Genomic DNA, 71,745 nt, shown 5'->3' on the forward strand with positions numbered 1-71,745 from the left:
TGCTTAGTGACAATTGTGTTGGGTCGAATTCTCTGTGCTGCGATGTCACTGTCCTGGGCTGGTTATTGTTAGTCGTGTTAGTAGTTAATTCACTGAGTCCCAGGACTAGTTGACTGAGGGTATTCTTCTTTATGGTCCTCTCTTGGCATTTCAGGGCTTCGTAATGATAGCAGCGGGGGTTGCTCATTTTTAGGTGTTTCCAAAATTTGGTGGCTCTTTTTTGGATAGTAATTATTAATGGATATTGGCCTAGTTCTGCCCTGCATGCATTGTTTACGGTTTTCCTTTGAGTCCGGAGGATACCTTTACAGAATTCTGCATGTAGGATCTCAATTGGGTGTTTGTCCCATTTTGCAAATTCTTGTTGTGTTAGCGGTCCCCACACCTCACTGCCATAGAGTGCAATTGGTTCAATTACTGATTTAAAAATTTTGAGCCAAATGCTAATTGGGATTTCTATTTGGATTGATTTTTTAGTGGCATAGAAAGCCCTTCTAGCTTTCTCTTTCAGTTCATTCACAGCCAGATGAAAATTTCCCGTAGAGCTGATTTTAAGCCCAAGTATGTGTAGTTAGTGGTTTGTTCAATTTTAGTTGTTCCTAGTGTGAAATTTATTCTGGGTCCCTGATGTCTGGATCTTTGCTGGAACACAAGGACTTTGGCTTTTTGGGGTTTATTGTCAGGGCCCAGGTCTGACAGAATGACTCCACTCCGTCTCTCTATCTCTCTCTCTCTCTCTCTCTCTCACTCTCCCAGTCTCTCTCTCTCTCTCTCTGTCTCACACTCCCAGTCTCTCTCTCTCTCTCACTCCAGTCTCTCTCTCTCTCTCACTCCCAGTCTCTCTCTCTCTCACACACTCCCAGTCTCTCCCTCTCACACACTCCCAGTCTCTCTCTCTCTCTCACATCCAGTCTCTCTCTCTCACACTTCCACTCTCTCTCTCTCTCTCTCTCTCTCACATTCTCTCTCTCTCTCTCTCACACTCCCAGTCTCTCTCTCTCTCTCTCTCACACTCCCAGTCTCTCTCTCTCTCTCTCTCTCACACACACTCCCAGTCTCTCTCTCTCTCTCTCTCTCTCTCTCACACACTCCCACTCTCTCTCACACTCCCAGACTCTCTCTCTCTCACACTCCCAGTCTCTCTCTCTTTCTCTTTCTCACTCCCAGTCTCTCTCTCTCTCTCACTCCCTGTCTCTCTCTCTCTCACACACTTCCAGTCTCTCTCTCTCACACTTCCAGTCTCTCTCTCTCTCTCACACTCCCAGTCACTCTCTCTTCCCCCCAATCTCTCTCTCTTTCTCTTCTCCCCCCAATCTCTCTCTCTCTCTTCTCCCCCAGTCTCTCTCTCTCTCTTCCCCGTCCCCCTCTCTCTCACCCCGTCTCTCTCTCCTTCCCTCTCTCTCTCTTTCCTTCCCCCTCTCTCTCTCTCCTTCCCCCTCTCTCTCTCTCCTTCCCCCTCTCTCTCTCTCCTTCCCCCCTCTCTCTCCTTCCCCCTCTCTCTCCTTCCCCCTCTCTCTCTTTCCCTCTCTCTCTCCTTCCCTCTCTCTCTCTCTCTCTCCTCTCTCTCTCTCTCTCCTTCCCTCTCTCTCTCTCCTTCCCTCTCTTTCCTTCCCTCTCTCTCTCCTTCCCTCTCTCTCTCTCTCTCCTTCCCTCTCTCTCTCTCTCTCTCCTTCCCTCTCTCTCTCTCTCTCTCTCTCCTTCCCTCTCTCTCTCTCTCTCTCTTTCTCCTTCCCTCTCTCTCTCTCTCCTTCCCTCTCTCTCTCTCTCTCCTTCCCTCACTCTCTCTCCTTCCCTCTCTCTCTCTCCTTCCCTCTCTCTCTCTCTCTCCTTCCATCTCTCTCTCTCTCTCTCCTCCCTCTCTCTCTCTCGCCCCTTCCCTCTCTCTCCCTCTCCTTCCCTCTCTCTCTCTCTCTCTCTCCTTCCCTCTCTCTCTCTCTCTCCTTCCCTCTCTCTCTCTCTCTCTCCTTCCCTCTCTCTCTCTCTCCTTTCATCTCTCTCTCTCTCTCTCTCTCTCTCTCCTTCTCTCTCTCTCTCTCTCTCTCCTTCTCTCTCTCTCTCTCCTTCCCTCTCTCTCTCTCTCTCTCTCTCCTTCCCTCTCTCTCTCTCCTTCCCTCTCTCTCTCTCCTTCCCTCTCTCTCCTTCCCTCGCTCTCTCTCTCTCCCTCCCTCTCTCTCTTCCCCCCTGTTGCTCCCTCTCTCTCTTCCAACAACAACATGCCCTCAAAAAAGCCTCGGCACCGCCGGGCACCCCCAGCTAGTTAAATATATTCAAGAAGGAGTTGGATATATTTCTAAAGGCTAAAGGGATCAAGGGATATGGGGAGAAAGCAGGGACAGGATACTGAATTTGGATGATCAGCCATGATCTCATTGAATGGCGGAGCAGGCTCGAGGGGCCGAATGGCCTACTCCTGCTCCTATCTTCTATGTTATACAAAGTTCTTTGTCCCAGCAGTCTGTTGTTCTAGCTCATAGTTCTCTTCACACTCTACTTTTTCAATAGTAACATGCGCTTATTTGACTCTTGTCCAACACTTGCACGTGACTTATAAAGAAAAACAGACTTATTATTTTTTTTTCATTCTTAGGATGTGGGCATCACTGGCAAGGCCAGCATTTATTGCCCATCCCTGGTTGTCCGTGAGATGGTGGTGGTGGGCCTTCTTCTTGAACCGCTGCAGTCCATGTGGTGGAGGCACTCCCACAGCGTTGTTGGGTAGGGAGTTCCAGGTTTTTGACCCAGCGACAAGGAACTATGAATTATCATGACTTTTTACCATAATCTGCTCCTTTGCCAAATTTCAAAACATTTCTGCCGAACTTTTGAAGTTTCATGCCATATGGCGCCTGTACAATTTAATAGATTTGTTTTAAAAAATTGAAAACACTTCACCTAACAGCAACAAACCTTAATTAACATGCAAAGAAACTCTGCTCCGATCGTAACCAAGTCTGATTCGTCTCTCCCCCACCTCATGAGCCTAGAGTATCATCGATGTATGAACAGGTACTCCTAGAATTCCTTCATAGTCATCTTATTCCTGAAATTTCTTATGTTATTTTCATTTTACTTTGTCTGTGAAGCAGTTAAATCAATGGCAGTGCAGAACTTCCCACATTTTCACATATAACTCTAAAACGGTGGGGTATCTTCATGAAACAGAATAGTGATGTACAGCCTGCAGAAAGAAGCTATTAACTTGCTCTCTAATTAGACCATTTGCATAGGCAAATTTGATCAGGAAATAGACTTTCTGCAGTAACGCGAAACTCAGAAGCCCTAACTTTATGAAACATGACATCATAATTAGGCTGTTGAGGATAATGTGTCCATGAATTATCATATTAATACATTGGCATATTGATAAAGCTAATTAGAATAATTTAACCACATGGATTAGGCTGGTGTACAAACTGTCCTTCTCTGTACCCATGGTTACTTTTAATCTTCCAATCTAACATTAAATGCAAGCGCAACACAGTGATTTCAAGCTATGCTGCAAGTGTTGCTTAAATTGAACTGTATGTTAATGGTGACTGGAGGAAGAGGAAAATGCCATCTAAAACCTTATGAAATAACCATTTCTCTCTCATAATAGTCAACAATGCGATGGATCGGTTGGGGCTAGTCAGTGCATGGTGCCCTTGTGCAATATATAAGCCCTTTATTGTGCTAAAGACAACCATGCACCGTCCGCTCGAGCCAGGCACATTTTCATATGTCTTTGCACTTGGCCATGCACCAAAATACACACAGAATAAAAACAAGGCCCAGTTTCTTTGGCGATTACTTCAAAAATGGATCATATATCTGAGGGCGCTCAACTAAGTGCTTCAACAGTAAATAATAATATATCAGCAAGTGGATCCTGTGAATGTTTACACCAGTGACAGCTGGCACCTAACCTCAACTAGGACAGTGAAGGAAGCCCAACAACAAGTGATGGGCTGGAAATTGCGGTCGGAGGCTTCCCGCGGGCGAATGCCTCCGAACTCCAAGTAAACTCCGCTCCTACCTGGTGCCTCTGTACCTTTGAAGACTCGCCCTCCTGGGCCTGCAGGCATTCGCCTGTGTAAAGACCCACAGATCCCAGGGGCACATATGGTTCACAAGCGTCCCCTGGGATCACGTGGGCCGGCCCAACCAATCAAAAAGGGGGACTCCATTTACGTACGGAATCCCTTAAAAACACACTTTCACAGCCCTGAATTAAAAATAAATCATCACATGGTCAAAATTAATAAAGATACAATTTAATTAAACATTTAAAACAAAAATTTGAGTTTTTGAAAAATAAATTTAAACTTTTTTCAAGGGACCAAAAATAACCTAAACTAATTTTAAAGGTTTTTGTATGGTTAAATCATTAAAAACATTATTTTAATATATATTTAAACCCCTACACTGGTAAAAGAAGGTCCTACGCCTGCTTTTACCAGGCGTAAGGGTTTCGTGGGCATCTGCTGGGCTGTAATTGGGCAAATAGCCCAAATCTGCGCCAGCGAATGTCCATTTCCTATGGATTCATACAATCTGTCAAGCAGAATCTTGACAGATCGCAAGTTCTGGGTTTTCACGCATGCGCATCACACGTGAAAACCCGGACCTTGCAGGGCACTTACGACCCAGTATGCTGTCCGTATGCGGTCATAGGCCCCGGAAAATCCGGGCCGATGTTATACAAAGGACCCTCCCTCCTTTGCGACCTCTACCACCCAGAAAGACAAGAGCAGCATTGTTGGGGGAACAGCATCACCTCCCATTTCCCCTCAAAGGCACACACCATCCTGACTTGGACAATTACAGTATTGCCATTCATTCTTCATGATTTGTTCAATCTCCTGGAATTCCTTACTCAACACCATTGTGGAAGCATTATCATCATAAGGACTGCAGCAGCTCAAGGAGAAGACCCATTACCCATTACCACCTTCTCAGAGCAGGTAGGGATGGGCAATTAATGCGACTTTGCCAGCATCACTCGCAGTCCAAGAATACATTTTGTTAAATCCCTCTCTGAATTCTACAGCAAAAATGGTTCGACTGATATCTATTCTTTTTCAATCTCTACATAGGAACATAGGAATTCCTAGATGAAGAAAGACCCCGGTCCATCTAGTTCGCCTTCTACCATCCTGGTAGTCGGATGGTACAATGATAATGGAGTTGTTGACTAATCATGGCAACCAACCTCTATCAATGAATCTGCAACAGACCTGAGGCAAGGAAAACTCCAGTGGTGGAGATCTTTGGGAACCATAGGTCCATAATTAACCTTTTCCTCTCAAACATGCTACACTTAACACGGCATGTCTCAAATTATTCATATAATAACGTCTCCCAAAATGTTATTTTCTGAAAGAAATCAAACTAATTTGCCTTTGAAAGAATCAGTACAAACTGCTTCCACCATCTCCCTAGGGAGCCTGTTCCATAGATTGATCACTCGCTCGCTGAAACATTGTTTCCGTAGATTCGTTTTGAATTTACCCCCTTTCAAGCGCAGGCCGTGTCTTCTGATTCTATTGTTCTGGACAAGTTGAAATAGCATGTCATGGTTTACATTACCTAGTCCCTTTAGAATCCTAAAAAGAGCAATCATATCACCTCTCAACCTTTCTCTTTTCCAGTGAGAACTTGCCCAATTTACATAAGCACAAGTGACAGTGTTTGTAGGGAGCCTGTTATTAGGAGCATGTTCTTTTAGGACCTGCTATGGCTTCGTTTTGCTCACTGCATGTACAACTCCCAGAGTCCCACTATGGCACTGCAGCATTGCACAGGCCTATTTAAAGACTGCCTCTTATCTTTAAACCAGCCAAGGTTTCCAATTCCTGCTGAATGCTGCCACACAGTAAATTAAATCTGGGTGTGACGGAGGCATCCAGATAGAGGGGAGATACACACAATGTAAACATTAACACACTGTTATGGGTCCTAACCAAGTGAACTGAGGAAGCAATTTGGAAATTTGTATCAGATTATTATTGATATACAAACTTTAAAAGAACTTAAGAGTATTTTCCACTTCTTGCACACAGAACAAATTCAGCTGGCCTCAAATAACACTCGTCTTTAAACGTCCTTAAATCCTCACTCATAATATTGTTTCTCTCGTCATGCAACTGGAACTTAACTACTTTTTCATGTGTTGTTTTATATTCACTAATGGTAACACTAACATCCTTATAACACACAGGAAACGTATGAGAGCACTTATAGGATGTGCTGTTTACATGTTGTGATTATGTGTTTGCCTTGTATTACTGATTCAAGTTTTGTTTGCAAGTAAGCTTTCTTAACGACAGGCTTCAACTGTACATTTGTTCTCAAGCCTTTTATAGGTCCACTAAAAAGTGTCCTATGGCAATGCTCACAGTAAGCCAGACAATACCATATAATCCATAATATATTGTTATTATACAATGAAAGAAGTGTTCCACCACGTAATGCACAATGCACTATTATACAGTGCCTGCAGTCTTATACCATAAAGCACATTGCATTTTATATAATGAAAGGTGTTATACCCAATGAACTGTTACATATGACAGGAGCACTGAGATTTGCGCTCAACTTATTTGCCATTCTGACCCGGCATCCTATTTGTTTATTGCTGCCTCACATTATTTGAACATGATGAGCGATGAGTCAACTAATACCCTGCGGTCTCAACTTTCTTCTTGCCAAGTCCTACCTTATCAATGGAGTGTATACACCTCCTATTTGTACATCCAACATGCAATGATTTCTATTTCTCATATTGAACTTCATTTGCCGCTGATCAGCCCAAGTTATCATAATAATTAATCTATGGCAGTACTGTATCTGCTTGTGTAGAAGTTGTTACCAATTCCCAGTTTTGTAGTTCTCCTCGTCAATAATAGTATAGTTGGTTTAGTTAATGCAAACCAGGCTCTCTGCAACTTTTCTGCCCATCCCAACCTATTGCATTAAGCAGGTTTCGACTGAACAGATAATTAACATGTTTCCAACAGTCTTATACATTAGTTAGCTAACTAAGAGTAAAAAATGGTTTTAAGATGTGAATAAATTAGGGAACAACATTAAAGTCAAAAAGAAATTAAATTCCAAATCAATTGCAAGAAATTGGAAGCAAATGTTCAAGGACATTTACTTGCAATGGGGTATTATAATGTGGAGAATTACCACTGGAACCTGTGAGGAATAGTAGTTTAATAAATAATTGCTGCTATTATGTTAACATATTGATGAATGGCAGCCCGAGATTCAAATGCTAGTTTCAAACCAAGGTTTGCCAGTCTCAGCAGGGCTGTCTGGGGAACAAGTGAAAACTGGGAGAGTGGGGGTTAAGAAACATCACTATGGACATGTCTGCACTTTGCCAGTGAAAGGAAATAACGGGGCTAACATGTATTGAGAAAACAGGGAAACCTTCCCTCCAGTCCTTGCGCATTCTCTTCAATTTTATCCCATTATCCCTTCTTTCCTAAAGGAGCTGAGACAGGATGGGTTGCAATTTGATAGCTAGTGCCAACACCTTGCTACCTCATCCAATTGGCCACATGGCATGTGAGAGTCTGAAAAATGTTAGTAGGCCGTTTGATCCTGAGGGCCTTAAGCTGAACCTGTGCTTACTCGGTGTGTCCAGTGGGAGGTATTAGGGTAAGTTCAGCGATCCTATGCTTCTAGCAGGAAACTGCTGTCTGAAAGGAGCGTGGGCAGATAACCAGCACTGTAATGTTGTAGCCCTGGCTCCAACGTTACCTTAAGAGCGTGGCTCCCAACCTAAAGCATGGGGATGCTGAATTTACCCTAATGAATCCTAATTAGGAACAGGAACACTTTCCAACGTTTCCCCAAACTTAACTTTGGCCTGTTGAGATCAATATGACCCTGCACTGCTGCCTCAGTTGTGATTAACTAACTCAAAACAGAGCAGTGATCGAGCCTAGGACCTAGAACCTAGGTCTTCATGGCTCAACACCAGACCAAATGAGCCATCAAAAGTGTTTGGGGAACACTTTTTGAGGCAAAAAACAAATAATGCTCATTACTTCTTGAGATACCAGTGCTGTTTATTTATTAGTATTTCTTATGTACATGAATAGCAACTTACCAGAAGCCAAAAGGAATCCACCCCCTACTTTATATAGTTTGGCACTCACAAATGGCACTGCACAAACTAACAGGAATCCTCCCACAAGACCAGCAGCCACACCTAGTATTATGAATGCTGTCCAGAAGCCACGATACACTGTGTAATGGAAAGAATATGAAAAAGAATTAGTCCTGCTGATTACTCACTTCAGTTTCATTGTTCTAGCTGATCTTCCATTGTATGGACAAAAGTAGAGTAAGAATGTGTGTCTCCCTTTTCCTGTAATTTATGTCTCGGTCTCTATTTCTTTTCATTTCCCCATCTCTGTCTCTCTGTTCTTTCTTTCTCCCTGTGTTTCACTCTGGTTCGCTTATTATCTTTTCTCTCTGTGACTTTTTAGTACTCTTTCTGTAGGTCTCTCCTTCCTTCTGCCTCATCTCTCTGTATGCCTCTCACACAATTTCTGCCTGCATCTAGCTCTTGCTTTCTCTTTCTCTCTCTTCTTTCTGCACGTCACTCACTTTCTGTATTTCCTTTCAATTCTCAGAGATCTGGAGAGTTATTCAAGTCTTGATAGGTGGAGACAAAATGTAATCTCTCCCTAGATATGAAGCCATAGCTGTCTGCTTCGACATCCGTTTAATCCTGAAATTTGTATGCTTGGAAAATTGAGAATGTGAACTTACAAGAGTCTGGGGAGATAATATTGAAAATTGGCAGAACATAAGGGATGAAACCAGCAATAGCTCAAACTTTGAGCAACTGGGGCCAAAGGCATTGTGCTTTTATAAAGACAGTACGAAAAAGAATGGAAAATGAATTAACCAATAAAAATTAAATGGCTGCAAGGTAAATGATGAATAGAAGAAGTGTGTACACACCTGGTGGCCTTCTGAATGCTGCAGGCAAATAATTGGAGGAATGGGTCACATGGTGCCCACTGACCAATCGGAACATTGGAAGAGTATTGGGACCTACTGTTCGCCTGATTCCCATCAGCCAATCAAATCGCTGGAAGAATTTTTTTTTATTATTCATTCATGGGATGTGGGCATCTCTGGCAATGCCAGCACTTATTGCCCATCCCTAATTGCCCTTGAGAAGGTAGCGGTGAGCCGCCTTCTTGAACTGCTGCAGTCCGTGAGGTGATGGTACTCCCACAGTGCTGTTAGGGAGGGAGTTCCAGGATTTTGACCCAGCGACAATGAAGGAACGGCAATATACTTCCAAGTCAGTATGGTGTGTGACTTGAAGGGGAGCTTGCAGGTGATGGTGTTCCCATGCGCCTGCTGCCCTTGTCCTTCTAGGTGGAAGAGGTCGCAGGTTTGGGAGGTGCTGCCGAAGAAGCCTTGGCGAGTTGCTGCAGTGCATCTTGTAGATGGTACACACTGCAGCTACGGCACACCAGTGGTGGAGTGACGGAAAGTTTAAGGTGGTGGATGGGGTGCCAATCAAGCGGGCTGCTTTTTCCTGGATGGTGTTGAGCTTCTGAGTGTTGTTAGAGCTGCACTCATCCAGGCAAGTGGAGAGTATTCCATCACACTCCTTACTTGTGCCTTATAGATGGTGGAAAGGCTTTGGGGAGTCAGGAGATGAGACACACACCGCAGAATACCTAGCCTCTGACCTGCTCTTGTTGCCACAGTATTTATGTGGCTGGTCCAGTTAAGTTTCTGGTCAATGGTGACCCTCAGGATGTTGATGCTGGGGGATTCAGTAATGGTAATGCTGTTGAATGTCAAGGGCCGGTGGTTAGACTCTCACTTGTTGGAGATAGTCATTGCCTGGCACTTATGTGGTGCGAATGTTACCTGCCACTTATCAGCCCAAGCCTGAACGTCATCCAGGTCTTGTTGCATGCGGGCATGGATTGCTTCATTATCTGAGGAGTTGTGAATGGCACTGAACACTGTGTAGTCATCAGCGAACATCCCCATTTCTGAACTTATGTTGGAGGGAATGTCATTGATGGAGCAGCTGAAGATGGTTGGCCCTGAGGAACTTCTGCAGTGATGTCCTGGGGTTGTGATGATTGACCTTCAACCACCACAACCATCTTCCTTTGTGCTAGGTATGACTCCAGACAATAACAGCAGCATGGGTCAAGTGATTATCACTGACCAATCGGAGTGATAGAAAGCGACGTGGACTTAATGGACCAATCAAATTACCAAAGAACATCCAAACTCGACACCCTTGACAATATAGAAAATGCTAGAAAAATCATATATAATTGTAAAGGAGAGCCATGCACTGTTATTTAAAGATAATTCTGTTTCAAAACATACCAGCAGTACTGTCATGTGAAGACACAGGTCCCATTGCAATTGGAAAAGGGAAGAGATAGCCATGAACACAGTACTTGGACGGGGGTTGGTTTGCTGTACAATACAAAATAAGAAGAAATTAATAAAATTCTCCAAGAGAATGTAGCAAATTTGTGACTGCGAGACAGATATTACTGAATGTGTATCCACTTTGTTCAAAGCTTCCTTTGCTAAGATTCTTTTGGCTATATCTTGGACATTAGATGAGTTAGATTATTGCACTAAGGTCTTGCCTTGCAAGGAACAAAAACGGTTTCAACGTTTTACAAGAATCACTGCACCACTTTTAATTCTGGATCTTTGGTAGTCTTAGTCATTCCACTCTTGTAGCTTAAAGATGAGTTGGGAGAGACTGAGAGCAGAGAAAACAAACTGGGCGGACTCCCAAAACTTGAAAGGAAAGAGATAAATAAAAAATCTACTACTGAAATCCTGGATGAGTTAATTTTGCAGATATTTTTTTTAAATAATGCATTCTTAATTTGGTTATTGAATGAACATAAACAGCATGAAATGTATGGGTGCCTGCAGGGGTCAAATCTACAGCTTCACAAATTATTTCTATGGGTTTGTTTCAGACATCGTCCTTGACAAATTAAGGATAATTTTGCAGTGATGAGATTCGCACATAATCAATGTGAGCTAGTGGGTCACTTCACCCCTGGAATACATATCAGGGAATTTTATTTACTAAAAATAATAAACGGGCTTGACTTGATATCAGCAGAAATTTTCAGAACCTGGGTTTCTCAGGACAGCTGTCGTATGCTGTAATAGTAAAGCAAGACTTTACACATAACCAAGTCAAGAATTCCAACATGCTTCGCAAGAATTCAGACACTGAGCAGGATTTGGGAATGTTTTAGAGTAGGTGATGGAGGGTGAGATCAAAGAGGTAGGTTTTTGAGGAGAATTTTGAAGGTGGGGAGAGATGGAGCGATGTAGAGAGAGGGTTCCAGAAATCAAGGCCAAAATGGCCGAAGGCTCTGGAACCGATCGTAGCGCCAGGAGTAGTGGGGGCACACATTAGTAGAGACTCCAAAGAGGGGAATGTGAGAGCTGGCATGAAGCGTTGGATGAGGTTGCACAGGAAGGGTGACGTGAGCACATGGAGGGACTTAAAACAAGGTCAAGGATTATAGCATCAATATGTAGAGGGAAGGAGAACAGTCCACATAGGCAAAGACTAGGGTGTTAGATTAGCAGGAGTTTGCCATTTTTATCCCATCTGGATGAGTTCTGGATGAGTTCGACTTTGTGTGCAATGGCGTTTGAGAAGGCAGCAAGGAGAATGTGGGAGAAGTGAAGCTTGGAGGTATTGAAGGCATGGATGAGAGTTTAAGGGAAGATAGGGTAAGTGAGAGATGGAGGTGGAGGATATTACATAAGTAGAAATAGGCAGTGTTGGCTGCATACTATTTCCAAGGAAACTCCCATTTCAGTCCATGTACAGCCACATTAACTGATTTCAGCCTTCTGCTCAATCTCTTAAGAGATAAAGGTGCGGGAGACGTGTAAAAGGAAAAAACAGTTCAACTATATTTCAGGTTCTGAGCTGGTCTGCTTCCCACAGGGGAAAATGTGAAGTTGAAGTTTCACATTTGTCACACACCCTAGATTAATATATTTGTGAAGCATTAAATAAGAACATATTGGCCTGCACGTCACAATTAAAAAAGTGATGCTGGCAAGAGGAAGCAGCTGATTGGGTGAGTACAGCCAGGTGAGTATTTATACTACTCTATAGTTTGACAGTTAAGGTTAATAGTTTATAAAGTTTAGAAGGTCTTAATTTTTGTGGTTTATAGTTTCTAAGGTCTCTGTTGTGTAGCGGGGAGTGCTAGTAAACAAGGGCCTGTGAGTATATCATTTAATTGTAGTGTAATTAGTGGTATTGATTTGATTTAATTTAATTTGAATTAATTAAAGGGTAAGTCATGGCAGCACAGCTCGGCCCCATGACATGCTCCTCCTGCACTATGTGGGAAATCAGGGACACTTCCTGTGTCCCTGACGACCATGCGTGCGGGAAGTGTATCTAGTTACAGCCACTGGCAGACCACATTGCGGCGCCGGAGCTGGGAATGATACACACTGGAGGATTCGGGATGCTGAGGATGTCGTGGTTAGCACGTTTAGGGAGCTGGTCACACCGCAGGTAAAGGCTGCACAGGCAGGAAGGGAATGGGTGACCGCCAGGCAGAGTAGTAGGTGCAGGCAGGTAGTGCAGGGGCCCCCTGTGGCCATCCCCCTCTCAAACAGATATACCGCTTTGGATATTGTTGGGGGAGATGGCATATCGGGGGAAGGCAATAGCAGCCAACTTCCTGGCACCATGGGTTGTCCTGCTGCACAGGACGGGAGGAAAAAGAGTGGGAGAGCTATAGTGATAGGGGATTCTATTTTAAGGGGAATAGATAGGCATTTCTGCAGCCGCAAATGAGACTCCAGGATAGTATGTTGCCTCCCTGGTGCAAGGGTCAAGGATGTCTTGGAGCAGCTGCAGGGCATTCTGGAGGGGGAGGGTGAACAGCCAGTTGTTGTGGTGCATATAAGTACCAACGATATAGGTTAAAAATGGGATGAGGTCCTAAAAGCTGAATATAGGGAGTTAGGAGGTAAATTTAAAAATAGGACCTCAAAGGTAGTAATCTCAGGATTGCTACCAGTGCCATGTGCTAGTCAGAGTACAAATAGAAGGATATTTCAGATGAATACATGGCTAGAGGAATGGTGCAAGTGGTGGGATTCAAATTCCTGGGACATTGGAACCAGTTCTGGGGGAGGTGGGACCAGTATAAACTGGACGGTTTGGACCTGGGCAGGACCGGGACCGATGTCCTAGGGGGAGTGTTTGCTAGTGCTCTTGGGGAGGGTTTAAACTAAAATGACAGGGGGTTGGGAACCTGTGCAGGGAGACAGAGGGAAGGGAAGCAAGGATAGAAGCAAAAGACAGGAAGGAGAAAAGCAAAAGTGGAAGGCAGAGAAATCAGGGATGTAAATCAAACAGGGCCACAGTAAATAATAATTCTAAAAGGATTAAGAGTGTTAAAAAAACAAGCCTGAAGGCTTTGTGTCTGAATGCGAGGAGCATTCGTAATAAGGTGGATGAATTCGCTACGCAAATAGATGTAAACGGATAGGATATAATTGGGATTACAGTGACATGGCTCCAGGGTGACCAAGGCTGGGAATTCAACTTCCAGTGGTATTCAATATTCAGGAACGACAGGCAAAAAGGAAAAGGAGGTGGGGTAGCATTGCTGGTTAAAGAGGAATTTAACACAATAGTAAGGAATGATATTAGCTCTGATGATGTGGAATCTGTATGGGTAGAGCTGAGAAATACAAAGGGGCAGAAAACATTAGTGGGAGTTGTATACAGATCCCCAAACATTAATGCTGAGTTTGGGGATGGCATTAAATGGTAAATTAGAGACACGTGCAGTAAGGGCACAGCAGTTATCATGGGTGACTTTAATCTACATATAGATTGGGCTAACCAAATTAGTAACAATACCATGGAGGAGGAATTCCTAGAGTGTATACGGGATGGTTTCCTGGACCAATATGTCGAGGAACCAACTAGAGATCAAGTCATCTTAGACTGGGTATTATGTAATGAGAAAGGATTAATTAGCAATCTTGTTGTGTGAGGCCCCTTGGGGAGGAGCGATCATAATATGCTAGAATTCTTCATTAAGATGGAGAGTGAAGTAGTTGACTCAGAGACTAGGGTCCTGAATTTAAATAAAGGAAACTATGATGGTATGAGGCATGAGTTGGCTAGGATGGATTGGGGAACTTTACTTAAAGGAAATGGCAAACATTTAAAGATCGCATGGGTGAACTACAAAATTTGTTCATCCCTGTTTGGCATAAAAATAAAACATAAAAGGTGACTCAACCATGGCTAACAAGGGAAATTAGGGATAATATAAGATCCAAGGAGAGGACATATAAATTGGCCAGAAAAAGCAGCAAACCTGAGGATTGGGAGCAGTTCAGGATTCAGCAAAGGAGGAAAAAAGAGATTAATTAATTGAGAGAAAGCTTGCGAGGAACTGACTGTAAAAGCTTTTATAGATATGTGAAGAGAAAAAGTTTGGTGAAGTCAAGCGTAGGTCACTTGCAGTCAGGATCAGGTGAATTTATAATGGGGAACAAAGAAATGGCAGACCAATTAATTACATACATTGGTTCTGTCTTCACAAAAGAGGACACAAATAACCTCTCAGAGATGTCGGGGAACATATGGGCTAATGAAATCAGTATTTGTAGGGCAATGGTGTTAGGGAAATTGACGGGATTGAAGGCCGATAAATCCCAAGGAATTGATAATCTACAAAGAAACATAGAAGAGAGGAGCAGGAGTAGGCCATTCGGCCCCTCGAGCCTGCTCCGCTATTCAATGAGATCATGGCTGATCATTCAAATTCAGTACCCTGTCCCTGCCTTCTCCCCATATCCCTTGATCCCTTTAGCCTTAAGAACTATATCTAACTCCTCCTTGAATATATTTAATGAAGTCGCCTCCACTGCCTTCTGTGGTAGAGAATTCCACAGGTTCACCACTCTCTGGGTGAAGAAATTCCTCCTCATCTCTGTCCTAAATGGCTTACCCCTTATCCTTAGACTGTGACCCCTGGTTCTGGACTCCCCGGCCATTGGGAACATCCTTCCTGCATCTAGCCTGTCTAGTCCTGTTAGAATTTTATAAGTTTCAATGAGATCACCTCTCATTCTTCTAAACTCCAGCGAGTATAAGCCCAATCGACCCAATCTCTCCTCATATATCATTCCTGCCATCCCAGATATCAGTCTGGTGAATCTTCGCTGCACTCCCTCCATGACAAGAACATCCTTCCTCAGATAAGGCGACCAGAACTGCACACAATACTCAAGATGTGGTCTCACCAAGGCCCTGTACAACTGCAGCAAGACATCCTTGTTCCTGTACTCGAACCCTGTCACTACGAAGGCCAACATATCATTTGCCTTCTTAACCGCCTGCTGCACCTGCATGCTTGCCTTCAGCAACTGGTGCACAAGGACACCCAGGTCTCGTTGCACTTCCCCTTCTCCCAATCTATTGCCGTTCAGATAATAATCTGCCTTCCTGTTTTTGCCACCTCGCATTTATCCACATTATACTGCATCTGCCATGCTTCTGCCCAATCACCCAACCTGTCCAAATCATACTGGAGTTTCTCGGCATCCTCCTCACAGCACACACGCCCACCCAACTTTGTGTCATCTGCAAACTTGGAAATATTACATCTAGTTCCTTCGTCTAGATCATTTATATATATTGTGAATAGCTGGGGTCCTAGGACCGATCCCTGCTGTACCCCACTGGTCACTGCCTGCCACTCGGAAAAAGACCCGTTTATTCCAACTCTTTGCTTCCTGTCTGCCAACCAGTTCTCTATCCAAGTCAGTACCTTGCCCCCAATCCCATATGCCTTAACTTTAGATGCTAATCTCTTATGCGGGACCTTAGCGAAAGCCTTCTTAAAGTCCAAATACACCACATCCACTGGTTCTCCCTTATCTATTTTACCAGTTACATCCTCAAAAAATTCCAGTAGATTAGTCAAGCATGATTTACCTTTTGTAAATCCATGTTGATTTTGTCCGACCCTGTCACTGTTTTCCAAGTGCTCTGCTATTACATCTTTTATAATGGACTCTAGCATTTTCCCCACTACCGATGTCAGGCTTACTGGTCTATAATTCCCCATTTTCTCTCTACCACCTTTTTTGAATAGTGGGGTAACATTAGCTACCCTCCAATCCATGGGAACTGTTCCAGAGTCTATTGAATTTCGGAAGATGACCAGCAATGCATCTACTATTTCTAGGGCCACTTCCTTAAGTACCCTAGGATGTAGATTATCAGGCCCTGGGGATTTATCGGCCTTCAATCCCGTCAATTTCCCGAACACCATTTCCCTACAAATACTGATTTCTTTCAGTTCCTCCCTCCCATTGGACCCTATGATCCCCTACATCCTATTTACAAAAGGTAAATCATGCTTGATTAATCTACTGGAATATTTTGAGGATGTGACTGGTAGAATAGATAAGGGAGAACCAGTGGATGTGGTGTATTTGGACTTTCAGAAGGCTTTCGATAAGGTCCCGCATAAGAGATTAGCGTGCAAAGTTAAAGCACATGAGAATGGGGGTAAGGTACTGACTTGGATAAAAAAGTGGTTGGCAGACAGGAAGCAAAGAGTTGGAATAAACAGGGGTCACAGGCTAAGGATAAGGGGTAAGCCATTTAGGACTGTGATGAGGAGGAATTTCTTCATACAGAGAGTGGTGAACCTGTGGAATTCTCTACCACAGAAGGCAGTTGAGGCCAATTCATTAAATATATTCAAGAAGGAGTTAGATATATTTCTTAAGGCTAAAGGGATCAAGGGATATGGGGAGAAAGCAGGGACAGGGTACTGAATTTGGATGATCAGCCATGATCTCATTAATTGGCGGAGCAGACTCGAGGAGCTGAATGGCCTACTCCTGCTCCTTTCTTCTATGTTTCTATTAGAGTAAATTAGTGGTGTTAGACAAGGCCTTGGACAACGTGGACCACTTTCCATACCTTGGGAGCTTACTGTCAACAAGGGCAGACGTCGACGACGAAGTCCAACACCGCGTTCAGTGTGCCAGTGCAGCCTTCGGTCGCCTGAGGAAGAGAGTATTTGAAGACCAGGACCTCAAACCTGGCACTAAGCTCATGGTCTACAGAGCAGCAGTGATACCCGCCCTGCTGTATGACTCAGAGACATGGACCATGTACAGCAGGCACCTCAAAGCACTGGAGAGGTACCACCAGCGCTGCCTCCGCAAGATCCTGCAAATCCATTGGCAGGATAGGCACACCAATGTCAGTGTTCTTGCCCAGGCCAACATCCCCAGCATTGAAGCTTTGACCATGCTCAATCAGCTCCGATGGACGGGTCACATTGTCCGCATGCCCGATACGAGACTCCCAAAACAAGCACGGCAAGAGAGCCCCAAGTGGGCAGAGGAAACGCTTAAAGGACACCCTCAAAGCCTCCTTAAAAAAGTGTAACATCCCCATCGACACCTGGGAACACCTGGCCCAAGACCGCACAAAGTGGAGGAGAAGCATTCGGGAAGGCGCCGAACACCTCGAGTCTCTTCATCAGGAGCAAGTGGAAGCCAAGCGCAAACAGTGGATGGAGCGCACGTCAACCCAAGCACCCCACCCACCCGCCCCTTCAACCACCGTCTGCCCCACCTGTGACAGAGATTGTAGGTCCCGCATTGGATTCATCAGTCACCTGCAAACTAATTTTTAATGTGGAAGCAAGTCATCCTCGGTCCCGAGGGACTGCCTAAGAAGAAGAGACGTGGCTCAGTTGGTAGCACACTTGCCTCTGTGTTGGAAGGAAAATTTCTAGGCTGACACTCCAGTGCAGTGCTGAGAGAGTGCTGCACTTTCAGAGGTGCCGTCTTTCGGATAAGATATTAAACCGAGCCCCCATCTACTGTCTCAGCTGGACGTAAAAGACCCCATGATAGTATTTTGAAGAGGAGCAGGGGAGTTGTTCCTGGTGTTCTGGCCAATATTTATCACTCAACCAAAATCACTAAAACAGATTATCTTGTCATTATCACATTGCTGTTTGTGGGAGCTTGCTGTGCGCAGATTGGCTGTCACATTTCCTTCATTACAACAGTGACTCCACTTCAAAAGTACTTTGTTGGCTGTAAAGCACTTTGACTCTCACCCAAGACCATAGACTCCTCCCAGATTCAGGGCTTGGGTTTTTTGCATAACCAACAACAACAATTTGCATTTACGTAGTGCCTTTATTGTAGAAAAACATCCTACAAAGAAGTGTAATCAGACAGAAATTGACACTGAGCAAAGCAGGAGACATTCGCAGTGTTGACAAACACCTTGATTGAAGAGATAGATTTTTAAAAAGGGCTTAAAGGGGGACGGAACAGTTTAGGGAGGAACTTCAGCTTAGATGGTTGAAGGTAGGGCCGCCAATAGTAGGGCGAAGGGAGTGGGAGTTGCACAAGAGGCCAGAGTTGCAGGAATGCAGGGTTCTCGGGGGTTTGCAGGGCAGGGGCACGTTACAGAGATAGGGAGCAGCTAGCCTATGAGGGGATTTGAACACGAGGATGAGACTTTTAAATTGGAGGCGTTGGTGGAACAGGAACCAATGTAGGGAGCAGAGGGGTGATGGGTGAACGGGACTCGGTGCGGGTTAGGATACGATCGGCAGCGTTTTGGATGAGCTGAAGTTTATGCAGGGTGAAAGATGGGAGGCCGGCCGGGAGAGCATTGGAATCGTCGAGTCTGGAGGTGCCAAAGGTATGGTAAGGCAGATGGGCTGAGACAGGGCAGCTACTGGCAATATTACGGAGATGGAAGTAGGTGGTCTTTGTGATGGAGAGGACATGGGGTCAGAAGGTCAGCTCATGCTCAAATAGAACGCATCAATAGTGGCTGCCCCCGTCCATGCTGATCTGTCCTTTAAAGGTGGAACGGATGGCCAAATATACTAAAGGGAAAACAATTTTTTTAAACTCTTCAGTTCCCACTGGTGCTATTCCAACTAGAGAAAGTAATTAATACCTTCTGGGATCAGTTACCTTACTCTAGTGATGATTGGCAGCTTTAGAGGGCCTGAAAAAGTCTGACGCTAGTCTCAACTGGCATGAGTTCCACTGGGTGTAAAGATGAAATTCCCCGTGGAGCTCCAGGATCTCCCCCCAGCATCCGACCTTGATGTGGAGCAGCAGATGAAAAAGCTGCCTTCGGCCTCCCCAACTGAAATTTATGTGGTTTGTTTTACTCGGAGACGGGGAGGGAGCAGGGGGGCAGGGTTGAGGTCGGGAAGCCCGAAAGAATGGGTTTCCCTCAGGCCATAAGAACATAAGAACATAAGAAATAGGAGCAGGAGTAGGCCAATCGGCCCCTCGAGCCTGCTCCACCATTCAATAAGATCATGGCTGATCTGATCCTAACCTCAAATCTTCTATCACTCTGCATCCACCCGATCCCATGTGATCTCCCGGGAGAGGCGAAAAACCAGATAAAGACCCAATGGCCAATTTGGGAGAAAAAAATCTGGGAAATTCCTCTCCGACCCATCTAGGCGATCGAAATTCTTCCAGGAGATCACTCTGTCCCTATATTTTCTACAGTACTTACCTTCTGTAAAGGCGATCTCCACCCCAGCCAGGAACAGGAATAAAACCATCTCCTGAAATCTAACAGAATTAGAACACAGTAGGAGCAGAACAAGGCTACACGGCCCCTGGGCCCGCTCCACTACCCACAGGGCCATGACCATTCCGAACCCAGACTCATGTCCAATTTCCTGCCCGCTCCCCGTAACCCTTAATTCCCTTTACTTCTAGGAAACTATCTATTTCTGTTTTAAATTTATTTAATGATGTAGCTTCCACAGCTTTCTGGGGCAGCAAATTCCACAAACCTACCACCCTCTGAGTGAAGAAGTTTCTCCTCATCTCAGTTTTGAATGAGCAGCCCCTTATTTTAAGATTATGCCCCCTAGTTCTAGTTTCACCCATCATTGGGAACATCCTTACCGCATCCACCCGATCAAGCCCCTTCACAATCTTATATGTTTCAATAAGATCGCCTCTCATTCTTCTGAACTCCAATGAGTAGAGTCCCAATCTACTCAACCTCTCCTCATATGACCACCCCCTCATCCCCGGGATTAACCGAGTGAACCTTCTTTGTACTGACTCGAGAGCAAGTATGTCTTTTCTTAAGTATGGACACCAAAACTGTATGCAGTATTCCAGGTGCGGCCTCACCAATACCTTGTACAACTGCAGCAATACCTCCCTGCTTTTATATTCCAACCCCCTAGCAATAAAAGCCAACATTCCATTGGCCTTCTTAATCACTTGCTGCACCTGCATACTAACTTTTTGAGTTTCGTGCACCAGGACCCCCAGATCCCTTTGTACTACAGTACAGTACAGTCGAATTTAATGACAGGGCCTGATTAACATTTTTTTTCTCTGCATCCCAGCTGCAGCCTGCCAGACTGAGAGGATAGCTGGCTGTTGGGCAGGTAGCCCTTCGGCACCAGGCAGCAGTCTGGGAGCAGGAAGGAGAGAGAGGGAATCAGAGGCCGGGTGGTGAGGGGGTGGGGGTGCTGGTAGTCGGAGGCCAGGGACAGTGGTCAGAGATCGGAGGCCTGAGGGTTCGGAGACTGGGGAGGGGGGTTGGAGGTCGTGCGGGGGGAGGGGGGATGTGCGGTCAGAGATCAGAAATTTGAGGGATTGGAGGCTGGGGAGAGGTGGGGTGGTGGGTCGTAGATCGGAGGCCTGAGGGATCGGAGGCCAGGAGAGAGGGTGAAAAGAAAAAAGAAAGAAAGACTTGCATTTATATAGCGCCTTTCACGACCATCGGATGCCCCAAAGTGCTTTACAGCCAATTAATGAGTTTTGAAGTGGAGTCACTGTTGTAATGTGGGAAACGTGGCAGCCAATTTGCACACAGCAAGCTCCCACAAACAGCAATGTGAAATTGACCAGATAATCTGTTTTTGTTATGTTGGTTGAGGGATAAATATTGGCCAGGACACCAGGGAGAACTCCCCTGCCATCCTTCGGAATAGTGCATTGGATCTTTTACATCCACCTGAGAGAGCAGACAGGGCCTCAGTTTAACATCTTATCCGAAAGACAGCACCTCTGACAGTGCTGCACTCCCTCAGCTGGTTGGAGACCGGAGGCCTGAGGTATCGTTGGCCAGGTAGGCAGGGGTTGTTTTAAATCAGAGGCCGTGGGGGGGGGGGAGTCAGAGGCCGTGGGTGGGTGAGATCGGAGGCCTCGAGTGTGAGGTCGGAGGCCTCGGGAGGGAGGTTGGGGAGAGATCAGAAGGGTCGGAATGGCGGGATAGTTCCCAATCATGGAAGGTTGGAGAGGCAGGTACGCTGGATCCAACAGGTCAGTGGGAAGGCACTTACCTCCTGGATGCAGCAGCCCTCACCTCCCTTTAGCCGATTGGTTTTCCAAGGTGCGGGAAACCCGGCCAGCCAGAGTTGAATTTGAAATGGTGGATCAATATAAGGCACGCAGCCTCGATATAATCTTTAAATTACCAACCCGCCTCCTGCTAACGGGTTGGTTGAAACCCCCCCACCCTCATCCCGCCTACGTTAAAACTGCAAGTGGGCGGGTTGGAGGTGGGTTGGGGTCCGAAATCAGATTTTTAACACTTTAACCTCCCACACGACCCAAACTCGCCAGTTCTTTTTGGTTAAAATTCCCCCCTTATAGGTTTGTTCCAAATGGGGCGGAATCCTGGTGGAACCTGGATTCCCTGGATGTAAATGTAACTTATGGCCTCTCCAGCCCCAGGAATTTTGGGGCCAAAGTGTTTCTTCTGCATATCGCACTTTAACTGGTGTCCAATTACTTTCCCTTTGATCGTGACTCCCTTCTGGTAGCACCAGGCCACTCAATTCACCCTTCAGGTATCAGCCTTGGTCTCAGAGGTAGCACGCTCACCTCTGAGTCACGTGATTGTTCAAGCCCAACACCAGAGACGTGAGCACATAATCCAAGCTGACACTTCAGCGCAGTACTGAGGGAGTGCTGCACTGTCGGAGGTGGCATCTTTCAGAGGAGGAGTTAAATTGAGGCCTCTCCTGCCCTCTTATGCCACTACTTGAAGAAAAGCAGCCCAGGTTCCTGGCCAAAATTTATCACTCAACCAACATCACTAAACGCAAATTATCTGGTCACTTATGTCACTGCTGTTTGTGGGGCCTTGCTGTGTACAAATTGGCTTCCACATTTCTGTACATTACGACAGTGACTACACTTCAAAAGTACTTAACTGGCTGTGAAGCACTTTGGGACGACCTGAGGTCATGAAACGCACTATATAAATCCAAGTTTTTGTTTTCAATACCATGATTAACTATTATGAGAAAATCACTGAACATTGACATTGATGCAGCGGTCCCTATATTTCAATTGAAAGACCTTTTTGGGTACAATGCAGGAAACAGATATATGGGGTGCACATCAATGACTGAAGTTGACAACAGTATATTGCCACTACTTACTGAACCAGAAGTTCCAGATACTATCATGGGAAATGTCTTCAGTGAACCAGCATCGCCAAATGAACCCCTCATGATGAAAGGTGATGGCCAATTCATCGTGTCCTTCTACTGCTTGTCCGCTCTGCACATCAACATAACATATTACAAGTAGGAAGAGGATAGGCAGGAGATTCTGTTCATAACTAAGATGCACATCAAGGTTTTTTCTTAACAGATTAGATTCAAACTAGTTGAGTTTTCTTGGTGCTAAATTTAACGAAACTAGCTGAGTCAGTATTACCTACTAACGAGAAGGTGAATAGTAATTGTTCCCAGTCGCCCTGCTGTATTGGACTGCATAGTTTACAATCTGGAATGCTTTAAAATAGCTTGAAACTTCAATGTCTCATCAACAAGCATTCCAGATCATAAAAAAATGTTCAATATAATTGAAGATGTTTAGTTGTATTTTCTTTTGAAGTCAAACTCTTACATCAACTGCAGTGAAAAGGTCAGGTAGACAACTTGCTGCTAGGGCTGAACTAGTGTGCACACAATGGCAGTTTGGGATGACTCACTGAGGGGGAGCACTTGGCCTCTGCTTGGTATCTCCCATGCTTTGGAGACTGTATCCAGATTTGGCCACCTTATCTTCAAAAAGACAAGGATGACTTGGAGAGGACTGAGAACAATGACAGTGATAATTCCTGGTTTTTGAACCCTAAATTATAAAGAAAAATTTAATTTGTTTGTACTGGAGAAAAGAAGATTGAGAGGTGATGTGACTGAAGTCTTCAAAATGATGAAAGAAATGGATGATTTAGCTGTAAGGAACACGTCTTCCTTACTTAATTCATGCAGTGCCATGGGAGTCCCCCAAGAAAATTCCAATTCTTCTCCTCAATTTGTATGGAGATGTTTAAATGGCAGCAGCAACCAAGAATATTGAAGGAACGTATTGGAAAATCAAACTCAGAAATGCTAAAATGGCAGACTACCCAACTACTGCACAGATTAAAAAGAATAAAATTTTCTTGCAAATACCAAAAAAAAAACACTTTAATCAGGGACTCAAAGCGTGACCTCCCTTTAAGAGCCGTCTTGATCAAACCGGGTTCCAGGACTCAGGTGAGGTGCAAGCTGTGGGTGGAAGCTTTCCCAAAGTCTTGAGGTTCAGCATGGGACCTGATTTTAATAACAATACTGTAATCGAGAGTCGCACATGCTCATGGTGCCACAGTGCCCCCAAAACCGAGTCTCACGAAATGCAGAGTGCAGCACTCTTACATGCATGACTGTGGGCAGTGAGGCTCCATAACATCACCAGAGCATGGCAAAATTTGCCCTATCATTTTGGTGAAATCTGCATGTTCCATTAAATGCACTAACTTAACTGGAGACAACTGGAACATCACTTAAAGTTTAGAATTATTAAAAGTATCAGTCTTCGCCTGTTTGCTCCCAAACATCTTTAAAATACACAAGAATAAAAGCCTATGCTGATTGGCTAAACCGTCTGTGCCTTAAGTAGTGCACATGCTCAAAAGCTATGACATCAACTCCCAAAATATTGATAATTCATCCTGTGAGCACCAAGAGGGCTGGGAACTGGAATCCTCTCTCCAGGGCCACCTAATGGTATGTTTATCGTAATTAGTGTCTGTTTACTTTATGCTGTGCCTTCCTGCCTTTGTGCCATTCTTTGTTAGCTGTGCTGGTCTTGGATGTGGTCTCCACGCATGCTGTCAATGAAATTCCATATCAGCTGACATCAGATGTGTTTGGCAAGGTGGGATTGTAGTTGCTGCGTTGAGATAGCAATTTCATTCATGAGTAGGTTCTTCATTCTGTCAGACCAGGACAATTAGTAGCTGGGTCTGAATTGCAGTTGTTGAGGCAATTGATTGCAACCCAAATTTTGTGGATGGGATGGACCAAAAAAATGACTGGGCTGCTCAACTAAAGCTTTCTTTCCAATGTATACATAAAGTATCAAGCAACAAGCAGAGTGCTTGAAGATGGAACCTCAATATCACTTCTGAAAACTAGGTGATCAAAGAGAATTGTTGGGAGAGGCAGGTCTGGTGTTCCATTCACTGTAGCCTGAACTGGTAGGACACTGGATTGAGCTCACAGAGTAGAAATTTGTCTTGGGCAGTAACACAAATGGACGGTAGCACATTGGCTGCTTGTAATACCCTGTCCAATATTCAGTTACATTGGATCAATAGAACGGACTATCGAACAGGCGGCCAAAGCGCTACCGTCCATTTTACCCTACCGCCCAAGACAAATTCCTACCCCGTCAAGTTCTGAATAAGGTCATGCAATTAATGGGAGTCAATGAGCAGAGGAGAAATACTTCCTCAGGTGTAGGAAGTAACAGCTGGTGGCTAGGTCCCTCATACATCTCCAGCGACCATCTGAAGTAAGCGGGGAATGGTGTGTGGTGTAAGGAGCAAGGGATCAAAGAGATGAACTTTTAGCTGTTATCCCAGGACACGCATGGGTCCGTGTCATTTCAGCAATGTATTTTCCCTCAGTTCCTTCATGTTGCAAGATGCACAAATTTACATCTGGGATGGATTTTCAATCCTGAAAATGCTTATGTTACCAAGCTGTGCTTTCAAACCCCCAGAGGTTCTTTCACACGAACCTGGCACCTCACCATCTCCATGTGCTGTTTTCAAATGAAAAAGTTCCCATGAGAAGCACAGCAGCACTGGTGTGCTTTGTGCCCTAAAGTTGTCTGAAGTGTAAATGAAGAATGGAGCTTGAGATTTCCAACATTCAAGATTTTCAGCTATCACCTAGCTGTAGTAGAAATTAACTTGTAAGGCAATGCATATACTTTACACTGTTACTGTTACTTCGTGCATTAAAACTTTAGCATATAGATAAAACATTTCAATTGGCAATTTAAAATGGTACAGAAGAAATTAATTAAGACAATAGCAGGGATATAAAGCAGGGATAAGAGAAACTGGGGCTCTTTTCACTAGAATAGAGAATGTTAAAGAGGAGATCTAATAGAGGTGTTCAAAAATATTTGGGGGGTTTATTTTGGCCAAGGGGTGAAAACAGATGCTAAATGGATGCTGCGCTAATAAGAAATGCCTGTTTGAAAGTCTGGATTTAGCACGCAACTTTCGGGCTAATTGATGATTATTATGATTTGAACATGCCTGCAGGCAGTGAAACTGACAACTGAAGGTTTAGCACACAAGCGCTGAATAAGTGCAATTTTTCTGGAGATGTACATGTAGCCTGCACCCACCCACTTCCACTGAAGGTGTGGAGTGCACTAGCTGGAAGTGGAAGGACGTCTGAAGGACCTAGAGAGTGGGCACCCAGGATCTCCGATGGAGCATTGGAGGTTGTGGTGATGGAGGTAGAGAGGAGGGGTGATGTCCTCTACCTGCAGGGCGGAAGGAAGCCACAGAGGCAGCTGATGCGCCGCATGTGGGAGGAGATCACCCGGGAGGTCACAGCCAGGAGGCCTGGCTTCAGGACATGGCTCCAGTGCCGCAAGAAATTTAATGACTTGAGAGCGAGGAAGAATGCACTGCGTCAATGGCTATCACTGTAGCAGGCACCAGCTCAGAGACCGGCACCACGCATAACTTAGAGGCTAGCTTAGAAGAGGGATCCTCACAGTGGGACGCACTGGGCACTAGCGGGCATCAGCCACGCAGGGTGGAAGGGACACCACAGGTGCCACCTTTCTGGGGGAGCCCGACATCATGCAGCGTCTGATGACAGAGGTCATTGCAGTCATTGCAGCTTGTATGGAATGGCAAACTGCTGCAATGGAAGCTCAGGCAGCTGCCAGGGTGGTTCTGGGCTCCTCGGTTGAAAGGGGCTTGCAGCGCGTCTCCGAGAGCTCGAGGTCTGTCCTCCACCAGATCACTGGATGGGCTGAACAGAAGACTGAGGTAGTGGCATGGGAATCATGGAGCGGTAATCTACTACCCTCTCTTCGGATGCCAGCATTGCTGCTTCCTCTCCTGCCACTCCACCATTACCTTTGCCATTGCCTGTCAGCCAGGCGGCCCAGACTGCTGAAGCCCATGCTGAGATGGTGCAGTCTGAGATGGGTCCACCACAGCCCGCAGCCTCTCGAGGGCATCCCAGGAGAACAGCTGAACTTCACTCTTCAGATTCTCAGCACCCATCCACCTCGCCTGCTGCTGCCACTTCGTAGAAGCATGAGATTACGCAAGAGCTCTTATAGATAGCCACTAAGGGTAAACACCAGGGTGAATCATTTAATATTTGTAAGTGCTGTGTTATGTTTACATTGCTTGTTTTTAATGTATATAAACGGTGATTATGGTAATTGGGAAGTGATGGAATCGGTGGTCTTTTTATTGTGATCTTCATGGGGAAGGGGTTGAAAGGATCGAGTGCAGATGATGGACTTCCTGATGGACACTCAGTTGTGGAAGGTACATCATGTGGCAACGAGTCTGATGGTGGCCATGTCTCTCAAAAGCGCTCTTCAATTAGATGGCGGCGAGCGTCCCTCCCAGGTGCGAGCTGTCTACCTTGAAGACTCTGATGCTCCCCCTGGTCCCCCTCCTCTTCCTCCGCTTCCTCCTCCTCCTCTTCCTCCTCCTATTCCTTCTCCTCCTCCTCCTCTTCCTCCTCCTCCTCCTCCTCTTCCTCCTCCTCCTCTACCTCCTCCTCCTCTTCCTCTTCTTCCTCCTCCTCCTCCTCTACCTCCTCCTCCACTTCCTCCTTCTCCTCCTCCTCTTCCTCCTCCTCTTCCTCTTCATCCTCCTCCTCCTCCTCCTCTTCCTCCTCCTCCACTTCCTCCTCCTCCACTTCCTCCTCCTCCACTTCCTCCTTCTCCTCCTCCTCTTCCTCCTCTTCCTCCTCTTCCTCCTCCTCCTCTTCCTCCTCCTCCTCTTCCTCCTCTTCCACTTCCTCCTTCCCCTCCTCCTCTTCCTCCTCCTCTTCTTCTTCCTGCTCCTCCTCCTCTTCCTCCTCTTCCTCCTCCTCCTCTTCTTCTTCCTCCTCTTCCTCCTCTTCCTCCTCCTCCTCTTCCTCTTCCTCCTCCTCCTCTTCCTCTTCCTCCTCCTCCTCTTCCTCCTCCTCCTCTTCCCCTTCCTCTTCCTCCTGCTCCTCTTCCTCCTCCTCCTCCTCCTCCTCTTCCTCTTCCTCTTCCTCCTCTTCCTCCTCCCCCTCTTCCTCTTCCTCCTCCTCCTCTTCCTCCTCCTCTTCCTCTTCCTCCTCCTCCTCTTCCTCCTCCCCCTCTTCCTCCTCCTCCTCTTCCTCCTCCTCTTCCTCTTCCTCTTCCTCCTCTTCCTCCACCCCTCCTCCTCTTGTGGCTCCTGAGCTTGACCCTCTGGTCCAATTGCTGGTGGTAACGCTTGGACTCTCATGATCACCAGATTGCGGAGCATGCAGCAAATCACCAGGACACTTGACACCTTCTCAGCCGAATACTGCAGGGCACCTCCTGACCGGTCAAGGCATCTAAATCTTTGCTTCAGAACCCCAATGGTCTGCTCAATGATATTCCTGGTGGCTGAGTGACTCTCATTGTATGAGTGCTTATCTGGTGTCTGGGGATTTCTCAGGGGAGTCCTGAGCCATGGCAACAGAGGGTATCCCTTGTCACCTAGTAGCCAGCCATGCGCATTGCATTGGGGGTCAAAGATTTGTCAGATGGATGACTGTTTCATTATAAATGCATCGTGGCAGCTCCCTGGATAGCAGGCATTCACCTGTATGATGAGTTGCCGGTGGTTGCAGACAAACTTTATCTTGAGGGAACGGCATCCCTTCCTGTTTCTAAACACCTCGGAGTTTAAATGAGGGGCTCACATGGCCACATGTGTGCTTTCAATGTCTCCCTGGACCATGGGGAATCCCACAATCCTGTTGAATCCTAGTGCTCTCTATCTCTGGTCTTCTCTGGTAATAGTGAATGATATATAGCCATTCCTCGGAGCGTATAGACCTGCAGAGACCTCCCTTATGCAGAAGTGCACAGAGGATTGTGATATACTGTGGCAGCCTGGATGGTTCCAGTTGCATAAAAACTAAGTGCTACTGTGACCTGGACAGCTACAGGCAATGCAGTCCTGGCTGTGCTGTGAGGTCTGAGTCTTTGTTCCACAAGGCCACAGATCTCTGTGACGAGCTCCTTGATCAAGCGCAGCCTCCTCATGCACTGGTCTTGAGTCATGTGAATGTAGGAGTAGTTCTGCTCTGAGGACCCTGAGTGGATCAGGTCTCCTGCTGAGAGCTCTCCTCGCCCTCCTGTCCCTCTCTCCTGCAGCAGCTGGGGCTGCACTGCCTGGCCTCATCTCCTTCTCCAATTCCTCATGTAGAGCAAGATGGACCCCTAGCAAGATGCCCATGACCAAGCACTCCCTTTGTCCTGGTGACTCCTATCATTTGTCCAATAAGTTAGTGTAAGGGGGGAACTATCTTTTACAGCTCATGTATACTGTAGTACCGGCAGTGACCACACCTGTATATAGCACTGAGTAGTAATCTGTACAGATCAGTTCCAGTGTGAGCCACGTTGAGTAAACACCTGTTGTACCATTCTCCTGCAGTCTGTATCTTATTATACACAGACACAACATTGGCGACAAGGCAAGTTCGAACCTACCTGCAACTCTGCATCACCTCCCGGGGATTTGTTCCTGGAGATCAGTGGATTGGAGATCAAGGCCAGAGACTCGGGCGTCGACCACGGGCAACCGCCCAGTCATCCAGCAGAGACTTGAGAATTGCGGGGGAGGTTGTCGAGAGCCAGGCTTGGCTTTCCAGTCGAGGTGGTCCAGCAAAACGGGCTGGCAACAGGTAGTGCGCAGACCCTTCTCTGACAGCGGCGGGCTAGAGCCCGACCGAGCGGCACAGCAAAGGGCCGAGCAGCATCGATGGGGGAGAGAGAGAGAGGGCAGAGCGCACAAGGCGCAGCCGGTGTTCAGGGGCCGAGCAGCGTCGAAGAGAGGGAGAGAGAGACGCACAGAAACCCGCGAGGCGCCGGCATTGCCACGAGGACCGCCGAGAGCGGCGTTGGCAGCAGCGCAGGAGAAGTGCGCGAAACCTACAGGGCACCGCCATTGCCACGAGAACCGCCGGGAGTGGCGTTGGCAGCAGCGGGGGAGGAAGGAAAGCATGGGAGATGCCATTTTAAGCCATTGGGAGACGCCATTTTAAACAACACCCAAAATGCTGAAGAGTGGCAGTATCACCGCGTTTGACAATGAAGTCGAAGATTGGACTACATATGTTGAACGAATAGAGGTATACTGCAAGGCAAATGAGGTGTCAGATGACAAGAAAGCGTCGGTATTGTTAAATTTAATGGGTGCAAAGACGTATGGTTTATTGCAAAATCTAGTAACCCCAACGAAGCCAATGGAAAAGAGTTTAGAAGACATAGTAACGATACCACAGGAACATTTAAACCCCACACCACTGCTGATAGCAGAAAGATTCAAGTTTCACAAACGGAACCAGCATAAGGATGAAAGCAATGCTGATTATTTAACAGATCTGCGCAAACTATCGAAACACTGCCAGTTTCGAGCGGGACTGGCATATACCTTGAGGGATATGTTTGTGTGTGGGCTTCAAAGTGAAGGAACCCAGAAACGGCTTTTATCTGAAAAGGACCTTACGCTGGGAAAAGGCTTTCAGCATTGCGGTATCATATGAAGCAGCAGCACGGGGCGCTGCAGAGATACAACAGAGACCACAAGAATATGGCACAAATGAAATATCATATGGAACAGAGAAGTGCTATCACTGCAGCAGAACAACACACGACCAGAATGATTGCTGGTTCAAAGACAAAGTGTGCAGACAGTGTGGAAAAGTAGGACACATAGCACGAGTCTGCAGGTCGGGAAAGAAAACCAGCAATAAGAAACCTACCAAAGGAAAGTACAAGAAGGTACATAAGATGACGGAGAATAGTTCAGACGAACAAAAGAGTGATAACAACTCTGAAAGCAGGGAACTGAGTTGTCTGAAACTACATAATGTGATCACAACGGAGGATCACCGAACCATTTGGGTCACTCTCAAGATAGCAGGAGTCCAGGTAAAGATGGAATTGGACACAGGATCAGCCCTAACAGTCATAAACTGACGGGACTACGAGTGGCTATTCTCCCACATACCCTTGAGAGACACAAAAATTATTTTGAAGATGTACACGGGGCAAAAAGTCTACCCCAAAGGAAAAATAAGGGTGACCGTTATATATAACGGTAAGGAAACACCAAAACTAGACCTGTATGTATTGCAAGATGGAGGACCACCATTACTGGGACGTGAATGGATCCGGAAAATACAACTGGATTGGCATTCCATACAGTCACTGACTGTGGCTGACAAAAAGGATGATGACGTTGTTGTGTCTGTGTATAATAAGACACAGACTGCAGGAGAATGGTACAACAGGTGTTTACTCAACGTGGCTCACACTGGAACTGATCTGTACAGATTACTACTCAGTGCTATATACAGGTGTGGTCACTGCTGGTACTGCAGTATACATGAGCTGTAAAAGATAGTTCCCCCCTTAAAGGTATATACATTACAATTCCTCCCCTTTTAGATTAACAGTACCATAACACTCATTTAACAATTAAATATCAAACTAATTACAATTAACACTTTTAACATGCAACATTAGCTGAAAACAGTCTATTTATATATTCAGTCTTTGGGGAGGCTTCCTGATCCTTTCTGGATAGCGCCTTTCCCGAGTGTCTTGCTCTTGGTGCGGAGGCGATTCTGGCCCCCTGTCGTCGGTTGGTTCATCAGCTTCTGATGCTACTGTTTCTGGGGTAGATGCAACCTGTACGTCGGGTTCATCACCAGGTACGTATGGGCGAGGCATGGGGTTGACTTGTTCCTGTGACTCTAGGATCTGGTCAGCATGGCGTCTCACGATGCTCTCCCCAACGTCCACTGTGTACATTAGTGGGCCCTGCCGTGTGCATATCGTTCCTGGCTGCCATTTTTCTGTTCGGTAGTCGCGGGCCAAGACTGGTTGCCCTACATTGAAGCTCCTTGTTGGCTTCTCATGGATGTGCTCGAATTGCTTACTCTCAACATCTCTTCGTACGTTTGGTTTGAGCAAATCCAGGCGAGATCTTAACCTTCGGTTAAAGAACATCATGGCTGGGGCCTGGTTGGTGACTGCATGTGTCACATTCCGGTAGGTGAACAGGAAATTGTCCACCTTGTGCTGCAGCGGAATGTTGTCATTGTACATAACCTTTATTGCCTTCTTAAAGGTTTGTACGAACCTCTCAGCCAATCCATTTCCGGCTGGATGATACGGGGCGGATGTGCAATGCCTTACCCCATTCTTTTTCAAAAACCTCCAGAACTCTTCGGACACAAACTGTGGTCCATTGTCGGAGCAAATCTGTTCTGGCAAGCCATTCCTGGCAAAAATGGTCCGTAGGGCTGCAATAGTTTTCTCCGTGGTGGTGGAGGACATTTTGATGACCTCAGGCCATTTCGAGTGCGCATCCACGGCTATTAAAAACATTGGGGCAGTAATTCGGCTCGGGTGATTGCCGCGCGTGCAAGGCCCCAAGGTGGACTTACCCGGCGCGCCGACATCTGAAATCTGGCCCGCAATGCCATTCCTGTGACTGGCCAGCTTGAGGTCCTGCGTGCGTGACCCAGCGGTGTACTTAGTGCGATGAGCCGGCTGGGATCACGTGAGCACAGGGCAACCAATGGGAGGTTGCAAAAGTTCATTCATAAGTTTGACAGTGAGAGCTGTTAAACTCATGAAAACTCCTGGCCCCAAAACACTACTTAAACCTGAAAGAAAATTTAAAAAAACATTGCACTACTTAAATGAACCATAAATAACTATGAAAAACTATTTTAAACAATAATTTTAAAATTTGAAAAAAAAATTTTTATAAAAAATCGGGGCTAAAACTAAACTTACCTTACTGTAAATTCTTTAAAAATAACAAACCTGTGGGAAAAAAAATTCTAAATTGTATTAATAGACCACTTACCTGAAAAACTAAGTACTTACGTGTGGTTTTTCTGTGTGTAAATATCGGAGGCCTTTACACACGCGCATCTCTCTCAAAATACAGGAATCCCAAGGCGCACGCGCTGCCCGATGCCGCGCATGCGTTCAGCTTCCTGAACGCCGGCATTTCCTCCGGCCAGATGCGTGAGTACCCAGACCGTACTCACGCATTTGGACCCGAATTACTGGGCCATTGAGTCTATGAATGGACCAGCAAAATCAATATGCACCCGTTGCCATGGAGATGAGGGCCACTCCCATGGGTGTAGAGGGGCCTGTGGTGGTGCATTTTGGACTTTCTGGCATCCTGAGCAACTCTTGGTCAGGTCCTCGATTTGCTTATCGATTCCCGGCCACCACACATAAGCCCTGGCTAGGCTTTTCATTTTTACCCCTCCCAGATGACCCTCATGAAGCTCATTGAGCACTCTATCCCTTAACTTGGGTGGAATTACCACTCAGGATCCACACATCAAGGTCCCCCGGCACACTGACAGCTGTTCTCTCCTTGTCGAGAATGCTGGCAACAGTGAGTCACCATGTGCTGGCCATCCCTTCACCGTCAAATCATATACCCGAGACATTGTCGGGTCATTTCGGGTTTCCTTTTCAATACAAGCGTTAGTTACCGGTAGGTATTCAACTATAGTCGAATGGAATATTTCGACAGAATCCACTGCTGGTGCTTCCTCCGCAGTAGCAAGTGGCAGGCGTGATAGCCCATCAGTATTTCCATGCTGTTTTGTGCCCTTATATTCAATCTCATAGTGGTGCGCCCCTAGAAAAAGTGACCATCTTTGTAGTCGTTGCGCAGTCATCACCGGAACGCCCTTCTTCGGATTAAAAATGGAGACAAGAGGCTGGTGATCAGTCAGCAAGGTGAATTTCTGCCCGTGCAGATCGTGATTGAACTTTTTCACTCCCCACACTAGGCTGAGGGCCTCCCTGTCAATCTGGGCGTAGTTACGCTCGGCTGAGGTTAGTGATCATGACGCAAAGGCTATTGGCCTCTCTGAGCCGTCCGAGAATTTGTGCGACAGCACCGCTCCAATGCCGTAGGGTGACGCATCACATGCCAACCGAATTGGCAATGCTGGGTTGTAATGGGCCAATACCTCTTTCGATGTGATTAGTGTTTTGCTCGTCTGGAAAGCTCATCTACATTCGTCACTCCACTTCCATGGCACCCCAGTTTGCACTAGGGTGTTCAGTGGGTGTAGTATTGTAGACAAATTTGGCAAGAACTTATGGTAGTAGTTTACCAGCCCGAGGAACGACCTCAGTTTGACACATTTTCCGGTGCTGTAGCCTTGACTACTGCCTCAATCTCAAAGACTGAATATATAAATCGACTATTTTCAGCTAATGTTGCATATTAAAAGTATTAATTGTAATTAGTTTGATATTTAATTGTTAAATGAGTGTTATGCTACTGTTAATCTAAAAGGGGAGGAATTGTAATGTACATACCTTTAAGGGGGGAACTATCTTTTACAGCTCATGTATACTGTATTACCGGCAGTGACCACACCTGTATATAGCACTGAGTAGTAATCTGTACAGATCAGTTCCAGTGTGAGCCACATTGAGTAAACACCTGTTGTACCATTCTCCTGCAGTCTGTGTCTTATTATACACAGACACAACAGTTAGAGTATCACAGCACTCACTCTTTTTAGGTGAAGTCCTGAGAGAATATCCGGGAAAAATGTTGATGTGTCTCAAATGTCCTCTTCAAACGCAGTGTATTCAGTCGATTTTACTCAGCTAGTGAACAGTGAAAGCTGAGCATGGCTTTAAGAAGGGTTTGAAACACTCAGCAACGACTTGTTTACTCCTGTTCTGCTGGTCGCTGTTAGGAGGGTCATTAAATGAAATGTTACCCACCAAAATGGCGTGCAGCCTTTTTAATGAGCGCTACCCGGCAATTTAATTGTCAATCAACCCTTAGCGATCCTCTGGGCGGCGGTTCCTAGTGTTGGCTTCAACTCCTTTACCAAAATGGAGTCTGGCGCTTAATGCGAGCTAAACTGTCATTGCAGCTTAAGACCCCATCTTGCCACCCCTTTACCTCTTTAGCGGAGTGGGCCTTTGGCGTAGCGGTAGCATCCCCGCCGCTGGGCCAGAAGGCATAGGGTTTCGAACCCCGCTCCAGACAGTCCCGGCAAGTGGAGTCGGAGCTCCGGCTCTAAAATTCTGGGTTGACATCCAGCGGGATATTTGCGTCTGTGGTTGTGGGTGGCCCCCACCCTCGTATGGGTTGTGGGAGCCCGTAAAACCCTCCCGCCATAGGACTAACCACCCTAATGGCTGGTACGAAGATGGTTACGGTCACGGAAGGAGCGTTAATCGCAGCCAGAAATCCTTCCACCACTTCATACAGTTCCCCAAAGGGAACAGTGTGAAGACACGTACGACGACAACCTCTTTAGCACCTAAAGTATTCGGCCAAAATCACCCCCTAGGGGTTTTGTTTAGGTAAATTGGGAGAACCTATTTCCTCTGGTTGGTGAGTTGGTAACTAAAGGGCATTAATTTAAAACCAGCATCAAAAGCTTGATGGGATGAGTTGGAGAATTGTCTTTTATGCATGGGGTTGTTAACACATGGAATGCCAGAAACAGTAGTGGAAGTACTATCCGTAATTGTTTTTAAAAAGGAATTGGTTAAGTATTTGAAATAAAATTATTGTGTATAGGGAAAGGTTGAGGGAACGGAATTAAGTGGATAGCTCTTTCAGAGAGCGGGCAGAGGTATGATTAGCCAAATGGCCTCCTTCTGTGTTATGACTAATTTCTCCTTCATACTAGTCCCCAAAACTGTACTATACTGGATGAGCATATTAAATAAAATTAAATATTTATTTTTGTATGCCCAACATTTTCACTTGTTCAATTATTGCAGCAATTTAGGTTTATGGTATTTTTGTAAAACTACTGGGCGTTCCACAGTGTTTCCGCACGGGGAGTCACAACCAAATGCAGTGCTCGGGTCAAGTAGGGTTAAAAGGGATGGGGATAACTGGACCCAGGCAAGGGGAGGGGGTAGGTGGGAGGAGCAGAGAGGGGTAGAGGAGGAGGATGGAGTATGGGGAAGTGAGAGAGGAGGGGAGGGGAGGAGACGAGGGTGTGGAGGTCAATTTTCTTCTCAGTGGGTAGGAGGCAGTTGACTGTATGAGGGGTGAGGTGGGGGGGATCAGGCCCCAGTTCCTTCTCCATGTGGGAAAGGGTGGGGGAATATTATAAATTGCAATGTTGCTTCACTTGAGCAAAGCTACTCCAAAGTCAGTGAGCATGGATCAAACCCTCACTTTTTTATTGAACAAATGTACAAATCTAGCTTCAATAACTATAGTGTATGTGTGAAGAGCTAGGAACCCAAACAAAGGGGAAGGGATGGCAGGGAAACATTTATTGGGAGTGGCCCTTAATCATCTGGGTATTAGATAGAAAGCAGAGACTAGGGGTAAAGAGTAGTTATTCAGATTGGAGGTAGAAAGCGGTGTTTCAAAAGGATCAGTGCTGGGACCCCAGTTATTCATCATTTACATTAATGATTTGGACTGAGGAAGAATACAATATAATACAAGAAGACATTGGCCCAGAAATTCGGGTTGAGGGCTTCCCGCGGGGTGTAAGCCCCAGACCTGCACTTACCTTGCGCGCCGGCCGTTGAGCTGTGGGCCCCATGGAATTGCGATCCTGGGCCTTCTCCAACTGCCGGCGCGCAGTGCTTGCGTATCCCAGGGGCGCAGTTAGTTCGATGTGTCGCCTGGGATCACGTGGTCCATGGGGAGCCAATCGGAGCAGGGAATGCTTCATTCATAACTTTGACAGGAAGGGCTGTCAAACTTATAAATAATATAAGACCCAAAACATCACTAAATCTTCAAATAAATTTTTTTTTAAATCACATTTTTAAAATAAACATAAGAACATAAGAAATAGGAGCAGGAGTAGGCCATACGGCCCATCGGGCCTGCTCCGCCATTCAATAGGATCATGGCTGATCTGAATCTAGAATCACGTCCACTTCCCTGCCCTCTCCCCGTAACCCCTAATTCCCTTATCTGCTAGGAAACTGTCTATCTCCATTTTAAATTTATTTAATGTTGCAGCTTCCACAGCTCTCTGGGGTAGCAAATTCCATAGATTTACTACCTCTGAGTGAAGAAGTTTTTCCTCATCTCAGTTTTGAAAGGGCAGCCCTTTATTCTAAGATTATGACCCCCAGTTCTAGTCTCACCCATCAGTGGAAACATCCTCACCGCACCCACCCGATCAAGCCCCCTCACAATCTTATATGTTTCGATAAGATCGCCTCTCATTCTTCTGAACTCCAATGAGTAGAGTCCCAACCTACTCAACCTTTCCTCATACGTCAACCCCCTCATCTCTGGAATCAACCGAGTGAACCTTCTCTGAACTGCCTCGAGAGCAAGTATATCTTTTCTTAAATATGGAAACCAAAACTGCACGCAGTATTCCAGGTGTGGCCTCACCAATACCCTGTATAACTGCAGCAAGACTTCCCTGTTTTTATACTCCATCCCCCTTGCAATAAAAGCCAAGATTCCATTGGCCTTCCTGATCACCTGCTGCACCTGCATACTAACCTTTTGTGTTTCATGCACCAGGACCCCCAGATCCCTTTGTACTGTAGCACTTTGCAGTTTCTCTCCATTTAGATAATAACTTGCTCTTTGATTTTTTTCTGCCAAAGTGCATAACCTCACACTTTCCAACATTATATTGCATCTGCCAAATCCCTGCACACTCACTTAGCCTGTCTATGTCCTTTTGAAGGTTTTTTATGTCCTCCTCACTCACTGCTTTCCCTCCCATCTTTGTATCATTGGCAAACTTGGATATGTTGCACTCGGTCCCTTCCTCCAAATCATTAATATAGATTGTAAAGAGTTGGGGTCCCAGCACTGACCCCTGCAGAACACCACTAGTTACTGATTGCCAGCCCGAGAACGAACCATTTATCCCAACTCTTTGTTTTCTGTTAGATAGCCAATCTTCCACCCATGCCAGTATATTACCCCCAATCCCATGATTTTTTTATCTTGATCAGTAATCTTTTGTGTGGAACCTTGTCAAATGCCTTTTGGAAGTCCAAATACACTACATCCACTGGTTCCACTTTATCCACCCTGTATGTTACATCCTCAAAGAATTCGAGCAAATTTGTCAAACATGACTTTCCCTTCGTAAAACCATGCTGACTCTGTCCTATTAAATTATGTTTATCCAAATGCTCTGTTACTGTTTCCTTAATAATGGACTCCAACATTTTGCCAACCACAGATGTTAGGCTAACTGGTCTATAGTTTCCAGCTTTTTGTCTACTTCCCTTCTTAAATAAGGGTGTTACATTAGCAGTTTTCCAATCTGCCGGGACCTTTCCTGAGTCCAGGGAGTTCTGGAAAATGATCACCAATGCATCCACAATCCCTACCGCCACTTCTCTCAAGACCCTAGGATGTAGGCCATCAGGTCCGGGGGATTTATCCGCCTTAAGTCCCATTATTTTACTGAGTACCATCTCCTTAGTGATTTTAATCGTGTTTAGCTCTTCCCCCCCCATTGCCCCCTGTTTGTCCAGTGTTGGGATATTTTTAGTGTCCTCTACTGTAAAGACTGATACAAAATATTTGTTCAGCGTCTTTGCCATCTCCATGTTCCCCACCACTAGTTTCCCGGTCCCATCCTCTAAGGGACCAACCTTCACTTTAGCCACCCTTTTTCTTTTTATATAGCTGTAGAAACTCTTGCTATCTGTTTTTATATTTTTTGCTAGTTTACTTTCATAATCTATCTTCCCTTTCTTAATTAATCTTTTAGTTATTGTTTGCTGGCTTTTAAATGCTTCCCAATCTTCTATCCTCCCACTAGATTTGACTACTTTATATGCCCTTGTTTTCAGTCGAACACTATCCTTTATTACTTTACTAAGCCACGGATGGCTGTCTTTTCTTTTACTCCCCTTTTTCCTCAGTGGAATATATTTATCTTGAAAGATGTGAAATATCTCCTTGAATGTAGAGCACTGCTCTTGTACCGTCTTACACTTTAATCTGTTTTCCCAGTCCACTTTAGTCATTTCTACTCTCATACCTTCATAATCTCCTTTATTTAAGCTTAGTACGCTGGTTTGAGATCCAACTCTCTCACCCTCAAACTGAATTTGGAATTCAACCATATTACGGTCACTCATTCCAAGGGGATCCTTTACTAGGACATTTTTATTAATCCTGTCTCATTACACAGGACCAGATCTAAGATTGCCTGCCCACTGGTTGGTTCAGTTACATACTGCTCAAGGAACCCGTCCCTAATACACTCTATGAACTCTTCCTCAATGCTGCCATGCCCAATTTGATTAGTCCAGTCAATATGAAAGTTAAAATCCCCCATGATTATAGCTGTTCCCTTATTACAAGCCCCAACTATTTCCTGATTTATACTCCGACCAACAGAGTTGCAACTGTTAGGAGGCCTATAGACTACGCCCACTAGTGACTTTTTCCCCTTATTATTCCTTATCTCCACCCAAACTGTTTCACTATCCTGATCCTTTGACCCAATATCATTTCTGGCTATTGCAGTGATTCCATCCTTGATTAACATAGCAACCCCACCTCCCTTTCCTTCCTGTCTGTCCTTCCTAATTGTCAAATACCCTTGTATGTTTAGTTCCCAGTCATGATTATCTTGCAGCCATGTTTCTGTAATGGCCACCAGATCATACCCATGTGTAGTTATTTGTACTGTCAACTCGTCAGTTTTGTTATTAATGCTGCGTGCATTCAGATAAAGAACTTTCAAATATGTTTTCTGACAATTTATTCCTGCTTTTACCCCTTTTACTACTTTACCTTTCTCATTATACATTCTGTCCCTTCCTGACATGCTCTGGTTTTTAATTCCCCCACTGCTACCTTGCTCTATTGCCTCTCCGCTGTCATTTTTATTTTTCGCTCTCTTAAAACCTCCCCCCGACTAATTAGTTTAAAGCCCTCTCTACAGCCCTAGTTATCTGATTCGCCAGAATTCTAGTCCCAGCACTGGCCAAGTGAAGTCCGTCCCAACCGAACAGCACTCTCCTGTCCCAGTACTGATGCCAGTGTCCCAGGAAGCAAAACCCATTTCTCCCACACCAGTCTTTGAGCCACGCATTTAACTCTCTAATTTTATTTACCCTAGCCAAATTTGCACGTGGCTCAGGTAGTAATCCTGAGATTATTACCCTTGTGGTTCTGCTTTTTAATTTGGCCCCTAGCTGCTCAAACTCCCTCAGCAGAACCTCCTTCCTTGTCCTATCTATGTCGTTGGTACCAACATGGACCACGACAACTGGATCCTCCCGCTCCCACTCCAAGATTCTCTCCAGCCCAGAGGCGATGTCCTTAACCCTGGCACCGGGCAGGCAACACAGCCTTCGGGACTCTCGCTCTCGGCTGCAAAGAACTCTATCTATCCCCCTAACGATACTATCCCCTACCACTACAATATTTCTTTTAACTCCCCCCACTTGAATGGCCCCCTACTCCACGGTGCTGTGGCCAGGTTGCTCATCCTCCCTGCAGTCCCTGTTCCCATCCTCACAGGGAGCAAGTGCCTCAAACCTGTTGGACAAGAGCAAGGGCTGCGGCTCCTCCAACACTACCTCCTGGATCCCCGTACCTGCCTCACTTCTAGTCACACCATCCTGACCCTGGCCACGGACTACATCTGAATTAATTAATCTAATTGGTGTGAATACCTCGTGATACACAGAGTCCAGGTAACTCTCCCCCTCCCTGATGTGTCTCAGTGTTTGAAGCTCGGACTCCAGCTCTTCAACACAGAGCCGGAATTCCTCGAGCAGCCAACACTTACTGCAAATGTGATCACCGTGAGCATCAATGGTGTCCACCAGCTCCCACATATTGCAGCAGCAACACATCACCTGATCTCCCATTCTATGTAATTAATTAAATTTATTAATATTATTTTTAAATACCCTCTGCTCCGATTCTAGATGAATATCGCACCTTAGAAAGTATAAACCACAGAGTTCAAGCTTAAAAAGAGAGAAATACTTACCAACCAATCACTTACTCGCTTTCTGGTGACGTCACACTTGGATTACTTTTTACCTCTCTCCTTCCCTCCGAGTTCCGAGTTCGGAGATTGGTATGCCTTACCTGGTCTCTGGGGCCTTTTATAGCCCAGCTCTGCCGCTCGAGATTCCCGCCAACGCTGTGAGGCCTTACCTGGTCTCTGGGGCCTTTTATAGCCCCGCTCTGCCGCTCGAGATTCCCGCCGACGCTGTGAGGCCTTACCTGGCCTCTGGGGCCTTTTATAGCCCCGCTCTGCTGCTCGAGATTCCCGCCGAGGCTGTGAGGCCTTACCTGGTCGCTGGGGCCTTTTATAGCCCCGCTCTACCGCTCGAGATTCCCGCCGACGCTGTGAGGCCTTACCTGGTCTCTGGGGCCTTTTATAGCCCCGCTCTGCCGCTCGAGATTCCCGCTGACACTGTGAGGCCTTACCTGGTCTCTGGGGCCTTTTATAGCCCCGCTCTGCCGCTCGAGATTCCCGCTGACGCTGTGAGGCCTTACCTGATCTCTGGGGCCTTTTATAACCCCGCTCTGCCGCTTGAGATTCCCGCCGACGCTGTGAGGCCTTACCTGGTTTCTGGGGCCTTTTATAGCCCCGCTCTGCCGCTCGAGATTCCCGCCGACGCTGTGAGGCCTTACCTGGTCTCTGGGGCCTTTTGTAGCCCCGCTCTACCGCTCAAGATTCCCGCCGACGCTGTGAGCTATAAATTACATGAAATAACTATTTGAAACAATAATTTAAATTTTTGAAAAAAATAGTTTTATTTTCTAACGGGGCTAAAAATAAACTTACTTTTCTTTAAAGTATTTAAAAATAATAAACCTGTGGAAAAAATGTTTTAATTTTAATTAATTCACCACTTACCTTGCAAAAACCAGGCCTTGCGACTGCTTTTTACATGTCTAACTTCTGGAGGCTTACCTTCCTGGGAAAACCTGCAAAAAAAAGTACGTTCAATGCGCACGCGCAGACTCTCCTGCGCACGCATTCGACCTCTGAACCCCTTCTTTCAGGGGAACAGAAGTGCCGGTTTCCCGCGCATGCACAGTGCATGCAGGAAACCGGCACTTCCATTGGGCTTATGGGTAAGTACCCCGTGCGTACTCACCCGTGGAGACCCGAATTTCTGGGCCATTAGAAAACTTGTAAACTGGGCAGTTAAGTGACAAATAAACTTTAACATAGATGCACTTTGGTAGGAAAAACAGAAATATCACCTACACCTTAAAAAATAAGAAACTGAATGGGGTAGATGAGCAAAGGGATCTAGAGATCTAGTGATACAGGTGAACAAATCATTAAAAGCAGAATCATAGGTTAGCAAAGCAATTAAAAATGCTAACAAAGCACTGGGATTTATTTCTAGGCGTGTAAAACTCAGAAGTACTGAAGTTATGTTAAACTTGTATCGGATCATGGTTAGGCCGTACTTAGAATATTGTGCACAGTTCTGGTCTCCATACAATAAAAAGGACATAGAAGCACTGGAGAAAGGTCAAATCAGATTTACAAGGCTATTACCAGAACTGAGAGGTTACAGCTATTGGAAGAGATTGAACATATTGGAGCTTTATTCTTTAGAAAAAAGAAGACTTAGAGGTGACCTGATAGAAGTCTTTAAAATTATGAATGGGTTGGATTGGGTAGATGTGGAGAGAATGTTTCCACTTGTGAGAGAATCCAAAACTAAATGCAATATATTTACTAATAAATCCAATAGGGAAATAAAGATAATTTTCTTTACCCAGAGAGTGGTTAGAATGTGGAACTCGTTACCACAGGAAGTGGTTGAGGCAAATAGCTTAGATGCTTTCAAAAGGAAACTAGACAAGTACATGAGAGAAAAGGGAATAGCAAGATATGCTGACAGGTTGAATTGAGGTCGACGGAATGGGAGGAGACTAACGTGGCGTATAAACAACAACACAGACAAGTTGGGCCAAATGGCCTGTTTCTGTGCTGTATTTTCTATGTAATTCTAAGTAATATTAGCGCTGGACTGTACATATTTCAGGAAGGGGTTCCAGATTTAACAGCACAGTTCACCTTTGGCACTCATTCCACAACCATTCTGCTTCACTGCAGCTATATTCAATGGTTTATGGCCCTAATTTCCAACCTCAGTGTTCAATAATGATCTCCAGCTTCTGAATCAACAAGTAAAGCCCCATTAAAAATCTAGTCCAGATTAAGAAATACATCCACCTACCCAAGCATTAGATGAGGTTTGCAGAGACCGAGTACGTGTTAGTCTGCGCACCAGCTGCTTTCAGTAGCTCTACATCTGATCAAGTGTCTGTGGTTACTGTGCTTTTTGCCAATTCCTGTTTTTACTTCTACATTATCTTCTAGAATATCAACTAACTGTAGGGAATAAATCTGGAGAAATAACTATGACTTATTAAAATTAAGTTACGTTTGTAATGTTTTTATGCTGCAATCAGAGCTACATTGACCTGTTGCCACTGAAACTATGTGGCAGATCGATACTGAGGTCTGTTTTCTATACCTCATGTGGATTTCTGCTGCATTGGATTTCAAAAATGAAGCGTCTTTCACATGATAGAAATATTTAATTATAAAATAGTTAACCAGGCCCCAGAAAAGGAAGGAGAGCCTCTCCATTGCAGCCTGAAAGACATATGCGCAAGTGTACTGCCAGTGTATCTCCTGTAAACACCTTGTTAGAGAATGTTGAACCAATCTTAAATGTCTTTAACATTTTTCAACAGCTATGCTTACACCTTGCTTTTGTTAATTGTTAAATGATTGACTGGCTTTCCTGTTTGGATTTGTAACATTTTTCTTCGTGAAATAAAGAAAAGCCTCTACAGGAATTAAAGGAGTTCCCCTGTTTTTGGGGTACATATTTGCCTGATGTTAGACCTCACTACAATTTCCTGTCTCAATACTCAGCAACTTTCAATGTGTAGTCCAGATCATCACTCTTTAGTGAAGTGAAAGATCAAACCTGTAGCCCAACAGTTTAAGACACAATATATTGGTACTCAAAAGAGGCAGCACTGCTTTTGCGAGGATGGGAAGAATGAGGCTGAGTTGCACCATTGCGCTGAGCTACAATTGGAGTTCCGTCTCCTTCAGTGTAACTTGTACCGTTGTAGCGATTTGCAATGCCTGGCTGATCTGCTTGGCAAATTTAAATACAACTTGGGAAACCGAAGGCCTCCAAACTCACCGGTGCGGTAGCTGTGGGCCTGGATATTACATTCTCAGATCCGTGTCCATACGCTTCACAGTTCTCAGTTGCTAGGAGCCAGTAATCCGTCCCAAACGCCACCAGAAAGAGCAGCAGCCCAATAGCTCCAATGAGCCCTGCTACGAAGGCAATTACACTGACTTTCATGGTCAAGCAAAACTTTGCGAGTGGGATAAAGCTTTTAGCTGGAAGCTAACTCTGCAGTGTGTGTGTGTGTGAGAATGAGACGGCTATTTTAGGAGATAGATCAACTTCATTTGGTAACTGGTGTAAGTTTCACAGGGGTGTGGCCCAACATATGTTAAAATAGATGACCTTGTCGGGTAAACAGATGACAATGAAAAAATGTAACTGCTGTTGTTAAAAGGGATTACTTGATGTAATAACGTATAATATAGTTGAAATGCTTCTTATTCGATTTTCTTTCGAGAAGTAGTTTAGAAACTGAAGGCACCAGCGCTGAGGAGAGCTGGCCTCGCTCCCATGGAATGGGATATTGCTTTAATACTAGTGCTTCATGCCAGCTATCTGGTTCCCATGTGCAATGGATCATCGGGAAAAAATATAGCATGGCAAATGCCACAGATAAATGTATCCCTCCCTCAAGATTTAACACAAGAGTGTAACTTATTTGGGGGGAAATGGAAATGCAGCCACAGCCCAAACTAAAGACTGGAAATGATTATGAGCGACTGGAACATCTAACAGACCCATCTCAAATTCCAATCTCCATTACTTAAATGGAGGCTTCAACCAGCTTATTTTAAGTGAATTAACCCTCATATTAAAATAGTGTAGAGAGAGATTTGGTATAAATGTATTAATCTTTCCTACGATAACGTCGCCGATGGTCTTTTGCAAACTTACATCTCCCATAAGTAAACAACACCCTAACATTAAATCAAGCAGGAAACCAATCATGTTTTCTTATGGTTCCAGAATCCATATAGATATGGTATGCCTTTCACACAACAAACATCACCTGCTGTCCGATTAGCTACAGTGCTCAGGGTCGGCATGGAGAGAGAGACAACCGTGTATGTAATAACCCAGGATAATAGGACTGCAGCTGAGAATCTGACCGTGACTGTTGAAGGATGAATAGGTTTAGGAGAGAGCATGACTCTAGGAGATTTTGTGCTACAAACAGCTTCTGATGACAGGAAACAGTTTCCCCCTCCCCTTGCTACTGCAACCTACTCCCTATTATATTACATTGGCTGTTGGGACTGCAGCAGATGCATTAGGAGATTCAGCTTCTGAATTGCCAGTGTGAGTGTTTTTTTTTATTTGTTTATGTGATCAGGGCATCGCTGGCAAGGCCAGCATTTATTGCCCATCCCTAGTTGCCCTTGAGAAGGTGGTGGTGAGCCACCTTCTTGAACCGCTGCAGTCCATATGGTGATGGTACTCCCACAGTGCTGTTAGGTAGGGAGTTCAAGGATTTTGACCCAGCGACGATGAAGGATCGATGATATACTTCAAAGTCAGGATGGTGTGTGACTTGGAGGGTAACTTGGAGGTGGTGGTGTTCCCATGTGCCTGCTGCCTTTGTCCTTCTAGGTGGAAGAGGTCGCGGGTTTGGGAGGTGCTGCCGAAGAAGCCTTGGTGAATTGCTGCAGTGCATCTTGTAGATGGTACACACTGTAGCCACGGTACGCCAGTGGTGGAGGGAGTGAATGTTTAAGGTGGTGGATGGGGTGCCGATTAAGTGGGCTGCTTTGTCCTGGATGGTGTCGAGCTTCCTGAGTATTGTTGGAGCTCCACTCATCCAGGCAAGTGGACAGTATTCCATCACACTCCTTGATGGATGTACAGTCTTAGTTGGCTTGCCAGTAAAGTACTCCATCTCATTATGTGGCTGATGCAAAGGTAGAATAATGTATAATGTTTTCCAGCTTCACTGTTACATCAGCTTCATTCCAACCAATATGGGGGAGAAATTTTAGGCACTACGCAGCCTCCTAAAGCTCAAAAATGGTGTCTGAAATGTGCGCACACACTTTCGACAAGTAGTACATCGGATGCCATCTTGGTAAAGGGGTTTGCGCGCGCACGCACCTGACAATCACTGGCAGCATGCAGAGCAGACAGATTATAATGCGAATCAGTGTGCAACGCTGATTTGACGGCAGTGCTGCCATTTTCAAATACCACGCTCCAGCTTACACCCTGTCTTAACCTCGCACAGATGAACTTGACATTAAATAGCATGAAGGATGCACCACCAGCGCTATTTAAAGGGATCATGACCTACTTACAGATTGGTTGCTGGATTATTTCTTCTGGTTGCTGGTGCAATTGTTTGTGTTTTTGGACCTTTCCTATACTTGACAAAAGTTTGAATGGTCTACAGGGAGTGGTCTGGCTGGTGCTGAAGAAATTTCTTTCATTTAAAAGCTTGTGCTGGAACAAGTTGCTTCCATGGGTGGCCTGCTAGAGTTTCCTCTGGGAATTAAGCATGACTGGGAGAATGAAGAGAGGCCATGCAGAGCAGGACAAGCTGCTAGAAGAGTGAGGAGGAGGAGGGGGAGAAGGGCTCTCAGCAGGAGGCCATATCCACCAAGGTTCTTTTGGGAGCAATTCTCTCACCTCAACTTCAGTGAGAACCAATGCTTGAGATGTCCTCATTTCATTAAAGAGGTCGTGACTGAAATCTGTAGAATTCGCAAAATTAATATTGTACTATAAGGGCCCTCTGGCAGAAGAGGCCTTAATTTTAAAAGACTGTTTTAAAAGAAGCCCAGAAAAGGGACACACAAAATGGCCACCAGACCCCGTGACTAGCTTATTGGGACACTTTAAAATGGTTCCCGCAGTCCCCAGACAGCCTTTGTGGATTCAACCCACAGTAAGTTCTGGAAGCCGTTTCTGAGAGAACGAAACCAGACACATACACATACATAAAGATTGGACGCAGATCCAGTCAGATCGGCCTGTAGATAAAGGCCATCTAAATGTTTACCCAGACAAAGGGGAACAGTTCCATATTCATAAAGAACGCATCAAGGACCCGTTAAAGACATCAAGAAGACATTAAAACATTACCAGGTCATTCCAGACCAGAGGTGGCCATCACCGGCCATTCCAAAAACAGTTTAAATATAATAACTACCCCGCTGTGCCATAAGCCTGCCAAAAGTTAAACAAAGACTAACCTTGATTTGGCGGGAGATAGAGGCTTCTTCTGAGAAGTATAATTGGAGACACCGGGGGTAGCGAAAGAGATGCTCCATCTTAGATAGGACCTCCGGTAATAGCCGTTACCTTCGATAGCAGCTGGAGTTCGGAGAAGAAGACGGTTCGAGTCAGCGTCCCGCCCCGGGGTAAAACATCGGGAGATCATCGACCAACCCCGGGCCGTTGACGAAACGGGAGGGTAGAAAAACTACCGAAGAAACCTATATGAAAGCTGGCTAGGGGCTTCCAACCGTGGTCAAGCAGATGATCTCTGCCGACATCCAGGCCCGTCAGTGTCCAGCCTGCCCGTGACCTTCACCTTGAGAGAGAGAGAGAAAGAGGTGTGGCGCAGCCTGCTGTGGCTCCACTGACCACGAGGAAACAGGATGCCTGAGGGGATCAAAACACAGACCTGTTTCAAAACTCTATATTTTTTCAACTGGATTGGTGAGCATGTTTCTGGCCCTTCATAATCGGATCTAGATAGGTTAAAGGGGGTGGTCATTTTGGTATAATTAACATGAGTTGTTGTCCCTCGATGTTCCGTGTGTTTCTCCATTTCATGATGACTTTTGTAAAGTATAATATGCCTGTATCTATTTTAGTCAGTAATGTATTGTTATGATTTGTTTTTCCCTCCCATGTACCCTCTTATTTGCTTGCATTTGATTTGTTTTTCCTTATGCAATAAAATTTCATTTTGTTTCATTAAACTTGGTCTATAAGAGTATTCTCTGCATTGTAGTTCCTGCACCTAAGTCCAGTGTCTAGAACCTAAGGGGTGAGTGGGTCGAACCACTCGAGGTTTTACTGTGCAAAAGAGAGAGAGAGGCCTCTGGCGAGAGAAACCGCTGCGATCTCAGAGAGGAAAACCCCTTACAGAAAATGGCGACCGCGGCAGGGCACTGGCAGCAGGATTGCAATGTATTAGACCCAGGTTTGAATGATCGAAATGCAATGGATGAGAGGATAGCGGATTATGTCTTTGGTAAGGTAAATCTCACTAAGCAGTGGATTTCCGATCTCTTACTGGATGGGCATCCTGTAGATGCAGCCATCAGGTGGACAGAGAGCAAAGAGCATAAGAAGTCAATGGAAAAGGCAGTGCGGCTGATGTGCTACAAGAAACAGGTCCAGATTTTGGACCGGGTCGTTGCAGTACAGGCAGCCAAGATCACTGCCCAGGCAGCAGAGATAGAGGTGGGTGGGGAAAAACTCATCACAGTGCTTCACGCAATGAATCAGGAACGCCAAGTTGTAGCCAGCCAACATCAGGCTAGAATAGAGTATCTGGAATGCCAGGTTACTGAGGCAAAGATCCATGAAGCGAGAATACAGGAGAAAAACGCCCGCCTTGCACAGCAGCTAAGAGCGCAGGAGGAGAGAGTAGTGGAAGTCAAGGCAGCTTACAAGCTATCCCTTGAACATGGGTTTGAGAGCGCAGACCATGGCCCCTGCCAAAAGACCATAGAGGACCTGAGAATGGTCCTGGTTAAGGCAAAAGGCATGATATGCCTCGTAAGCCCAAAAGCAAGTCAGATTGACTTTTTGCAGGAATCCAAACACCCGATTTGTTGCGAAGTAGTTGCAGCACCAGCCACTGAACCCTCAGCCCCGCCAAGCGATAGTGAGGCTTGGGCTGAGAAAGGGGTGGTGGAAGAAAGGGTAGCCGAGATGGTACAGGAGGAGGAACAACCCCTGGTAGCACAGTCGAAGCCGGCACCAATGTGTCCGGCTCGGCACCAGAGGTTCGGTCCCAACCCCGCAGACGGCACGAACGGACCCCACGTGAACCAGATCGTGGTGCCCTACGCTGCCCAACAACTAAGATCCATGGTGAGCCACCTCACAAGACTCACAGTAAAGGGAGATCCCTCAGTTCATTTCAGGGAGATAGAGGAGACAGCCGCCATCAATGATTGTGATGATCCTGAACAGGCAAAGATGCTGCTCTTCTCCCTGGATAGCACAATCCTTCAGTGCCTCTCAGACGAGAGGGGGCGAAAAGGGTATGCGGATCTCAGGGATGAGGTCTTGGAAGTTATGGGAGTGGACGACGGTAATCCATTCCAACGGGTGGAAGGGACTGTGCAGATAGCTGGAGAACCCCCGCGGGTTTTCGCAGAAAGGCTGTGGCCAGTGTATCGGCGCAGTTGTCCGGGCATGCCTGAACGGGCTGCACTGAGCGCTGAACAGCGGGTTCATTGGCTCCGTTGCTTGGTTGCTAACAGCTTGCCACAGATACAGGCCCTAGCCAAATCTTGGTTTGACCCCCAAGTTCCCAGTGTCACGGAGGAAACGGTGCTCCACCAGCTCACCGTGGCATACAAGAATTGTAGAGGGCAGGAGACACCTCCCTCTAAGGGAAAAGTGCATGAGGCAAAACCTGCAGCCCCAAGTGTTAAATCCGTGAATTTTGATGTATGGTGTCCATCAATAAATTGACAGAGACTGCAGAGGAACAATCAACAGGTGTTTACTGGATGAGGGTTACTCTAAAACTAAAAGTACAGATCCCTACTCAGGGTTTATATACAGGTGTGGTCACTGCCAGTACTACAGTATACAGGAGCTGTAAAAAGTAGTTCTACCCTTAAAGGTACATACACTACAATTCCTCCCCTTTTAGATTAACAGTACCATAACATTCATTTAACAGTTAATACTTTTAACATGCAACATTAACTGAAAATAGTCCATTTATAAATTCAGTCTTTGGGGCGGCTTCCTGATCATTTCTGGATAGCGCCTTTCCTGAGTGTCTTACTCTTGGTGCGGAGGCGATTCTGCCCCCCTGTCGTCGGTTGGTTCATCAGCTTCCGATGCTACTGTTTCTAGGGTAGATGCTACTTGTATGTCGGGTTCATCACCAGGTACGCGACACATGGGGTTGACTCGTTCCTGTGACGCTAGGAACTGGTCGACATGGCGTCTCACAATGTTCTCCCCAACATCCACTGTGTACATTAGTGGCCCCTGCCGTGTGCATATCATTCCTGGTTGCCATTTCTCTGTTCGGTAGTCGCGGGCCAAGACTGGTTGCCCTACCTTGAAGCTCCTTGTCGGCTTCTCATTGATGTGCTGGAATTGTTTATTCTCAACATTTCTTCGTACATTTGGTCTGAGCAAATCCAGACGAGATCTCAACCTTCGGTTAAAGAACATCATGGCCGGGGTCTGGTTGGTAACTGCATGTGTCGCATTTCTGTAGGCTAACAGGAAATTGTCCACCTTATGCTGCAGTGGAATGTCGTCATCGCACATGGCCCTTACTGCCTTTTTAAAGGTTTGTACGAACTTCTCAGCCAATCCATTTGTGGCCGGATGATACAGGGCGGATGTGTAATGCCTTACCCCATTCCTTTTCATAAATTTCCAAAACTCTTCGGACACAAACTGTGGTCCGTTATCAGAGCAAATCTGCTCTGGCAAGCCGTTCCTGGCAAATATGGTCCGTAGGACTGCAAACAAATTCTCCGTGGTGGTGGAGGACATTTTGATCACCTCAGGCCATTTCGAGTGCGCTTCCACGGTTATTAAGAACATTGGCCTAGAAATTCAGTATGGCCCCGCCAGGTCTTTTGCGCCCGAAATTTTGCGCCCGCCAGGATTCCCGTAGCGCCCGCCTAAAATTCAGTTGCGACGGGCCAAGACGGCGGCAGGCGCTATTGCAGGGTTTGGCAGCCTCGCTAGGGGCGATGAATGTCACTTTCAGGCGTCCAGCTCCCGCTGCAGCACCCGATGCGGTGCGGCAGGCTGGGGTACTGCAGGCCTCCTCCTTCTCTTAAGGAGGAGCTGCCTGCAGCCGTCAGATCAACGGTGGATTCCCCCGGCAAATGAGCCCGGCACCACGGAGAAGTGCCGGGCTCGCGGGACTCAGACATCAATGCCGCGGGGGGGTGCTGCAGGAGTCCGGGGAGGGAGGTGCGGGCAGGCGGCCGCCGGGAAAGCGGCTGGCCGCCGCTCCACCTTTATGCGCTGGCCTTTCGGAGCTGCAATACCCCATTTCACAAACGCTGTTTGCGGCTGCCACGGGTGAGGCGGCCGCAACTGAATTTGGCCATCGGGCCGGAATAGCATTGCAACCGGGGCGCTGCGCACACCGATGATGTCATCGGTGCCGGCGCGGCGCTACCAGCTAACGCCGATGTTAGGGTCCATCTGAATTTCGGGCGATAAAAAACTTCAGGCGCAAACCACTTTATAGCCAATAAGTGGGCACAAACGCGACTGAATTTCTAGGCCATAGAGTCCATGAATGGACCAGCAAAATCAATATGCACCCATTGCCATGGGGAGGAGGGCCACTCCCATGGGTGTCGAGGGGCATGTGGTGGTGCATTTTGGACCTTCTGGCATCCTGAGCAGCTCTTTGTCAGGTCTTCGATTTGCTGATCGATCCCCGGCCACCACACGTAAGCCCTAGCAAGGCTTTTCATTTTCACCCCTCCCAGATGGCCTTCGTGAAGCTCATTGAGCACTCTCTCCCTTAACTTGGGTGGAATTACCACTCGGGATCCACACATCAAGGTCCCCTGGCATACTGACAGCTGTTCTCTTCTGGATGAGAATGCTGGCAACAGTGAATCGCCATGTGTTGGCCATCCCTTCACCGTCAAATCATATACCCGAGACAGTGTCGGGTCATTTCGGGTCTCCTTCTCTATATCCGCGTTAGTTACTGGCAAGCATTCAATTATAGTCGAATAAAATATTTCGACAGGGTCCACTGCTGGTGCTTCCTCCACAGTAGGCAGTGGCAGGCGTGATAGCCCATCAGCGTTTCCATGCTGTTTCGTGCCCTTATACTCTATTTCATATTGGTTCGCCCCTAGAAAAAGGGACCATCTTTGTAGCCGTTGCGCAGTCATCACCGGAACGCCCTTCTTTGAATTAAAGATGGAGACAAGTGGTTGGTGGTCAGTCAGCAAGGTGAACTTCTGCCCGTGCAGATAGTGGTTGAACTTTTTTACTCCCCACACTAGGCTGAGGGCCTCCCTGTCAATCTGGGCGTAGTTACGCTCGGCTGAGGTTAGTGAACGAGACGCAAAGACTACTGGCCTCTCCAAGCCGTCCGGGAATTTGTGCGACAGCACCGCACCAATACCATAGGGTGATGCATCACACGCCAACCGAATTGGTAGTGCTGGGTTGAAATGAGCCAACACCTCTTTTGATGTGATCAATTCTTAGCACTTCTGGAAAGCTCGTTTACATTCGTCATTCCACTTCCATGGTACCCCCGTTTGCAGTAGGGTGTTCAGTGGGTGTAGTACTGCAGATAAATTCGGCAAGAACTTATGGTAGTAGTTCACCAGCCTGAGGAACGACCTCAGTTGTAACACATTTTCCGGTGCTGGAGCCTTGACTACTGCCTCAATCTTTTCAGGGGACTTATGTAACCCCTCTTCATCAATAACGTGGCCACAATACGAGATCTGCTTCTGGAAAAACTCGCATTTGTGGCGATTAGCTTGGAGCCCATATTCCTTCAATCTAGTGAGCACCTGCTCCAGGTTGGCGAGGTGATCACTGTCATTTTCGCCCGTGACTAGGATGTCGTCCAAATAACACTGGGTCCCTGGAATCCCTTGCAGGACTTGATCCATTGCCCTTTGCCAAAAAGCCGGAGCTGCTGCTACCCCGAACACCAGCCGGTTGTATTGGTAGAGACCTTTGTGAGTGTTGATCGTGAGGTACTGTTTCGAGGCTTCTTCTACCTCCATTTGCAGGTACGCCTGCGCCAGGTCAATCTTAGTGAAGCATTTTCCTCCAGATAGCGAGGCGAAAATATCTTCAATCTGCAGTAGCGGATATTGTACCGTGTGACAGACTGGGTTCACTGTCACCTTAAAGTCCCCACAGATGCGAATCTTCTTTGGTTCCCCAGGCGTATTACTCAATGACCTCATCATTACAGGAACGATGGGTGTAGCCCACTTGCTCCAGTCCACTTTGGACAGTACTCCAGAATGTTCCAAACCTTCCAGCTCTGCTTCGACGGCTGGGCGGATCGCATAAGACACCGGTCTGGCCTTAAAAGACTTTGGGCTTGCATTTTCCTCTATTTTGATCATCGCTGTTATGCCTTTTAGTGTTCCGAGTCCCTCCTGGAACACTTCTTGTGCATCAGTTAGCATTTTTGACAGTCGTCCAGGTGTGACGTCGTCATCCTTTTTGGCATCTACCGTCAATGCTTGTATGGAATGCCAATCTAACTGTATCTTCCGGATCCATTCACGTCCTAGTAGTGGTGGTCCTCCATCTGGCAATACATATAGGTCCATTTTTGGTGTTTCCTTGCCGTTGTGTATCACTTTCCCCCTTATTTTTCCTTTGGGGTAGACTTTTTGCCCCGTGTACGTCTTCAAGGCGATCTCTGTATCTCTCAAGGGTATATGTGAGAATAGCCCCTTGTAGTCCCTTTGGTTTATGACTGTTAGGGCTGATCCTGTGTCCAATTCCATTTTTACTTGGACTCCGTCTATCTTGAGCGTGACCCAGATAGTTTGGTGATCCTCCATTTTGATTACATTATGTAGTTTCAGACAACCCAGCTCCTTGCTTCCGGAGTCTGTATCACTTTTCTGTTCATCTGAACTACTCTCCGTCACCTTATGTACCTTTTTGTACTTCTCCTGTGGAGGTTTCTTGCTGCTGGTTTTCTTTCCCGACATGCAGACTCTTATTATGTGTCCTACTTTTCCACACTGTCTGCACACTTGGTCCTTGAACCAACAATCCTTATGGTCGTGTGTTGTTCTGCCGCAGCGATAACACTTCACTGCTCCATATGACATTTCCTTTGTGCCATATTCTTGCGGTCTCCGTTGTATCTCTGCAGTGCCCCATGCGGCTGCTTCGTGTGATACTGCCATGTTGAAAGCCTTGTCCAGTGTAAGATCCTTTTCTGATAGAAGTCGTTTCTGGGTTCCTTCACTTTGAAGCCCACACACAAACTTGTCCCTTAAAGTATCTGCTAGTCCCGTTCCAAACTGGCAGTGTTTCAATAGCTTGCGCAGTTCCGTTAAATACTCAGCATTACTTTCGTCTTTATGCTGGTTCCTTTTGTGGAACTTAAATCTTTCTGTTATCAGCAGCGGTGTGGCGTCAAAGTGGTTCTGTAGAATTGCCACTATGCTTTCAAAATCCTTTTCCACTGGCTTCTCTGGGGTTGCTAGGTTTCGCAGTAAGCCGTACGTTTTTGCACCCATGGAGTTCAACAATACCAGTGCATTCCTGCCACCTGGCACTTCATTCGCCTTGCAGTACACTTCTATGCATTCTATATATGTCGCCCAATCTTCGACTTCATTGTCGAACGCTGTGACCCTGCCACTCTTCTGCATCCCTGGGTGTGGTTAGACTGGCTAAAAATGGCATCTCCCGCACTCTCCCTTCTTCTCCGCTGGCTCAAAATGGCGTCACCCGCGCTCTCCCTTCTTCTCCGCTGGCTCAAAATGGCGTCTCCCGCGCTTCCCTTTCTTCTCCGCTGCGGCCCAAATGTCGTCTCCCGCGCTTTCTTTTCTTCCCCCGCGGACGCTGCTCAGCCCATGAAACCATCCGCGCTCTGTGCATTTCACCCTCTCTCGTTGACGCCGCTCGGTCTTCAACCCCGGCTGCGCCCTGTGCGCTTTACCCTCTCTCTTACCCGTCAATGCTGCTTGGCCTTTTTCAGTGCTCCCGCCGCCGCTGTCCGGGAAGGGTCTGCGTCGTACCTGCTGCCAGCCCGCTGCGCTGGATCGTTGCAGCTGGAGAACCAAGCCCAGCACTCTACAGCCTCCTCTGCGATGCTCAAGTTCTCCCTGGATGGTCGACGCCCGCACTGGTGGAATCGGCCTTCTTCTTCAGAGTTGCAGATAGGTTCGAAATGACTCGTCGCCAATGTTAAATCTGGATATCTTTAGGTAGTGTGTCCTTCAAATAATCGACAGAGGCTGCAGATAACAAACAACAGGTGTTTACTGGATGAGGGTTGCTCTAAACTAAAAGGTACAGATCCCTACTCAGGGTTATATACAGGTGTGCTCACTGCCGGTACTAAAGTATACAGGAGCTGTAAAAAGTAGTTCTCCCCTTATAGGTACATACACTTCACAGATCAATCTTAGTGAAGCGTTTTCCTCCAGATAGCGAGGCGAAAATATCTTCAATCCGCGGAAGCGGATATTGTACCATGTGACGGACTGGGTTCACTGTCACCTTAAAGTCCCCACAGATGCGAATCTTCTTTGGTTCCCCAGGCGTATTACTCAACGACCTCTTCATTACAGGTACGATGGGTGTAGCCCACTCGCTCCAGTCCACTTTGGACAGTACTCCAGAACATTCCAACCCTTCCAGCTCTGCTTCAACGGCTGGGCGGATCGCATAAGACACTGGTCTGGCCTTAAAAAACTTTGGGCTTGCATTTTCCTCTATTTTGATCATCGCTGTTATGCCTTTTAGTGTTCCGAGTCCCTCCTTGAACACTTCTTGTGCGTCAGTTAGCATTTTTGACAGTCGTCCAGGTGTGACGTCGTCATCCTTTTTGGCATCTACCGTCAGTGCTTGTATGGAATGCCAATCTAACTGTATCTTCCGGATCCATTCACGTCCTAGTAGTGGTGGTCCTCCATCTGGCAATACATATAGGTCCATTTTTGGTGTTTCCTTGCCATTGTATATCACGTTCACCCTTATTTTTCCTTTGGGGTAGACTTTTTGCCCCGTGTACTTGAGAGATACAGTCTCTGTATCTCTCAAGGGTATATGTGAGAATAGCCACTTGTAGTCCCTTCAGTTTATGACTGTTAGGGCTGATCCTGTGTCCAATCCCATTTTCACTTGGACTCCGTCTATCTTGAGCGTGACCCAGATAGTTTGGTGATCCTCCATTTTGATTACATTATGTAATTTCAGACAACCCAGCCCCTTGCTTCCGGAGTCTGTATCATTTTTCTGCTCGTCTGAACTACTCTCCGTCACCTTATGTACCTTTTTGTACTTCTCCTGTGGAGATTTCTTGCTGTTGGTTTTCTTTCCCGACCTGCAGACTCTTGCTGTGTGTCCTACTTTTCCACACTGTCTGCACACTTGGTCCTTGAACCAACAATCCTTATGGTCGTGTGTTGTTCTGCCGCAGCGATAACACTTCACTGCTCCATATGACATTTCATTTGAGCCATATTCTTGCGGTCTCCGTTGTATCTCTGCAGCGCCCCGTGCGGCTGCTTCATGTGATACTGCCATGCTGAAAGCCTTGTCCAGCGTAAGATCCTTTTCTGGTAGAAGCTGTTTCTGGGTTCCTTCACTTTGAAGCCCACACACAAACTTGTCGCTTAAAGTATCTGCTAGTCCCGTTCCAAACTGGCAGTGTTTTGATAGCTTGCGCAGTTCCGTTAAATACTCAGCATTACTTTCGTCTTTATGCTGGTTCCTTTTGTGGAACTTAAATCTTTCTGCTATCAGCAGTGGTGTGGGTTTTAAGTGGTCCTGTAGGATTGCCACTATGCTTTCAAAATCCTTTTCCACTGGCTTCTCTGGGGTTACTAGGTTTCGCAGTAAGCCGTACGTTTTTGCACCCATGGAATTCAACAATACCAGTGTTTTCCTGGCATCTGGCACTTCATTCACCTTGCAGTACACTTCTATGCGTTTTATATATGTCGCCCAATCTTCGACTTCATTGTCGAACGCTGTGACACTGCCACTCTTCGGCATCCCTGGGTGTGGTTAGACTGGCTAAAAATGGCATCTCCCGCGCTCTCCCTTCTTCTCCGCTGGCTCAAAATGGTGTCTCCTGCACTTTCCCTTCTTCTCCGCTGCGGCTCAAAAATGACGTCCCCCGCGCTCTCCCTTCTTCTCCGCTGTGGCTCAAATGGCGTCTCCCGCGCTTCCTTTCTTCCCCCGCGGATTCTGCTCAGCCCTTGAACACCGGCCGCGCTCTGTGCATTTTCCTGTGCGCCTCTCTCGTTGACGCCGCTCGGTCCTGAACCCCGGCTGCACCCTGTGCACTTTACCTGCTCTCTCTTTTTTTTTTCCGTCGACGCCGCTCGGTCTTCAACCCCGGCTGCGCCCTGTGCGCTTTACCCTCTCTCTTACCCCGTCGACGCTGCTCGGCCTTTTTCTGTGCCGTCGGTCGGCTCCAGCCGCCGCCGTCCGGGAAGGGTCTGCGCCGTACCTGCTGCCAGCCCGCTGCGCTGGATCATCGCGACTGGAGAACCAAGCCCAGCTCTCCACAGCCTCCTCTGCGATGTTCAAGTCCTCTCTGGATTGTCGACGCCCACACTGGTGGAATCGGCCTTCTTCTGCAGAGTTGCAGGTAGGTTTGAATCGACTCGTCGCCAATGTTAAATCCGTGAATTTTGAAGTATGGTGTCCTTCAATAAATCGACAGAGACTGCAGAGGAACAATCAACAGGTGTTTACTGGATGAGGGTTACTCTAAAACTAAAAGTACAGATCCCTACTCAGGGTTTATATACAGGTGTTGTCACTGCCGGTACTACAGTATACAGGAGCTGTAAAAAGTAGTTCTCCCCTTAAAGGTACATACACTACACCAAGCAAGGAGTGGCGTCAGGAGGGGAACCGCCCTGCCCAAGCCAAGCTCAATTGCTACGGGTGTGGGAAGGATGGACATTGGCGCAAGGACTGTAAAAATCTGTGGAAGGATAATAAAGGGAAATCTCCCGCAGCCCAAACCCAAGCCCAGACCGCTGCCCCAGCACCAGCCCAAACCCAAGCCGCAGCTCCTGTCCCAGCTAAGGGAGCCAGTGCAGCTATGGGTCCCGCTGCGATAGAATCAATTTTAGAGACAATGCGGTCTCTCATGATCGCGCAGGGGAAGATAGCCATCACCACTGGTCTTGTCGTTCCCGAAACCCCGACCCCTGTGCCCAAATGACTAGAGCCGGCGCAGCCCGTCCACCTGTGTGCGCTGCGATATGATGTATGGAGGCGACCCCTCGTGGAGATGGAGGTGGAGGAGGTAACAGGGACCTATTTGTTGGATACGGGGGCATCGTGCACCGTGATCCATGCAGATAACCCCACCGCCTCGCCTCTGTCCACCGGGGTTCCATATATTCTGTCGGGCTTCACGGGCGAAGAACAGGCTGGCGCCCATTCCATTCCCCTCTCCATTCATTTAGGACCACTCCGCACCACGTGGAAGTGTACACTAATGAAGTGGGAGGTGGGGGGTGGAACGGGAGTCCTTGGGTCTGATTTCTTGATAGCCCACGGGATCCTCGTGGACCTGAGAAGTCACTGTCTCTGGGGAATGGGTACAAGTGTGAAAGGGATAGAGGATGCCAAGGCCAACCCAACGAAAGCACAGGTCGGCCGGCGGGTAGTAAAATTCTTGGGTCTGACCCTCTGCGCTGGCGAGAGAGACACAGACCAGGATAGACAGGAATCGTTGCAAGATCCACTGGTCCCCACCAGTCACGTAGCGAAGGTACCCCGACGCAATAAATGGTTTCACATCAAGCGGTGCAAACTGTTTAAGCCGAGTGCAAAAGAGCCAACAACTGAGGCCAGGCCTGAAGGTGAAAATCCTCAGCCTGAGGTGTGCAATAAGTCACAGACCACACAGGCTGGAACTGCAGCCTGCCTGGAGGGAGAAACTGTCCCGCCCACCTGGGAGGTTTCCCCACTGGCCTGGGACTCGGACGAGGAGGAGCCCGAAGACCAAGGCCCTCCTCCTGATCCGAACGCCATCGGGGGGGAGCCCGAACAGCAAGGCCCCGCCCTTGACACGATTCTGGAGGAGGTGGAGTCGGAGGACGGAGGTCCCGCCCTCGACTCAAGCTTAGGGGAGGTAGAAATTGGGGGCGGGGATCCTCCACGTGTAGGGACAGGTGAGGAGGAGTCATCTGCCACTGGAACGGCTTCAGCGGCACTTCCCTCTGCTCGCCGCCTGAGGGCGGTTTTTGAGGCTTCGGTGCGCTGCTGCCGTGCCTTTGGGCCCCTCTCCTCACCTGTTTCTCGAGTAATTGATCTCATCAGAGTAATTAGGCTAGTTAATAAAGTTGTTCGTTTTTGTCCCTCTTTTAAATGGACCAAGTAAATTAAACAAATAAACTGTAATTAAAACTCTAAAACTTTAAATAAACCTTAGCAAATCAAATTAAAATTTGGTTGTCCAATCCAATTATGCACTCCAGTCCCCGCGGTGCCCACCGGTCACGGAAGTGCTCGAGCGCGTCAGCGGACACCGCGTGCTCCATCTCCAGGGCCACCCGGGCGCAAACATGGCCGCGGAAGAGAGGGAGCCAATCTGGCTGGACGACCCCCTCGACTGCCCGCTGCCTGGACCAATTGATGGCTTTTTTAGCCAGGCCCAGGAGCAGACCCACGAGGAGGTCCTCCAACCTGCCCGCTCCCCTCTGCACCGGGTGACCGTAGATCAAGAGCGTGGGACTGAAGTGCAACCAAAAATCGAGGAGCAGCCCCTTCAAATAATGGAAGAGGGACTGCAACCTCTCACATTCTGCATATATATGAAAAACGGACTCCTCCAGGCCACAGAACAAACAGGCGGCCTGGGAGTCCGTGAACCTACTTAAAAATATATTGCACGGGATTGCCCCGTGCAACACCCTCCAGGCCAAGTCCCCAATAGAACAGGGGAGGACTCCCGCATAGAGAGCCCTCCATTGGGGACCTCCGCCTCCGCCAGAAGGCAAGATGGCACGCCAAGGTGTGTCTGGACGGCAGGCATAGATGGCAAAGTGGAGAGTGTGCAGGAGCAGCCCATACAGGAAACCCCTCCGTGCGGAATGAAAAGGCACGGAGGGTATTTCCTCGAGACGGCTCAAGTTGTGAGGCGCCGGTTCCCGAGGGGGGTTTCGGGGCTGGGCGCCGATAAGGAATTCCGTCCGAATGGGGGAAAGCTCGGACGGGATCGCCCCACGTGCCTGAGCCACCTTGATACACCTCGTGGTGCTGGGGCGCAGCGTCGCTTTCATCGACTTGATGGCATTGACCGCGAGCTGGACGTTGGCCCAAGACATGCGCCGCGCCAACTCCTCCGGCGCCATCCAGCCCGCTCCTCCGCCATCGAGCAGGTCCCCGACTCTAGTCACCTTGCCAGGCACAGCCCTGCCCTCCGCCAGCCACCCGAACCCGTGGACGTGGAGGTGCGGATTCCTGAACAGCGGCTCCTGAAGGACAGCCGCCATTCCTGACGGGGGAGAGCTCCGCCTGGAAGCGACGTAGTTCCAAACCCATAGCAGTTCCTGGTAGAAGACAGGCAGCTCCCGTAGGCTGGCACGCGTGCCGCCCACTTCCAAAAACAGGAGCTGCATGTCGTAATTGAGGCCGTGCAGCTGGCGGAAAAAATACGTCGCCAGCGCACACCATCTTGGAGGACTCTCGACGTACAGGTATCTCTGCAGCGTCTGAAGACGGAAAGTCGCAGCCTGGGTGCGGAGGCACACCAGCGCCTGACCGCCCTCCCTAAGCGGGAGACTCAGAACCACGGCAGAGACCCAGTGCTTCCGTTTGTCCCAGAAGAAGTCGACGAGCTTCTTCTGTATCTTGGCGACAAACGCAGGGGGAGGGATCAAAGTGACGGACCGGTACCACAACATGGCGGCCACCAGTTGGTTTATGACCATCGCTCGACCCCTGTAGGTCAACACTCGGAGCAATCCTGTCCAGCGTCCTAAGCGAGTGGTGACTTTGGCCTCCAACTCTTGCCAGTTCGCCGGCCAGGCGTCCTCGGCAGGGCTAAGGTAGACTCCCAAGTAGAGGAGGTGCGTGGTGCTCCAGGCGAAGGGCCTGAATTCCTCCGGCAGGGAGTCCACCCGCCACTGACCCACCAGGAGTCCGGCGCATTTCTCCCAGTTGATCTTGGCGGAGGATGCGTCCGAGTAAATCTGCTGGCATTCCCGCATCCTCCGCAAGTCAGCAGGATCCGTGACCGTGAGGAGCATGTCATCGGCGTAAGCCGAGAGGACCACCTCCACGCCCGGCCCTTGCAGAGTCAGTCCCGTCAACCTCTTCCGCGAGAGGCGCAGGAAAGGCTCTACGCAAACGGCGTATAACTGGCCGGACATGGGGCATCCCTGACGCAGCCCCCTCCCGAAGCGAAGGGGCGCCGTCAAGGACCCGTTAACTTTAATCAGACACTCTGCGGCAGCGTACAGAAGTCGGATCCGGGTGACAAAATGCGTCCCGAACCCGAATGCGCGCAGAGTCCCGAAGAGATACTCGTGATCTACCCTGTCGAACACCTTCTCCTGATCCAGGGAATGGAAGGCGACCGACAGACCAGCCCTCTGGGAATGGTGGACCAGGTCCCGGACCAGATGGATGTTATCGTGGATGGTCCGGCCCGGGGCCATGTAGGACTGGTCGGGTTGGATCATGTGGGCCAGCACGGCGCCGAGGCGAGCAGACATGGCCCTGGCAAAAATTTTGTAGTCCGTGCTGAGGAGGGAGACCGGGCGCCAGTTCTTAAGGAGGCGGAGATCGCCCTTCTTAGGCAGCAGAACAATAACCGCCCTGCGCCAAGAGAGGGGCATCTCCCCGGTCACCAAACTTTCCCCCAGGACCCGCGCGTAGTCGCCCCCCAAGACGTCCCAGAACGCCCTGTGGAACTCCACGGTCAGCCCGTCCAGCCCCGGGGACTTTCCCCTGGAGAGCTGGTGGAGGGCGTCGGTCAGCTCTTCCAAACTCAGAGGAGCGTCCAATTTTTCGGCGCCCTGCAGGCCGACCTTTGGCAAGTCCTCCCACCAAACTCTGTGCACATCCTCGCTGGACGGATCCAGAGAGAACAGAGCCCCGTAATAGGCGCGGGCCTCTGCGCTGATTCCCTCCAGATCCGAGACCAGAGATCTGTCGTCGGCCAGCAGCCCCAAGAGCTGCTTACGGACCCCCCGTCTTTATTCCAGCGAGTAGAAGAAGGAGGAGCCGCGGTCCAGGTCCCGCAGGAACTGGATCCGCGACCTCATGTATGCGCCTCGGGACCCGACGAGCTGCAGGTCCTTCAGCGCGTCCTTCTTCTCTTCGTACACCTTCCACAGGGCCGGGTCCTCGACGACATGACCGAGACGGGACTCCAGGTCGAGCACCTCCTTCTCCAACCGCCCGACCCGGGCCTCCCGCCTCTTGGTCGACCCCTTTGCATACTCCTGACAGAAGAGATGGACGTGAGCCTTGTCCACGTCCCACCATAGCCTCAAGGAGGGGAAGCCCCCCCACTTCCTTCTCCAGTCGGCCCAGAGCCGACGAAACGAATCCTGGAACCGCGCGTCCTCCAGCAGCAGGTTGTTAAAATGCCAGTACGCGGACCCCCCCCCGCGCGCGCAGCGGAACGAGCTCCGCCCACACCAGGTGGTGGTCCGTGCACGGCACCGGCCGCATGGGAGCCGCCGGAACACAGGAGACGCACGCCCGGGAAATATAAAGGTGGTCGATTCTGGACCATCCTCCTCCAGACCTCACGCTAGTGAAGGCGCTGGAGTCGGGGTGGAGATGTCGCCAGACGTCCACCAAGTCGAAGGACCCAACCAGGTCCCTCAACTTCTCCATCGCCGCCGGGTATCGCTGGGGGGCCGAACGGTCCCTCGCCTCGAGGGTGCAGTTAAAATCCCCCCCCGAGGATGACGCACTCGCCCGCGTCGATGGAGCCCAGAAGAGCGGACACTTCTTCAAAGAAACGCACTTGCTGCACACCGGCCTGAGGGGCGTACACGTTCACTAGATGGAGCGGCACGCCCCCCAGGCGAACAGTGACCTGGAGCAAGCGGCCTGGCACGTGCTCCTTGACCCCCAAGATATCCGGCTGAAAATGCGGGGCCAGCAAGATAGCCACCCCGCTGGAAATGCTGGAGAGGTGACTCATGCTGACCCCTCCTTGCCACTCCAGGAGCCACGTGGCCTCGTCTCCCGGAACGGTGTGGGTTTCTTGCAGGTAGCACACCGCATACTTCCCGTCCCGAAGGACCGAAAGGTTATTAAATCTGCGGCGAGCCTCCCTGCTGCCGTTGATGTTGAGGCTGGCTATGGTTATCTTCATATCAGAAGCATAGTGCAACCTCTACCTACACCAAACGGGAGGAGGGAGCGCAGCCGCTAGTCGACCGCCACTCCCTCAGCAGCCCAGTGAGGAACGACCTGAGCCGACGCAGCTCGAGCGGGCTCACGTCCGCGCCCATGGTCTTGACAGCGGCGCGGACCGACCCGATGAGCAGCGCCAGCTCCGACCACCTGGCGAGGGCCAGCCGGGTCTTGTTTTGACGACCCTGGCACACGGCCACAAAATCCCGGAGTTCCCTGACGGGAATGAGGGGAGACTCGACGAGGGGCATGAGGTCATCCATCGCCTCGTCAGCGATAGAATCCAACTTGTCCTCCGCGCCCATCACCGAATCCCCGTCCTCCTCCGGGGGGTCACCACCAGCGGCCGACCCGTCCGTCGCGCAGTGCGCAGCGAATGGCTCGGCCGCATCGGCTGGCCCCGCCTCCGCCCGGATCCCACCCCCAGGATCGGTGGCACAGGATTCCTCCCTGGGCTCCTCCGGGGGCGCCGGGCCAGAAGACGGCAGCGGTTCGGAGTCCTCCTCCGCCCCAGATGCCAGAACGCCCGGAGAAATAGGGGAGAAAACAAATTGAAATTCCACCAGGACGTCCGGCGCCAGAGGCACAGTCAGGGGGCCTTCCTCCTCCTCGCCACCAGTCTCCGGCCCAGCGGATGGGGTGTCCTGGACTAAAATTTCAGCCAGGTCGAGCAGCCCCTGGGAAATGTCCAGGTCGCTTTGGGCGAGCTCACTTTCCTCGACCTCGCCCGACCCCGACCCCAGGCCGCCCGTCCCGGCGAGGGGTAACGGTACAGATAAAATGTCTATATCCGCCGCGGGTTGTTCCGCGACCCCCCCCCCACGGGCAGGGTCTCGTCCCCATCCCCGGGAGGCACGTGCTGGACAGACACATCTGCCTCAGCCTCCCGAGGGACAGGCGACCCCTGCCAATCGCTGGTGATGGAGATAGTGGGGGGGGGGGCCAAGTACCCGCGGCGGGCGACGACTCCCCCTGCTCGGAGGGACCTTCCTCCTCCCGGTCCTCCTCCTCTTCCAGGGGGTCACGCCTTCTTTTTAACGCGGAGGGAGCGAGGGAGACCTCCACGTCTGCAGGGGCCCCCTCCTCTGCTCCCTCCGGTGGAGCAAGTTTTTCGGGTTCCTCGGAACGAGCCCGGCCGCAGGTATCGGCGTTTCCGCCTCGGCGGTCGTGACCACAGGCTCGGGCACGAGGTCCCTCCCACCCTCGTCTGCCCCGACCAACTCCGTGATGAGCGCGGGTGTCAGGGGCTCCAGGTTCAAGGGCCGGCCCTCCACGGGGGGACCCACCCTAAGGTGTTTGGTTTTTCCCCGCGCCTTTCTTTCACCCGGACGCGCTCCCTCCCCCCCGCCGGAGGCCTTGATGGCATCGGCCTCTGGCGTCGACTGCGCATCGGTTGTTCGGTGGGCGCGGCCAGACCCGGGGAGAGGAGCGGAGGCGGCGACAGCCTCAGCTGCACCAGACGATCCGGCAGCCTTGGAGGCGGGGCAGTTTTTCCGGATGTGCCCCACCTCCTTGCAGGCGTGGCACCGCACGCCGTCCGCCGTCCAAAAGGCGCAATAGGCGGTCCCCTCATGGAGGACGACAAATGCCCCGTCGGTGTCCTTCTCCCACGCCAGCTGAATAAAGACCTGGTGCTGGAAGGAGAAGACGTGCCGAAGGCTGGCTTCCCGGCAGTCGAGCGGGATAGGTGCGATCCCTGACCTCACCTCCCCAAGTTGGCGCAAGTGGGGGAGGAGGAGCTCACCAGGAATATAGGGTGGGACGTTGGAAATAACGATCCTCCGCGCAGTGGCCTCAAGAGGATCCACCGGCAGGAAGGTCCCGCCCATGGTGAGCCCCTTGGTGATGGCCAGGGACACCGCCCGCTCCGACCCCAGGAAGAACAGAGCCTTCCCGTACATTTTTGAGGCGGCGAGGATGGCTGAAGGGCCGACAACCCCAGCCATGGCCTTAACGCACACCTCAATTGTCATTGTGGGGTGGGTGTAGCTCTTCACCCCAAGCTTTTTTGTTATTAAAGAAAAAGGAGACGGGGCAGCAGAGGCAGCGGGAGCAGCCGTGGCTGTGGCTGCCACCATCGCATATGACCTAGCCGGCCCCGCCACCGGCGAAGAATTAGACGACATTATGGCACCGGCGAAGAATTAGATGACATTATGGGGTGGTTTTTATAAAGAGCTACACTTACCCCAAGTCACAGGCCTGAAGATGTTAAATGGCCTCCGGTATTTTAAAGTCCTCCCTTCAGCAGAGGGAGCTGTTAAATTAAAGGCCCACCTCTCCCCTTATTGATTGGATTGGGAGAGGGGCCTTCTCCCCTCTGCTCAAGTGGCAATTAATAAAAAGATTAATGGAGGTGCCTCTTGAGAGAGAGAGCAGAGAGAGGCAAAGAGAGAGGGGGGGTGGGAAGGAGGGAGGCCACAAAGGCAGGGTTGCCACTCAGGATGGTAGGTGGGTGGGTGTCGGCAGGGGTGCACTCTCCGATGGAAAAAACAAAGTCTCTGTTGATGGTCTTCCGGCAGGGGGAGAAGATGTCTTCACCTGGGAAAGCTAGAGATGCCCAGGCTCAGTCCTACACCAGGTCTTAACGATGTATTAATTGATTTAGAGACTTCACCTAGGCAGCTCCAGCTGTCCCAGGCCAGGCAATGGACGGGGTGCTTATTAGTGGTGTGTGTGGCCTAGTATACTACAAGAGCCACACACACACACACAGACACCCCTTGGTGTTCCGGCCGGTCTTCTTTCCTCCACCCACCTACAATACAAAGTCTTTGGGAGAATGCACCAAATGACACCCACCTGCAGATGTTCAGTAGAAGATGTTAGCCTTCCCTCCTTCCAAGCAGTTGATGCTGGGTGTTGATTGCTGCTCCTCTCCCTCTCCTGGAATGGAGGCCAATTTGGGGAGGCAGTGGTGGAAAGGCCTCTCCTCTAGTAGCTGTTGGCCTCCTTTTCCCTCTGTCCTCTCTCTCCAGGCACCTCAGTTGTAGCTGTTGCTGTTTGTGGTCGTGGTGGTCTGGGGGTTTCTCCTTCTCCTCCACTCCCTGGTCAAGGGGACCACCACTTTCCACTCTCTTTTGGGTGAACCAGCAGCACAGAGAGCAAGTCAGAGAATGAATAAATCTGAGAGGTTCTGTCCTTGTCTTGTCCTCTGTGCCTCTGGCCTCACCTGTGTGTTGTTAATGTATTTGTCTCCTGTCTCATTTGATTAATTATGTCACGTGACCACTCTGGCCTGTATTTAAGCTTCCTGTTTCCTGTCCTCTTTGCTCAGTCCTGGGTTCGCCTGCCTGCAGGTAGCAGCTCTCTCGAGTCTCTCTGTGTTTTCGAGTTTCAAGGAATCTCCTTTTCGAGTGCTACCATGTCTCTGTGTTTTCGAGTCTCAAGTGAATCTCCTTTTGAGTGCTACCATGTCTCTGTGTTTTCGAGTATCAAGTGAAGCATCTTTCGAGTTCTACCCGGTCTCAAGTCCTTGGATAGGTTTCCTGCGCTTGGGTCCACTACCGAAACCCTAGCAAAACGGCCCCGTGAATGCACGGCCCCATGACAGCCACAGACCCAAATCCCAAAGGGGCGGAGCCTGAGGGAAGGGAGCTGAAGCCGGCAGCCGTGGAGGTGCCACGGGCTGTGAGGGCTAAAGTCCCAACCGAAGGTCCACTCGCTAAGTGGGCCACGCCCAAAGTACCTCTTCGCAGGTCGGCTCGAATGCCTCAGCCGGTAAAACCTTGGCCTGATTCCCCCACCTTCAGTAAACGCAGACTTAGGAAATCCCTGGCAAAACGCAGTCCCCAATTGACAGCAAAAGGCTGCGGGAAACCCAAGCCACAGGCCAGTGCAGCCCCGCCACAAGGAGCAGCAAGCTGCAGTCCAATCAGGGATTAGGTAAGCCGCCCGGGGACGGGCGGCGCTGTACATAAGTTAAGTTTAAGTTTAATTAAGTTTAAGGTGTGTAAATATTAAAGTGATTAGTGTTATAAGTAGTTTTGGGATATGCCCAGTATGTGTGTTGTTTGAGATCGAGGTCGAAAGACCCGATCATGCCTTCACCTAGGCCAGAATCTCTCGGGAGCCTGGCTGTATCGTTTAATTTGTTACAGGGACCAAAGAGATGATGAGAGGAATTCTCGTCGCGTTCGCGGTGATCGGGTGTAGCTGGGCCTATCGGGGCTGCACCAAGGATTCCACGATCTACGGGTGCTCGGGGAGCACAGCCCCCATCGCGACCGATGGGTCGGGCGCGTGGGGCGTTGAGGAGATAGCCACCTATTTCCACAAAGGGAGGTGGCCAGGATGGCTGGGGTCGAACTCTACGGAATACTCCAGCCAGTCCGGGTTTGCGTACTGAGAGACTTCTTTGATGTGCCCCCGAGTGAGGGTCATCGCACCCAGAGTCAGCATCACCGTCGGGAAGATTTGCCTGGTTTGTAATGGACATGTTCCTTTGGACCGCTGGTGGTGGCTTCGGAAGCTGAGTAAGACCATGAAGAACTCCACGGTTGAATGGGAGAAACTGGGTAACAATACCCATCGGACTATTACGGGGACTCAAGGGGGGTTGAGTGTCTGTTGGGACAAATGGTGGGAACCAGATGAGGGGATCTACATCTGTATGTGGGGTTCAGAATGCGCCTGCCCCACAGGCGTCTCCATCTTTTTCCAAAGGCAGTGGCAGGATGCTGGGAAAGGAATGAGGTGGGATGTCAGCACACGGGCGTGCGGAGTCCCATACTTTCAGATCCCAGTAAACGCCACTGAGCTCATCACCCACCCCCGTAAGCCCCTGCCCACGATTCTGGTAGCCAAAGCCCGCAAGGAAGGGTGCCCCACCACTACCAAGGGACCCGGGAACGGATTGGTATTAGTACCCACAGGTCAGGTGCTGTACCAAGGGGTGCACTACGCGGTGGCCTCGGTGATTTTAAACCTCACCAAGGTGCGATTGCCAGAGTGGTGCCCCAAGGAAACGGAGCAATTGTACCAGGTCCTGTTAACAAACATTTTCAGGCAGTTTTGCGAATTCGATTTTGCTGATGTAGACAGAGCCGAATTGTACACCAAACCACATGAGGTCTTGGACAGGATAGGGAGACAAAGAAGGGGTGCAGTAAATGATATTTTCACAGCTTTTAACACAGGGACTTCCGTCATCAACATTTGGATGACGTGGAGCTGCAGACCCAGATTAATGGTTTGAAAACACAGTTACGAAAGATACTGACTGATGAGAACAAAGTAGTGGGTTCTGAGTTACATGAGGACCAGGCCATGACACTACACTTAAAAGAAATTATAGCTGAGCTGGAGAAACACGCTAAAACGGTAAATGCTCTCATCAGAGAGGATCGTAATGCGTCCGATCAGGCTGTGCAGAATGAAGCTTGCATGTTGCACGGGGCGTGGTTACTGGGCGAGGGCCACAGTAATCTGGAGGATTTAAAACAAGGTTTAGTCCCCTCCTGGATCAGCAACAAGCACCTCGCAGCCCTCCACCCTTTTGAGAACGCATTGAGTCCGTGCCAGCTCAGACTAGCTTCAGAAGCCTACCCAGTCCCAGTGGACTGTGGGCGGTCTAATCACACCATTATTGGTATAGTGGTAAGAATGCCGGTGATGGGAAAGACAGCTAAACCCGCCCGGTATACAGGGTGGAGAACATTGGAGTCATTCAGGGGGGTGCACACATTCGCTATACAGCAGTCCCACCTTACGTCATTCGATGGGAGCATGCAATGATGGGTACTGACCTCTCGGGGTGCCGGAGCCAGGGAGCACACATCATCCTGTGTCCCCAGCACTTGAATGCCTATTCGAAACCACAGTGCGGGTTCAGAACTGCTGGCGCGAAGCCTATAAATTGCACCATGGAGGCAATGGCACAAGGCCATGTGCCCCCACAGGTGGCATGTATAGGAGGTGGGACATACTGTGTCACCACTGCAGCGCCCCACTACCAACATGGACAGCATGGCTGGTGTCCGGTGAGTGACTGCAGTTTCTGCTTCAAGCCCAAGGCAGAAGTTCAAGTGGCCCAAGAGCGAATTGTCCCCATTCCTGAACCTTCCACTGTTCACATCACTGTTAAAGAGAATTTCACCGATCTGCAACGATTCATTGCACATTTTGGATATATCATTCCCCCTCTCCCTGAACACCTCACCAAGATATTAAAAGCCATTGTCGTTTCACAGAAACACTTTTACACACTGTAGCAGAAGACTTTAGAGATAGGGGCAAGCATACTGGATATAGTAACCCCACCGTGGTGGGATATGGTCACTAATATAGAAGTCCCTTCTTGGATTAGGATAGCCTCTCACATCCTTGTAGTGTGCCAGGTTTTTATTGTGGTTTATTTACTGTTTATACACTGTAAAAAGGTCAGACTTTCGCAGAAGTACGAGAACAGAGGAGAATGGAGAGAGCAGTATGTGCGGGTAGAAGAGACACCCATTTAGATTTTTGCTGCTGTGTATAAAGTTAAAGTTTCTCTCCGTCCCTTTTGTTTAATGTTTGGCCATGTGTAATTTTTGTGTGTGTACTTTATTTTTATTATTGAAACTCGTTAAGCGAGTTGTTGTTAATAAATGATAATGTGTATGGACCAGGTGGTGTAGGGGTATTAGGCCCCCCTCCACGCCTGGAAATAAGTGTGTCAGATTTTAAATCCAATGTGTTACCATCTATAGATGCTTAATGTACACTGTAGGTTTTCTGAAATGGGAAATACATGTGTCGTGGGGTCATAGATAGGTAATCACAGGGGGTGGTTTAATTATGGAAGGTCAGAAAATTTTGCTCACCCAGAGTTATGATACTTCAAGCAAGTTATAGTATCATCAGGGGGGACTGTAGAATTTGCAAAATTAATATTGGACTATAAAGTCCCTCTGGCAGAAGAGGCCTTGATTTTAAAAGACTGTTTTAAAAGAAGCCCAGAAAAGGGACACACAAAATGGCCACCAGACCCCGTGACTAGCTTATTGGGACACTTTAAAATGGTTCCTGCAGTCCCCAGACAGCCTTTGTGGATTCAACCCACAGTAAGTTCTGGAAGCCGTTTCTGAGAGAACGAAACCAGACACATACACATACATAAAGATTGGATGCAGATCCAGTCAGATCGGCCTGTAGATAAAGGCCATCTAAATGTTTACCCAGACAAAGGGGAACAGTTCCATATTCATAAAGAACGCATCAAGGACCCGTTAAAGACATCAAGAAGACATTAAAACATTACCAGGTCATTCCAGACCAGAGATGGCCATCACCGGCCATCCCAAAAACAGTTTAAATATAATAATGTGGCGTACCGATCACAGAAAGGACACAATCCGCATTTCGGTCCGTAGACTATAAATCAGGCGTCATGCCTTTAAGAAGGATCACACCTTTAAGAAACTCGATCTGCAACATAGTTAAGCCCAGAGCGGGGGAGGAGCAGTCGAATCTGTGGACTGATGAAAGGCAGTCGGACTTGGTGTAGGCTCTGACGCCATTTTGTGTTCAACATGCAGTCTCAACAATTAAACCTTTTCTGTTGAACCTCTCCGAGTTCAGTATTTTTTGCTAGGAGTACGTAGACTCCCAAATTGGTGACCCCGACGCTCAGGACAACTCCTAAGCGTAACCATGGCTGACACAAACACAGTTTCTGTGAAGCTGCCGGAGTTCTGGGAGAACCTAGCCACCGCCTGGTTCCTTCAAGCCGAATCGCAATTCCGACTCCGCGGCATCACCGCCGACGCAACGATGTACGACTACCTCCTCGCCTCCCTGGGCAGCTCCACAATCACGAAAGTCTGGACAACACTACAAAACCCTTCTGAGGAAGGCAAGTACGCACATCTCAAGGCCGCGCTCCTTAAAAAATTCACAGCCTCCCAATTTTTGCACAACTGCCACCTCCTCGACCTCCCGGGCCTCAGTGACTCCACGCCATCAGACTTGCTCTCACACATGCTTGCTCTGACCGACGAGAAACCGCCCGTCTCCCTCTTCCGCACGCTCTTTATCCGCCAACTATGTCCCAGCACCCGACCGGCGATCGTGGCGTCCAGCCTCACGGACCTCGAGGCCCTGGCCAACGAAGCCGATAAGCTCCTGTCCGCTGGCTCCAACCACGCCGTCACCCCCAACCTGGCCTCCGCAGCGTCAGCGTGCGTTCCACCCTCTATCGCACGGCCACACAGCTCGGCCACGAGGCCCCCCAGGCCCCCACATCCCCCAAGCCCTCCGACCCAGGGCTACTGCTACTTCCATACCTGGTTCGGCGCACGGGCATGCCGCTGCAGCCATCCCTGCACGTTTCCAACCGCCCCCACACAGGCCTACACAATTGCCGTGGGGCAAGCAGGCGCGCTGCTGTACGTTACAGACAGCGCCTCCGGACGTCATTTCCTATGCAACACGAGCGCGCAGCGCAGCATCATCCCCACGTCCGCCCTCGAGATCCAGCGAGGCAGCCGCGGCCCTGCGCTGGCTGCCACTAATAGCACCGACATCCGGACGTACGGCACCCGCACCGTCACCATCGACCTCGCAGGCTGCCGCTACCACTGGGAGTTTATCACCGCCAAGGTGCTCTCCCCGCTCCTCGGTGCGGATTTCCTGTGCGCCCACGGCCTGTTGGTCAACATGCCTCGG

At 48.4% G+C, this 71,745-nt stretch overlaps 1 protein-coding gene across 2 annotated transcripts; it reads right to left on the reverse strand.

The window, feature by feature from the left end:
* Window positions 1-2,757: 2,757 nt before the first annotated feature.
* Window positions 2,758-44,107, reverse strand: LOC147124951 (transmembrane protein 182-like). 2 transcript variants are annotated; one of them, XM_085995210.1, is made up of 6 exons: window positions 43,846-44,107; window positions 22,521-22,641; window positions 17,021-17,104; window positions 10,372-10,464; window positions 8,102-8,239; window positions 2,758-2,846 (listed from the first exon to the last, which is right to left on the reverse strand). In XM_085995210.1, exons 1-6 carry the CDS (start codon window positions 44,011-44,013, stop codon window positions 2,773-2,775), a joined length of 678 nt encoding a protein of 225 aa, XP_085851336.1. In that variant the 5' UTR covers window positions 44,014-44,107; the 3' UTR covers window positions 2,758-2,772. The 2 variants fall into 2 exon arrangements, with proteins under 2 accessions (XP_085851336.1, XP_085851342.1); XM_085995216.1 differs by lacking the exon at window positions 17,021-17,104 and having other exon boundaries at window positions 43,846-44,104.
* Between the last annotated feature and the right edge of the window lie 27,638 nt (window positions 44,108-71,745).

Source organism: Somniosus microcephalus, chromosome 1 (genome assembly GCF_052327205.1).
Source record: "Somniosus microcephalus isolate GS21.2 chromosome 1, FLI_Smic_1.0, whole genome shotgun sequence".
NCBI lineage: Eukaryota > Metazoa > Chordata > Chondrichthyes > Squaliformes > Somniosidae > Somniosus > Somniosus microcephalus.

What these genes read in the sequence shown, in the direction of transcription:
- LOC147124951 (XM_085995210.1), bottom strand. Translation starts at nt 44,013, where the DNA reads ATGAAAGTCAGTGTAATTGCCTTCGTAGCAGGGCTCATTGGAGCTATT. An exon ending in TATCTGGAACTTCTGGTTCA is followed by an intron (nt 17,105 to 22,520) that starts GTAAGTAGTGGC and finishes TCTCTTCCTCAG; the next exon opens with GCGACCGAAGGCTGCACTGG. An exon ending in TGGATTCCTTTTGGCTTCTG is followed by an intron (nt 2,847 to 8,101) that starts GTAAGTTGCTAT and finishes TAAATTGTACAG; the next exon opens with GCGCCATATGGCATGAAACT.